The sequence below is a fragment of the Microtus pennsylvanicus genome, chromosome 22 (assembly GCF_037038515.1).
Source record: "Microtus pennsylvanicus isolate mMicPen1 chromosome 22, mMicPen1.hap1, whole genome shotgun sequence".
NCBI lineage: Eukaryota > Metazoa > Chordata > Mammalia > Rodentia > Cricetidae > Microtus > Microtus pennsylvanicus.
The window spans coordinates 12,697,638-12,769,726 of NC_134600.1; the positions used below are offsets into that span (position 1 = coordinate 12,697,638).

General features: G+C 39.3%; 2 protein-coding genes across 2 annotated transcripts; one reads left to right on the forward strand and one right to left on the reverse strand.

The window, feature by feature from the left end:
• Positions 1-7,171: 7,171 nt before the first annotated feature.
• On the reverse strand, positions 7,172-12,264 carry LOC142840062 (uncharacterized). Its single transcript, XM_075956541.1, is given in 5 exon segments — positions 7,172-8,769; positions 9,356-9,367; positions 9,812-9,883; positions 10,078-10,204; positions 12,211-12,264. Coding segments are annotated over 5 exon segments (1,863 nt in total).
• Positions 12,265-24,324: 12,060 nt separating this feature from the next.
• Positions 24,325-36,435, forward strand: LOC142839962 (uncharacterized). Its single transcript, XM_075956406.1, has 5 exons — positions 24,325-24,358; positions 24,549-24,604; positions 26,081-27,650; positions 35,947-36,255; positions 36,341-36,435. The coding sequence occupies exons 1-5, from the start codon at positions 24,325-24,327 to the stop codon at positions 36,433-36,435; spliced, it is 2,064 nt and encodes a 687-aa protein (XP_075812521.1).
• The last annotated feature ends 35,654 nt before the right edge of the window (positions 36,436-72,089 follow it).

The window sequence follows — 72,089 nt, forward strand, 5'->3', positions numbered from 1 at the left end:
CATCTCCATCACTTACACCCTCATGGAGCCCATCTGTTTGGAACAAGGTGTCCCCTGCCTTCTTAAAAAGAATACCATCATTTCTTTGGCCCAAGGTCATATTTATTTAGAAATATCTAACATTACTAAAAAGGTGAAAAGAAGAGTAGTTATCTGTAACCACATTGCCCAGAAAGGAAGCAAGTATTAGTATCTCACCACAATTTTCCAGAATTTTCTAGACCTAAACATATATCCATAGGACAATAATTAAAAAAAAATAAGATTAGGACAGAAGTTAATGCAATGTTTTATGGTCTGCATATTTCCCCTCCCATCGATTACATCATGATAATTTCCTATAATCCAATATTTCTTTAAAAATGTTTTCTATCTGTTGCATTTCACCATTGTACTCCACAGAAATTTATTTAAACATTTCTGTTCTACTTGAGCAACAAGTTTGCAATTTTTGAATTGATTTTTGTTTTCTTTTTTTAAGATTTATTTATTTATTTATTGTGTATGCAGTGTTCTGTCTGTCTCCTTGCTAGCCATATGAGGGCACCAGTCTTATTACAGATAGTTGTGAGCCACCATGTCTCCACTGGGAATTGAACTCAGGACCTCCGGAAGAGCAGTCAGTGCTCTTAACCTCTGAACCATCTCTCCAGTTCCCCAGACTGATGTTTTGCATTTAATCCAGTGACTGTACCTCAAGCAACTGCTGTCTCAACCCATGATTGCAATTCCACATTTACCAGCAGCAGTTTGGCCCTTGGTCTCCAGCCTCACACTCATAGATTCATGAGATAGGGGATGCTATGAAAGCGAGTAAGGAAATACATATCTAAGTCTCTATCCTTCTATAGAACACAGGACTTAAAAGTTGAGGTGAAGTATTCAAAGACATTGAATAGCAACCTAATATGTTCTCATTGCGTGCTCCTTCCAAAATGTGCTGTCCTTCTACTCAGCCCCGCTTAAGAACACTTGCTACTCTTAGATTCTCCCTACAACGTCTTGTCCATTGATTGCTGTAAAGCCCCTTGACCCCAGGTTAATCCTATTTAATCAAAAACTGTATCATGTTTGCATCATTTTACAAAGTAGTAGAAAATTGTAGCACACCTTTACAAAGTGAAAATAATATTCCACAACAGCAGACCACTGTTAGAGCTCAGGCCTAGCTCACTATGGTGTGGATGATGTGTAAACGGAGAGTGCACTTGTGTTTCCTGACCACCCAAACCTGAATAATCACACAAAACGTTGTTAATTACAACACTATTTTGCCAACAGCTCAGGTTTATTCCAATCTAGTACTTGCATCTTAAATGAACCCATTTCCATTATTTTATATTTTACCATGAGGCTCATGGTTTGATACGTCACATCCTGAGTATCGGTAAGGTTGAAAGACACATTTGGTTATTTATTGCATTGACTATGAAAGAGTGGGGAGAAACTGGGAGCTAGGGAGTCAGGCAGACAGCAGTGAGGCCCTGCTGATGAGCATCTTCATCATCTCGAGAGGAATGCGGAGCCATTTATGGATGTCAGGCAGCAGATTGATGCAATCTTAATTGGTAACTAAAATGGCACTCCTGATGCTGGACTGAGGAGACACTGAAGAGGGCAATACTAACGAGTAGTATCTATTTATTTACTTGGTACTGGGTCATACAGTGTAGCACAGGCTGACATCAAGTTTATCAACATCTTGCCTCAGCCTCATAAACACTGCTATTATAGGTGTGTTTAAAGGCACCTAGCCATGGCTACATGAAAATGTTTCAAAAAACTAAACCAAAACCAAAGAGAGAGGACAAAAAACCTGAAGTTGTGTGGGGATGAGAAGACAGGTGAGCCTGCCTTGTAAGCTTAAGGAAATCAATTTGAGGCCCAGAATCCATGCTGAAGAGAAAAAGAAAAAAAAAGTATGGTCACAAGGACTTTTAATACTGTACTGGGACACAGAGAATATTGGCTACATAGGGCTTGTTGGCCAGCTAGCCTAGTCTACTTGGAAAGTCACAGAGTAATCAGAGACTCTATCTCAAAAGAAATAACAAATAAGTTTGGGAAAATCAGAGGAATAACACCAGATTTTCTCTTGTATTCCACACATATAAACATGCATGTTGTGAATTAGCTCGATATGAGAAATAACCAGGCCAGCTTAAGGATAACAATTATATTTTTAATGGTTACAATGGGAAACTCACACCACAAGAATGGGGAGTCCAACATCCTCTGTGTTGGTGAGAATTATGCAGAGAGTGAGCACCTGGTAAGTCCCTGGATTCCAGGTAGCCATGTCTTAACTAGGCATGATTGTTTAATAGAGCTTCCTCATCATACACACATACAGAATCATACACATACATACATCTCCACACAGATATACACTTGCACCTACAAATATACATACAAATCAATACTAACTTTGTGTAGCTTTCTAAATGTTTGTGTATGCTTATTTATATTTGTAACATGAACTTTCCCAGCCATTGAGTAGGTTTTACATAAAAATGAAGTCACAGTTCCATGAGTACCAAGGTTCTTGGTAAACTAAATCCCATTTCTAAGTAACATCTATGTTGGAATAATTCTCTTGTATACTCCAATGATTTGTCACTCAAATGGGTTTAATAAAACACTGACTGGCCAGAAGCTGGGCATGAGGCAGAGGGAGGAAGACATGAATGTGCCATGCTGATAAATGTTCTACCAGTGGAAGACACTAAATGGGGAATATGGGTTAACTTAAAATGTAAGAGCAGGCTAGTAATAATTATGATCTTTGGGTAAACATTTTCAATTCTTAAAATCTTAAAAGCCTCTGTTTGGTAATCTTGAGCTGCTAGTTAGGAAAAAAAGTCTGTTCACAAATGGCATTCCAATGTGTAGCCAAAACTTTCACAAAAAATCTGAAATAATATGGAAAAAATTCTGAACACCCAAAAACATAATCAAATGCAACGTCTTTGTAACTGCCTTTTCTTTGGTGGGCTATGCTTGTTAGCAGTGACCAGAAGCTTGCCTCCTTCAACCAAGGGCTTCATGACTCAGCATTAGCAACAAATCAAGCAGCTCTCTTAAGAGACCCTAAGTTTACTATTTGTGTGTCTTCTTTCTCTATCTGACCTGAGGGCTCAGGTCATACACCTGCTGGCCACTTTCCCTGTATTTCTGTAAATCAAAAAAATGTGTGGAGCCCTGATTTAATTCTCTATGACAGACACCCACAGGTATCAAGGTCATGCATTTGTTTGTGGCTCCAGCCCATGTCTGGTCTGTTATTCAACATGACGGCATCTTGAATAATTTCTGGGCAGCATTACTGGGAATTACCTCCAACTCCTTCCCAGAAATGTCCTTTCTTAGTCAGTACCACTGATCTACTTGATTACCACACACTAGACCCTATAAAAATTTACCACAAAGTTCTGGAGCCAAAGATATGTTTGCTGACTTCTACTGTGGAATGCTCTGTCTCCCGTTTTTAATTGTATCTGATTTATTGATAGTTCAGAATGATGAATTAGTTAAGTGCATGATGGTTAATTGTGGTCTATAAACAAAAGTCGGGATAAGAGAAATTTGTTATGTGCAAGCATACAAGTGCTTTTATTTTTACTGTCACCAATAGTTGGTGCCACCAATAAATGAAAACAAGGTGGTTGTACTTCCTGGCCAACCAAGAACCACTCATATTTTATGAACATAAGATCCATAATTTAAGGTTTTTTTTTATTTCTAAGACAGGTTACCTCCACATAGCCATGGATGCCAGGAATTTATTTTGGGGAATATGCTGGCCTCACTGAGATCAGCCCAGCCCACACGCGTGTATGTTGTAATTATAGCCATACAATTCTATATCCAGTTGAAATTTTTTTTAAATGCACTGAATTTAAATTTTAATTGAATTGAATCAGAGAAAGAAATAATAAGATATAAAATGGAGCATCTTTGTTTTGATGAATAGCAATGTTTCTTGCAGTTCTAAAATTTAAACGGCCAAATTATTTCATATGGTCTCAGTAATTTGTTACTTTCTTTGCATTGTTAATTCCATCTGTTTAAAATTGTTTGGAGCCAGACGGTGGTGGCGCAGGCCTTTAATCCCAGCACTCTGGGGGTAGAGGCAGGCAGATCTCTGTGAGTTCGAGACCAGCCTGGTCTATAAGAGCTAGTCTCAGGACAGGCTCCAACCCAGTGAGAACCCCTGTCTCAAAAAAAGAAAAAAAAATGACATAAAATAAAATAAAAAAATAAATAAAATAAAATTGTTTGGAGTGTGTTTGTGTGAATACACCTGTGCCATGATGTGTATGTAGCACTGACAGGAAAGCTAACAGGAGTCTATGATCTACTTCCACTTTGTGAATTCTAGTGAATAAACCTATGGAGATATTTGCCTACAAATGACCTCAATGGCACTTCTTTGGGTTTAAAAATTATTCATGAATGAATGAGCTGTTGGAGGAGTGTCTATGGGTAACTGCTAAAGTAAAGAAATATGAGAAAACTTGTAAAGGTATTGTGCATAACCCAGAGATAGATCCCAGGTCATCAGACTTAGCAGCAATGATCTTTACTAAATGAGGCAATTTCCTGGTGTATAATTTTGGTTCTGAAAAAGTTTTATAAATAAATGTCTACTCCTCAAAATGAACATATTTTACTAGTGTAATATTTATTCAAATGGGATTTGAGCACCACTGAAATGGTTCAGTGGGAAAGCACTGTTGGGAGCAAGACTAGAAATCTTACCTCAATTTCTACAGAACCTCAAGCTATGGAATTACATACACAGATGTTTGCTGATTCTTATAAATTATTACATCCATATCAGATAAATGAAAATACTTCTTTGAATACACACATTGGGTATTTAATGTTTCTTATAATTTTTATCAGTCATTTTAAATTAACATTGTTAAATTCTCTTGAAAAAACAGCACATTGGTAGTTCATCATCTACCCTTGGACTTGTACTCATGAGTTCAAATGTATCCCTGAATCATTACTGATATCCAAGATAAGATGGATATCAAACAACAAAATTTCAATGAAATACTTGTGAAAAGAAAAAAATCAAACCAGAAGGATAAGTCACCACTGTTTTGTGAAAGTATGCTTAATGTGGCCTGATATTTCAATAACCATTGAGAAAAATTATATGATAAGGGCTCCATTACATACATTACAGCAGAAATACCTATCACAAGGTACAGGCACAACAGAAGATGAAAAAAGTCATAGAAGGAATATAAAGTCTACAAATTAAACTTTACTAAATGGATTTGCCACACGTACAGCACACTCTAGTGACTACCTCAAATGCTTAAAAATAGAAACCACAATGCAATTATCTCCTCTATCAGTTTTGAATGAACATGGTATGTAATTTACTTCTTGCAAGGCTATGATGAAAAATTATTTTTCTTGAAGCTAAAGAAATCTGTGATGTTTAAAGCCATTAACATTTTTTTCATGAATATGAACTTCTTCATTCTGAGTTTGTTCCTACCTCAGACTTAAAAGTGAGCTAAATAGAATTTAAAACATTTACAACACTAGTTAGTTCCAGGATAGGCTCAAAGCTACAAAGAAACCTTGTCTTGAAAAACAAAACAAAAGACCCAAGTACCCATCCATAAATCCTTATACCTTAATTACTTAGGTCTTGCAATTGAAGAATTATAAAATCTAAAAAGTTACATTATCATTCAAATTCACAACTCAAGAGTTACAGTTCTGAAGGGAAAGGTACCCTTACTCCCTGAAGTCAGGAAACACCTACAGTTGTGAAGAGAAGGGCACCACACTAGATGAGGCAATGATGTTCCTCTCTGAGAGAGAGCCATCAAAGCTGGGATCTGCTCCATTCTTCTAAGAGAGTTTCCCAGCAGAAATGCCTGTTACTGATCTGCTCCACTCCCCTAACGTAGTGCCTCAAAAGAGGTGTCCATTGCTGCTGTGCTCCTCTGGGCTAAGTGACTTTCAAGTAGAAGTATCAATTATGTCTCAATTCAACTCTACTAGGGAGTTTCTGATCCATTTCAGTGAAAGAAGTTCTTCACAGAAACCTCAGTCAGGATATTTATTTGGGAGGGAAGAGAGTGACTGCCTCTGCCAGGGTGGAAAGAAACAGCTGCTAACTGAATGAGCAATATGAATCATACAGGGCTTCTTAAAACCAGATCTAAGGAGATTTTGAAGGTGGAAATTTGTCAGATTTCAGTCCCTGAGTTTGAACAAGCTGAGACATGGGCAGAATTCTGTGCTCAGAGATTGGTTGCTTTGGTGCTCAGTTGAACAAGGGAAGAGTGTGTTTCTTTGGCTCTGGATTGAGAGCAAAAGTGTGTTTTCTTCACTGGCCCTTTTTATCTTTTTGGTTCTGTTTTCAGGGTGATATTGTTTTCATAACCAGTTCTAGATTCAGAGATAACATGTTTTATTTTAGATCTCATTTCTGGATCAGGATGTGTTTGACTAGCCTTTTCTCCTACCCATAGGATTTCATAAATTCAAGAATTAGCTTTTGTTCATTAGTTTGCTGTTGCAAACAAAATAAAGAGGTATCATATTGAACAGATCATTGACACTATTAATTTTTTTTTCTACAGAATGAATGTTGTTAGTTAGCTGACTGTAAGAATCTTAAAACATAATTTAGAATAAGCCCTTAGGTTCTTCTTTAGGTAATCAAAGGATATTGTAATTTGCACAAGCTTTATCAGATGTATACACAAAAAGGTTTACTCCTGTATAGAGTACAAAACATTGCCATAATGGACATATTCAGAGAATTTCACTGCAGTATGATTTTTAAAAAATCTTTTTGAAGAGTGTACTCATTAAATTCATAGTTTCTTTCCAGGATGGATTGCTTAATGTATTGGGAGATTATTGTGACAAAGGATTAACCACATAGATTCCATTTACGGTTTCTATCCTGTAGGTGTACATATATGCATTTGAAGATGAATAAGACATGAAAAGGCTTTATCATGCTGATTTCATCCCGTTTCTTGTTCTTTTAAGCCTTTGAAGAGTACTGTGCTTTACCACATGAAATACATCCATCGGGTTTCTCTTTTTTGTCTGTTCTTTTATGCCTTTGAAAATGACTGTGCTGTGCTATGCTCTTACCACACTGATTAAGTTCAAAGAGTTTCTATCTAGAGTGAGATATTTTATGCCTTTTAAGAGTACTGCGAGCTGCAAATGCCTTTCCACACTGATTACATTCATAGGGTTTCTCTCCAGTATGTGTTCTTTTATGGTTTTGAAAATTACTGTGAGATGCAAAGGCCTTGCCACACTGATTACATACATATGGTTTTTCTCCAGTATGTGTTCTTTTATGGCATTGAAGAATAATGTACTGTGAAAAAGCCTTACCACATTCATTACATTCATAGGGTTTCTCTCCAGTATGTGTTCTTTTATGGTATTGAAGAGTACGATGAGCTGCAAAGGCCTTCCCACACTCATTACATTCAAAGGGTTTCTCTCCAGTATGTGTTCTTTTATGGTTCTGAAGATTATTGTGGGATGCAAAGGCCTTCCCACACTCTTTACATTTATAGGGTTTTTCTCCAGTATGTGTTCTTTTATGGCTTTGAAGATTACTGTGAACTGCAAAGGCATTGCCACACTGATTACATTCATACAGTTTCTCTCCTGTATGTGTTCTTTTATGGTTTTGAAGAGTGCCGTGAGCTGCAAAGGCCTTACCACACTCATTACATTCATAGGGTTTCTCTCCAGTATGTGTTCTTTTATGGCTTTTTAGATTACTGTGAAATGCAAAGGCTTTACCACACTGATTACATTCATAGGGTTTCTCTCCAGTATGTGTTCTTTTATGCTTTTGAAGATTACTGCATTGTGCAAAGGCCTTCCCACACTGATTACATTCATAGGGTTTCTCTCCACTATATGTTCTTTTATGGTTTTGAAGAGTGCCGTGAGCTGCAAAGGCCTTACCACACTCATTACATTAATAGGGTTTTTCTCTAGTATGTGTTCTTTTATGGTTTTGAAGATTACTGTGAACTGCAAAGGCCTTGCCACACTGATTACATTCATACAGTTTCTCTCCTGTATGTGTTGTTTTATGGTTTTGAAGAGTGCCGTGAGCTGCAAAGGCCTTACCACACTCATTACATTCATAGGGTTTCTCTCCAGTATGTGTTCTTTTATGGCTTTTTAGATTACTGTGAAATGCAAAGGCCTTACCACACTGATTACATTCATAGGGTTTCTCTCCAGTATGTGTTCTTTTATGCTTTTGAAGATTACTGCATTGTGCAAAGGCCTTCCCACACTGATTACATTCATAGGGTTTCTCTCCACTATGTGTTCTTTTATGGTTTTGAAGAGTGCCGTAAGCTGCAAAGGCCTTACCACACTCATTACATTCATAGGGTTTTTCTCTAGTATGTGTTCTTTTATGGTTTTGAAGATTACTGTGAACTGCAAAGGCCTTGCCACACTGATTACATTCATACAGTTTCTCTCCTGTATGTGTTGTTTTATGGTTTTGAAGAGTGCCGTGAGCTGCAAAGGCCTTACCACACTCATTACATTCAGAGGATTTCTCTCCAGTATGTGTTCTTTTATGGTTTTTAAGAGTACTTTGAGCTGCAAAGGCTTTACCACACTCATTATATTCATAGGGTTTTTCTCCAGTATGTGTTCTTCCATGGTATTGAAGAGCATTATGCTGTGCAAAGGACTTCCTACACTGATTACATTCATAGGGTTTCTCTCCAGTTTGTGTTCTTTCATTCCATTTAAGTTGCTTGTCATATGTCAAGAATTTACCACGTTGAAAATTTACTGAAGTTTTCTCTCCAGTTTGAATTCTCTCACTCCTGTAAGAATAATTGGCACATGTAAAAGCTTTACCACATTCAATACACTGTTGTGCCTACACATTTCTATGAATTTTATAATATGTTCCAATTATAAGGAGGAATCATACTATGTTTTTGTAAGTCTGTCTAAACTCATGCTTTGCTCTTTGATTAGGCACTGCTTTGCAACTTGAAAGATACCTCCAATGGCAAATGCCTTTCTTTTATGGCTTACCTTTTTATAGTCACAGAAACTTTTTTCTCTATGATATTTTACACAAAGGTGAAGAGAACTGGATAAACTCAGAGCTTTAACATTCATGAATTCTCCTATACTGTGAATCATATTACATATGCTATGTGAACTAGGACACCCAACAGTATTTGCACAGTTCTAGAACTCATAGGGCTTCTTGCAGTGAGAGTTTGTTCATATATTAACAGTGATGGTGGAAAACCAATTAATTGTATAATTTAATCCAATTCAACAAGTATACTCCATCTGGGGACTATCAGTTATCTAATTATTCTTAGAGTGTGTGATGCTACATCTCTCTATATCCCTATGCTCATATTCTTGTATCAAGAGGAACCTATGGTATACATAGTAAAGAAGAATTTCAAATAAAATATTTTCACGTGGAGTTCTAAGGGAACTTGCTGTTCCTCACAGACTTATGGTATAGATATCAAGGTTTCTGCAGAACAACTGCCAATGATTCAACTCTAACTGCTTCTCTCACTAAACTTAGCACAGTCACAAGAAGTGTACAAGGAATACAAGATTTACTATGGGCTATTGGTTTAGTACAAAATTTTGCAGATATACTTATCATCACTTCAATGTGTATACTTTTGTATTATGAGTAGCAAAAAGAAATTTATTTGCAGATCTACAACAAAGCTCTCATGGTGCTATGCCTTAAAAAGTAATATCTGTTATCAGCTTGCACATGAAAATTACCTTTCATGTCTTCTAGAAAATTGACAATGTTCTTCACTATTATGGTCTTCCCAAATGCATTCTAAAATATAATACCAGAAAATATATGTTAAGTTATTGAAAATTATGCAATATTTAAGCTGTTATCTCAAGGGACCCTTAGAACTTATGACTGCTTTATTCAACTCATTCTTTCTAAATCAAATTACAGAAGAACAACATTAAACAAAAAAAATTATCCCCTTATTTTGAAACATGAAGAAAATTCATTTTTACCTATAGTACTGAAGTTCCTGTAGGTCTCCAGCATCACATCTTTGTAGAGATTCTTCTGGGAAGGATCCAGCAAATTCCACTCTTCCCGAGTGAAGTTGATATGCACATCATCATAGGTCACTGCCCTCTAAAATATTTCAGTCACATGTATAGAAAGCATGATGGTGACAACATTGTAAATGTATACTTCTTTGACTGTATAGTCATAAAATTCTGATATTTTTCAAAGACACAGACAATCACTTTAGAAGGAAATTGAATAGGAGAGTCACCTCTGTCATTTCTGTACCCTTTGAATGGGATACCACCTCACAAAAGAACTATTAATAGAGCGACAAAGGAAATAGATCAATAGGACATAGTGCCCATGAGAAAATTGTATGAAGAAATACTAATCACAAAAAAAAAATACAGTAGACAAACTGAGTGTATTGACTCAGGCCTTTAAACTCAGAATTTCAGAAGCAGAGGTGGGTATATTTTCCTCTGATTTGAATGTCAGCCAAGTCTATAGAATCATGTTCAGGACAGGTGGAAGTATACATTAAGACACTGTATCCATTGAATAAAATCAATGAAAGAACAAATCAAAGAATTCAGAGATGTTTACTGAAGTTCCTACAAAGAATGATGCATGGACTTTTTCTCTGTGAGGGCCTTGGAGCCAGGCAAGAGGCCCTGCTCCCATACTGAGGATAAAGGTCTTGGAGAGAAGAGGGATACAAGGATCATATCTGAATATAATAAAAGCAATATGCAGCAAGCTGACAGCTAACATCAAATTAAATGGAGAGAAAATCAAAGCCATTCCACTAAAATCAGGATCAAGACAAGGCTGTTCACGCTCACCATATCTCTTCAATGTGGTGCTTGAAGTTCTAGCAATAACAATAAGACAACATGAGGAGATCAAGGGGATTCAAATTGGAAAGGAAGAAGTTAAAGTTTCGTTATTTGCAGATGATATGATAGTGTACATTAGTGACCCCCAAAACTCTACCAGAGAATGTCTACAGCTAATAAATACGTTAAGTTATGTGGCAGGATACAAGATCAACTTAAAAAAAATCAGTAGCCCTCCTATACACAAAGATAAAGAACTGGAGAGGGAAATCAGAGAAATATCACCTTTACCGATAGCCACAAATAGCATAAAATATCTTGGGGTAACTCTAACCAAGGAAGTGAAAGATCTATTTGACAAAAACTTTAAGTCTTCCAAAAAAGAAATTGAAGAGGAGACCAGAAAATGGAAGGATCTCCCATGCTCTTGGATTGGTAGGATGAACATAGTAAAATGGCATTTCTACCAAAGGCAATCTATAGATTCAGTGCAATCTCTATCAAAATCCCAACAAAATTCTTCACAGATCTTGATAGAACAATAATCAACATTATATGGAAAATAAAAAAGCCCAGGATAGCCAATACAATCCTATACAATAAAGGAACTTCCAGAGGCATGACCCTCCTAACATCAAACTCTACAGCAATGAAAAAAACTTGGTATTGGCTGGGTGCTGGTAGCATATGCCTTTAATCCCAGCACTTGGGAGGCAGGGCAGGTGGATCTCTGTGAGTTCAAGATGAGCCTAGTCTACAAGAGTTAGTTCCAGGACAGGCCCCAAAGCTACAGTGAAACCCTGTTTTGAAAAAACAAAACAAAAACAAAATAAGCGTGGCATTGGCATAAAAACAGAGACGTTGACCAATGGAATTGAATTGAAGACACAGATATTAACCCACAAACCTATGAACACCTGATTTTTGACAAAGAAGCTAAAATTATACAATGGAAGAAAGAAAGCATCTTTAACAAATGGTGTTGGCATAACTGGATGACAACCTGTAGAAGAATAAAAAGAGATCCATGTTTGTCACCATTAACAAAACTCAAGTCCCAATGGATTAAAGATCTCAATATCAATCTGAACACACTGAACCTGATAGAAGAGAAAGTGGGAAGTAGCCTGTGATACATGGGCACAGTAGACCACTTCCTTCGTAAAACCACAGTAGCGCAGATAATAAATGGCACATCCTGAAGCTGAGAAGCTTCTGTCTCTTGACAGTAACATCTTGTAAAATATGAAAACTAGTTACATATTGCCAATATAGAATGGCACAAAATACCATTAACATTCCAAAAGAGAAAAATGGAGACACAGTGAGGGAAGATCGGACCATGGCAAGAGACAGGAGCAGAGCAGGATAAAAATCAAATCCTGTAGCTCTCTTGTCAGATGTATGGCTTCAGTTTCAAATGACTTAAATGGCCCTATTCTTGCAACTTCTCATGCATTTCTCTCTTTGGTAACTTCCACTCACTATGATCAGCTAGGTCTCCATGGAAGTTGTGTCATAACTTAGGTATCTTAACATCTTTGGGCTCAAAATGCAACCCAGTGTGTTGTGAAATAACATTTCTAATTGTGTTGTACTTGTTCATGCTGTAGAACTTTTGATTTAATGATGCAAAGAAGTGCTGCCATTTTTATGCTGCATTAGGTTTCGCTCTGTGAAGTTGTTATACTTTGCCTATCTAAAATACCTGGTTTATATGGAAAAGAACTGAATGACCAAGAGAATGACAAGAAAGCATAGAGAGGGCTGGCAGCCAAAGAGAATAAAAGAAAGGAGAACTCTGGAAGGAAAAAAGGGAAGACGAGGCAAGAAAAGGAGTGAACAACAGGAGACATTCACCTACCTACAGAGCAAACCATGGAGTCAGAAATAAAGAAGGAAATACAGAATAGAGAAAGATGAAGGCCAGAGTGAAAAGATAGAAAGAAAAAATTAAGTTAAAAATAACCATCCTTGAAAGAAGCCAAAGCAAAGCAAGGTCAGTCATTTATAAGAAAATACAAGCCAGCAGGGAGGTGGTGGCGCACGCCTTTAATCCCAGCACTCGGGAGGCAGAGCAGGCGGATTTCTGTGAGTTCAAGACCAGCCTGGTCTACAGAGCTAGTTCCAGGACAGGCTCAAAAACCACAGAGAAACCCTGTCTCGAAAAACCAAAAAACAAACAAACAAACAAAAAACAAAAAACAAAAAAAAATAAGCCTCCATGGGTGAGATTTATTTGATAAATGGGTAGCAGGTTCTCAATGGAGAAAGAAGTAAAAGAAAACAACCAACAACGCCAGGCTTCAATCCTCAGAGCTCCATGCAATGAACTCTCACAGTCTCCTCACTGGGCTTCTAACTCTGCATAACATAGATGCCTGCAACAATGACAAACTGTGACCATAAACTAAAAATTCATGATCTTAAATTTTGATTCTTTCTTGTTTCCAAGAGCAACACATGGGGTGATGCTGAAAGGTGTGATTTCTTATTTGTGAAGGACACTAACAAGCTTGGACTACAAGTGTAGAAGGTTTTGAAAGAAGTAGCTTCCTGCCGGGCGGTGGTGGCGCACGCCTTTTTTCCCAGCACTCTGGAGGCAGAGGCAGGCAGATTTTTGTGAGTTCGAGACCAGCCTGGTCTACAAGAGCCAGTTCCAGGACAGGCTCCAAAACCACAGAGAAACCCTGTCTCGAAAAAACAAAAAATAAATAAATAAAAATAAAATTACAAAATGAAATATTTGTTCTGTGGCTTCACTCTGAGATCAGATGAACGGAAGGTACTTTTTACATGGTTTTCACGGGGATTTTACACAACAGGAAGGAGAAAAGCAGGAACCAGGTCTCAAGATGATTGGTCTTTCCCCCATCGGAAAGCTGGATGATGACTCCATTGTTTATGGATTTTTTTCCTTAAATTCGAAGCAAACTCCAGGCGAATGAATAATTATAAAAAGGGTAGTGTTCATGGAAATTTGAATATGAAGAGAATAATGGAGCTAGAAAGAATGTCTTAATGAGCACTATTGTCAGCCAGCACATCTTCCTCCATAGTCAGGTGAATAAAATATACAGCTGCAGTATTCAAGATTCTCTACATGAACAGGACAGGTAGAATGATTCTCACCATTGATGTAAAAAGTGAGCTTATTAGAATATCTTACAAGCTGTGGTCCAGGTAACTTAAGAACAGCTGCTTACCAATGGCAATTGAAGAATCCAATAGATTGCTTCTCAGCCTTTTCTCTAAGATCAATTGAAGAATCCAGTAGTTGTTCAGCCCACAAAGCTTTACTTCTCAGCTCATTTTAAGTATTCACCAAAATTACAATGACGTAGGCACTAATGCTAGTACAGGAATGAACTTGGTAGCCAGAGCCAAAGCACAGAGGCAAAACGAGACTTTTTTTCTTCAAAATACTTTATATGTGATTGCTGCTGCTAGAATGTAAGATGCTGATTGAAGTTGGGTCATAGTTATTGTTTGATTCCAGATTTTTTTTTTTTTTTGGTGATTTCAAGACCGGATTTTTCTGTGTAATTGTGGAACTGATTCTGTATGCCAGACTGGTCTCAAACTCAGAAAATCCCACTACCTAGTCATCTCTTCCTCATTCAACCAATCATAGGGAATAGACCATAGGTGTATGCTTGACAGCAGAAGGCATAGTAACAGGAGTAGAAACCTTTGGAAGTTGGCCATTTCTTCATGTATCTTCCTTGTGTCTTCATGACCTACTTGGTCCTGATCTCTAATATAGCACTTCCATTTGATAACTGGTTGTAGCTGTAAATGTCCTACATTATAACTTGATAGATCCAGTAATATTCAGCTCATGATGGGCATTTCCCATCACTTGGTAAGGTGGTCACTGCAATGGATTAAGCCACATATGGTTGGTACTTCTAGGTTCTAGGGGTCATGCAGGGGCACACAAGCCCTCAGTCACCTGGGGATGTTAAAGATTCCCTCCTGCATAAACCACATATGACTCAGCTAAACCCTTGCCCGCTTGCATGAGCCCCATCATCTGCATATGATGGAGCCATGTCAACCCCTGTGTGCATGCACCAGGAAGCTTTAAAAAGCTGGATGAGCCATCCTCCTCCCTGTCTCTGAACACTAACTTCCCAGGTCTCTGCATGCCCCCTCTAATAAACTCCTAAGAGTGTTTGTTGTGTGTTCTGTGCTTCCTTCTTGGTAAGAAAAAAAATCCTAAGATTGCGCAACTCTGCTAGCACATAGAAGTTCAATTAGGTGAAATGAAAACAAATCAAAATATCCATCATTTTATTAAGTACAGCGCCCTCTAGTGGTTGATCCCATGTTGGGACTCAGGACAGGGGAGCCCATGCAAACTGGGAACCAAGTGTTTCTCCTCTAGGATCCCACCTAAATATGCTGTGGGTGAGGTCCTGACCACAGAACAAATATTTCATTTTGTAACTTTAAAACTCTCTTTAGTTGTTAGTATTATAGGCATCCTTACAACTGTGGGACAGGAAATTGCTCCACCCGCCTAGCACAGTGCACCGTACAAGTCGCACAGTGTGCTGGAAGAAAAAGGGAAGTTCCTAGGAGTGCAAGAAGATGACATTGATTACTTTAGTAGCCAGGGGCCAGTGCTATTAAAATGCATATGTTCTCAGATATGGAGAAGTTCTCTGTTGGGGTGAGTGGAATGGACAGGAGCCAGTATTCTGTCTCTTTAAGCACACTGTACCCCTATGGGCGGTGCTCTAGCCACTCAGGACTCACTAGCCAATCAGCACTCCAGATGACCTGCCAGTCAGAAGCAGTGCAGGTCTCTTCCAGGCAGCCGCCTTCAGTTTTGGCTTTGAAGAGGAGCTGGCGCCAGTGGATTCCTGTTCTCGGGTGCAGTTGCTGTTGCAGGGAGACGATGAGCTGAGAACTTTGGGAAAATGGAGAAGCACAACATGGTGAGTGAGGGAATGCTGTCTCCTGATGGGGAGGAGCAGAGGGCGAGGTGCAGAAAATACTATGGTGTTACCTCCATGGGTCTGGGTGGGAACCTGCCGCCATATTGCCTGTATTGTGAAGTCCCTCATGGTCCCTGCTAACTCCTGGACCTAGGGGCAGGCCTCTGAATAACTTTGCTCTGTGGCTTCATCTGCTTAGAGTATTGGGAGCAGGAAGGTGCGTGTACAAACACCTTCCTAGTCAACTTCAACAGGGTTCCTGCATTCACGGAAACAAGTTGCCAAACTCAGAGAAGCCTCGTTTCTCCAGTATCTTCTCAATATCGAGCACTTTGCATTTAAGCTTTAAATATAATCTGAATTTATATTTAAATTTGTGGACGTTATCAAAGGCATCTCACATGTCGTGTAGCTCTCCACTACTGTGTCATAATGTAGAAGAGTAGAATTGGTGATACAACAGATTGACCAATGCTTAAAAAATAATTAAGTCTCACAAAGTAGAATTTATCAGAGGGAGAAATGCGTCTAAACAGCCAAACTGTGAGTCTATGCTAATGAGGGCTGGTAGAGATTAGAATACCCAGGTATACATTGTTTATCAGGATTGTCCAGATATTTGACTCAAACCATTTCAAAGAAGCCACCACTGAGTTAAAAATAAAAAGTCACTGCTGGGTGGTTGTGGTGCACACCTTTAATTCCAATACTCTTGAGGCAGAGGCCGGTTGATTTCTGTGAGTTCAAGGCCAGCCTGATCTATAAGAGCTAATTCCAGAACAGGCTCCAAAGCCACAGATTAACCCTGTCTTGAAAAACCAAAAAAAATAAAAAATAAAAAAAATCACTAGACCCACCCAATTATCAAAGAATAGACCTGTTAACAAGCTGCTCAAGGAACATTACAGGTCACAATCAACCTTAAGACCTGGCATGCCATAAAGTTCCAGTTTTCTTTTTGAGAGAGGCATAGTTCTGTCAGAAGAGCAATATTACCGGTTACATATATTTGAAATGTAAAACACTGTCGTGTGAATGACTCGCCTGATCAATCAAGGCTTTCCTTTAGGACCTCAGGCAGGGAGGAGGGACATTCTTGCTGACCTAGTAACAGCCTGGGACATAAGCCTGTGAGTTTCCCTAAGGACCTGATGTATTGATACTAAAACAGAGCTCTTTCTCTAAAACCAGCACTGTGCATTGGAGAGCCCATAATGGTCTGGTGCCCAGGCCTTTGTGGAGGGGTTACTTCAGATCTTGACAACTCAACGTTTCCCACCATATGGAGCTATGGTTCTCAGTACCAAGGCCATTCTGGACGTAGCAAAGAGTTCAAAAAATATCCGGTATACCCTTTGTGTAGAATTGTTGGACTAGCCTCTCCCTAAATTTGTCACATTGTATCATAGTTTCTGCTGACATCATGTAATTCTTTCATTTCCCCCTAGGAAGTAATAGACTAGGCTAGGTTTGAACTCACAGAGAGGCACAGGGTTCTTCTCCCTGTGTCTTGGGATTAAAGGTATAAGCCACCACCACCTGGCAAGATGCTATTTTTCTTTTTTCATTTTTTTTTTTGGTTTTTCAAGTTTCTCTGAAGCTTTTGAGCCAATCCTGGAATGAGCTTTTAGAACCCTGTCAGTGAAGAATGACCTGCTGTAAAAGAACACGGGCATACTTAGGAAAATATTCTGAGAATATTTTTGCCTATATATTTTGACTGGCAAGTTTCCTGTTTCTATTTCAATTGTTCAGAGTATAATCTGGACCATTATCCTAAGGGATACTTATGACTAACAGCATATATTGAATGCACAATCTATCTAACCTCTGTCCCTTGAGCATTGGACAGAGATCAATGCATAACATCGTTAAAGATACTTTTCTTTTTAATCTCCTAAGTGTGTGATGTGATTTCTCCTTGGGAAGGCATATTAATTCTAGAAGAGCTGCATTTTTGTACTGATAGAAATATTGCTTCTGAGTCAACTTCTGTTATGTTGACTCAGGTAGATTTGGTCCGTCTTTGTTGCTATCCTAGGCAACCTTGAGTGTCCTCTATATTACACCCTCAAAGTTCTTAAGTGACTGTACCAATTCACAGTATTAAAATTATGTATTTGCTGGGCAGTGGTGATGCATGCCTTTAATCCAAGCACTTGGGAGGCAGATGTATGCAGATCTCTGTGAGTCTGAAGCCAGGCTGGTCTACAAGAGCTACAGAGCCAGGACAGTCATCAAAGCTACAGAGATACCTTGTCTCAAAGAAAAAAAAAACAGTAAATAAATAATGCATTTGAGGCATGTAGTTGACTGCCCAATGCTGTAGCAGGAAAAGGATTTGCATATGGAGCAGTTCTTCTGTCCTCAGATCACAATAGGAAGAATAGATTATTGTGTGCACTGCAGGGGGCACAGCATAGGCAATCAGCTGTTGGAGCCACCACTATGAAAAAGCGCCTGACTGTGGTAGCAGGAGAGGTTTGTAATTGCCCAGCATGTGTAAATTCATGTCATGTAAATGAACACAGACCAGATTGTGTGGGTGTCCAGATTAGGAAGGTTATCTTGACTGAAGGAACATTGAATTTGCAATTAGACAACTATCCTCTGCAGATATGATCGATTTTTTTATTGGTATTTATTAAGCTCTACAATTTTCTTTGCTTCACTCCCTGCCTTTCCCTCCCCACTTCAACCCTCTCCCATGGTCCGCATGCACCCAGTTTACTCAGGAGATTTTGTCTTTTTATACTTTATACTTCCCATGTAGATTAGAGCTCTGTAAGTCTCTCTTAGCATCCTCATTTTTGTCTAAGATCTGGGATTTGTGGTCTGTAGGGTGGCTTTCTTTGCTTTGTGCTTTAAAACCACTTATGAGTGAGTACATGTGATAATTGTCTTTTTGGGTCTGGGTTACCTCATGCAAGATAATGTTTGCAAGTTCCATCCATTTCCCTGCAAATTTCAAGATGTCATCATTTTTTCTGCTGTGTAGCACTCCATGGTGTAAATGTACCACATTTTTCTTATCCATTCTTCAGTTGAGCAGCATTTAGGTTGTTTTCAGGTTTTGGCTAGGACAAACAAAGCTGCTATGAACATAGTTGAGCACATGTCCTTGTGGCACGATTGAGCATCCTTTGGATATATACCCCAAAGTGGTGTTACTGGGTCGTGAGAAAAGTAGTTTCCTAATTTTCTGAGATATTGCCACACTGATATCTAAAGGGGCTGTACCAGCTTGCATTCATACCAGCCATGCAGAAATGTTCCCTTTTCCCCACAACCTCTCCAGCATAAGTTGTCATCAGTATTTTTGATCTTGGCCATATATTCAGGTGTCAGTTATAGTCTCAGAGTTGTTTTGATTTGCATTTCTCTGATAACTAAGGATATTGAATATTTCCTTAAGTGTCTTTCAGCCATTTTAGATTCCTCTGTTTTGTTCTCTGTTTAGGTCTTTACTCCATTTTTTCTTGAATGATGTGTTCTTTTGATGTCCAATTTCTTGAGTTCCTTGTATATTTTAAAGATCAAACCTCTGACTGATGTGGGGTTAGTGATGATCTTTTCCTATTCTGTACACTGTCATTTTGTCTTGTTGACCATGTCCTTTGATTTACAGAAGCTTTTCAGTTTCAGAAGGTCCCATTTAATTGTTTCTCTCAGTGTCTGTGCTGCTGGGGTTATATTTAGGAAGTGTTTCCCTGTGCCATTGCCTTCAAGTGTACTTCCCACTTTCTCTTCTATAAGTTTCAGTGTGGCTGGCTTCATGTTGAGTTCTTTGATCCATTTGGACTTGAGTTTTGTGAATGGTGATAGATATGGGTCTATTTTCATTTTTCTACATGTTGATATCGAGTTATGCCAGCACCACTTGTTAAATATGCTTTCTTTTTTTCCATTTGATATTTTTTTGGTTCCCTGTCAAAAATCAGGTGATCAAAGATGTGTGGGTTGATATCTGGGTCTTCTGTTTGGTTCCATTGTTCCACCTGTCTGTTCTTACAGCAATACCAGGCTGTTTTCAGTATTGTAGCTCTGTAGTAAAGATTGAAGTCAGGGATTGTGATGCTTCCAGAAGGTCTTTTATTGTATAGGATTGTTTTGGCTTTCCTGGGTGTTTTTTTGTTTTTTGTTTTTTTCATATGAATTTGAATACCATTCTTTTGAAGTCTTTGAAGAATTTTTCTGGGATTTTGATGAGCATTGTATTCAATTTGTAGATTGCTTTTGGTATGATCAATCTTGCTTGACAGAGTTATGTCTACTTGGATATTTGCAAAACAGGCCATTTCCTAACTCTGTGTGTCAGGTTACAGATCTCAAAAGTCAACATGTGTATTTCGGCACCATCAATCTATCTCTTGTTAATGACATCCCCTCTCTTAGGGAAGAGCCTACTCTTTTTTAAAGTCAATATAGAAAATATTATTTAATCTTAAAAGTGTACTTTTTTGGGTTTTTTGAGAAAGGATTTTTTGTAGTTTTGGAGCCTGTCCTAGAACTAGATCTTGTAGACCAGGTGGGCCTCAAAGTAACAATGATCTGCCTGCTTCTGCTTCCTGAGTGCTGGGATTAAAGGCCTGAGTCACACAGCCCATCTAAAAGTGCATTATGATCACTTTAAAAATCACTTTTTGGTATCATTTTCAAATACTTTCTTTTTTTCTTTTTCTTTTCTTTTTTTTTTTTTGGATTTTCCGGACAGGGTTTCTCCATAGCTTTTGGTTCCTGTCCTGGTACTAGTTCTTGTAGACCAGGCAAGCCTCAGACACACAGAGATCCGCCTGCCTCTGCCTCCCGAGTGCTGGGATTAAAGGCGTGCGACATTACTGCCCGGCTCAAATACTTTCCTTAAGTGTATTGCTGCTCTTAGCCCGGCTCAAATACTTTCCTTAAGTGTATTGCTGCTCTTATCTCTATTTGTTTCTGTTATCCAAAGTTTCTAAGTCATTAATAGTTTCATTTCATTTCCTTCAAGGTATGTTGATTTCTATATAGATCAATGTCTCCTATACTTTAGGCTTGCCTCATGCTGTGTAATTGAGAATTATTTTGCCAGTCGGTGGTGGCGCACACCTTTAATACCAGCCCTTGGGAGGCAGAGGCAGGCAGATCTCCGGGAGTACGAGGCCAGCCTGGTCTACAAGAGCTAGTTCCAGGATAGTCACCAAATCTACAGAGAAACACTATCTCGAAAAAAAAATTGAGAATTATTTTGAACACCTAATTCTGCCTCTGCTGCCCAGTTCTGGGAGGACAGTCCCGCAACTCCTTCCAGGTTTGTCCTTCACTAGTCAGTTAGAAAGAAAAATAGAGCAGTTAAAAGTCTGTTGATCTTTCTGACTTTTACAGGGAACATAGAAATCTAGAGGGATTGTTATAAGAATTGAACTCATTGACCAACTTTGTAGCTGGTGCAGACACAGTACAGGAAGTGAGAGGTTAGCCTGAGGGTGAGAGCTTTCCTCTTTCCACTGAGATTACTTATGTGGAATCAGGTAGTCAATTGTGATGCTGTATTGTTATCCTGATTGACCATTGTTAGCAGTCCACAGACAATGGCAATCTGTGTATGGACTGACCTTATCTTGAAACCTAATGTGTGATATTTACAGTAGTTATCCAAAATAGATGATCTGGGTAAAATGTTGTGTCCCTGCTTAACAGGACCATTACTTTTCTGGAATAAGATCTTCATCTTTAGGGAAAATACATGAGAAATATATATTGTGCTCTAATACAAATCCCTAGTCTCTGGAGCACAGGGTCATAAAGTCTGTTTCAACTTTTCAAAATAATTTTTGAAATTAAAAACACAACATATTCACATTGTCTTTGCTCCCTCCAAGCCCTAACATGATCCTGATTGTTTTCTAATTCATGGTCTGTTTTTGTCTAACAACAGTTACAAAATAAACACATTACACAGGAACAGTGTTTACTTTATGAATGTGACCTGTGTATGTCTGCCGGATTTGCCATTTCTGAGGCAGTGGGATGGCTGCACTGGAAAGTGAGTGTGCAATGGAATGTGCACAGAAAGGACCCTGTGCTTTGGATGAGAAACAGGATGTGGTGTAGGAGAGTAGAATAAGGTGTACTAAATACAGTCTTTCTAAACTAGGTCCCTGTCTGCTGGGCTGGCAGCGCAGAACTGGAAGGACTGTTCTGTCTGAGTCATTTGATCTCTGATAGAGGAGCTGCTCATATTGTGAGGCCCAGCTGGGTAGCCCTAGCCTGTGAGGAATTCTGGGAAGGGTTAGAAATCAGGAGTACTAGTGGCAGACAGTTTGTGGGTTCTTTCCATGATTCTCTTCTGCCTCTGGTGTAAGGAGTAGTAAGGAAGATCACAAGCTATACCGTGGTGAGTGTTGGGTGTTCAGAGCTGTTGAACTGTCATTTCTGCTATGACTTGGACTGATCATGAGCAAGACTGTAGTTATGTTGATCCATGTGGTTCATGTTGGCAGTGGCCCTTATCCTCTGAGCCTCCCTGTATATGAATTTATTGGGGCAGGGGAGACTCTGGAAATTCAGGATATGATGCTGATTGTTCAGAGTACACACAAGGACACTGCTCTTGGTGTGCAGTGGGAAGAGAGCTTAGAAAACTGAAGCTCTAGATTCCAGAAGTTGTCAGTATTGCATTCCAATTTCAGATTTGTGTTCTAAAGATTACAAATAGTTTAGGAACTGGTAGGAAATGATGATATTGATCTTCTAGCGATGCATGATTAGAATGCTTTTAATGTAATCCTGCCACTAGCTGCAAAGGTGTGATCCAGTGAAGCTTAGGTCAAGGGGACAAAGGAGTGCATTGTGTTCAGCAGGTAGATAGAGCATAATTCGCATCTTGGACCATAATCCATGTAGGACAAAATAAATTTTATTTTATTTTTATTTATTTATTTTATTATTATTATTATTTATTTTTTTAGTTTTTTTTGAGACAAGGTTTCTCTGTGGCTTTGGAGCCTGTCCTGGAACTAGCTCTGTAGACCAGGCAGTTCTGGAACTCACAGAGATCCCCCTGCCTCTGCCTCCTGACTGCTGGGATTAAAGGCGTGCACCTCCCAGAAAAGATCATGTATTTGAACAAGTTTCTCTCCATAGTCGTTTTCTCTCAATTATCTGTGGATCCTTAGTAGGAGAATAAGCCTTTCTATATGAAATTTCTCATTGTATCCAATGAATCTCAATACCCTCAAGTAATTTCCTGACATTTAAATCTACTGTGTTAGCTGGGCGATGGTGGCGCACACCTTTAATCCCAGGACTCGGGAGGCAGAGGCAGGCAGATCTCTGTGAGTTCGAGACCAGCCTGGTCTACCGAGCTTGCTTCAGGACAGGCTCCAAAGCCACAGAGGAACCCTGTCTGGAAAAAACCAAAAAATAAAAAAAATAAATAATCTACTGTGTTGTGCTTGACATTAATCAGCCAGCTTCCTACTTATACTGAAATGCTTTTAACATCATTATAGGCTCGATCTGTAAATCACATAAAATATAGCAGAAACAGTTGTTATTCAGACCTCTGAAGTTTGGTAACCTGCTGTTTTAATTATTTCGTTTGTTTATCTGAGTAACTGTGTGGCTCTCAATTCCTGTAACTAAAGGGAGGCATCATTCCTGGCTCTATTTGTTTTTATGTTATTGGATGATGGTGCTAGTATGTAGGTATTTTTTATGTCAAGTATATACTGCTGTGCTGAGCTTCATAATTTCTTGAATTTTAAAAATTGACAGAGGGCATCACTCTGATTGCCAAGATGCCATGTATTCATAACATTAATACTGCCTGAGTATTCTGAGTCATTAACTGGAGTGAAAACAATTCTTTGTGGAAAGTTCAATAAAAGTCTTTCAGTTCTTTGTATCCCATTGTTTGTTTCATTCCGGTTTGCAATGGAAACAGGGTCTCAATGTGTATTTCCACCTCTCCTGGACCTGATTGCTTAGACTTGACTGGCATTCAACTCAGAGACAAATATTCCCACCTCTGTTTTCTGAGTGTTGTGGTTAAAGGCACAATACTTCAATACACCCAGTTTGTCCATCTATTCTTCCTTTCTGTAGCCAGTAGTTTTTTTTGTACAATATTCTCATGCATACAATGTACTGTTGATCTTTTCTGTTTTTCTCTCCCTATGCATAGATATTTCTCTTATAAGGTGGTACAAAGGGTACAGAAATAAAAGAATTGACTCTCCTTTTAAATATCATTCTAAAGTGACTGTCTATGTCATGGAATAAGAGTGGGTAACACCAGCATCATACAACTGTACTTTCAAAGAAGTATGCATTCCAATGTTGCCACTGTCATGCTTACATTGTACACACGTGTGGTATATTTTTGAAGGCAGTGACCTATGATGATGTGCATATCAACTTCAGTAAGGAAGAGTGGGATTTGCTGGATGCTTCCCAGAAGAATCTCTACAAAGATGTGATGCTCGAGACCTACAGGAACCTCACTACTATTGGTAAAAATAAATTTCTTTCATGTTTCAAAATATGGAGACAACTCTTCCTTGGTTTATGTTGTTGTTCTGTAATTTGATTTAGAAAGAAGGAGAATGAGGTGAACAACACAGTCATAGTTCTTAGGATAATAAGCTAATTATTTCACAATGTTAAATACTATAACATACATATTCTGGTACTATATTTTAGGATACATTTGGGAAGACCATAACACTGAAAAACATCGTCAATGGTGTAGAAGGCATGTAAGGTAATTTTCTTATGCAAGTTTATAACAATGTGCCTCTGATGAGTTTGTAATGTGTTATGACACTTTTAAACAAAACAACAGTGTAAATAAGCACAGCTTCAAATGAATTGATGGTTAATAAATTCTCACAAATCCATATAACTCAATTTCCTGTATATGAATTGCATTTGCAAGGCATTCATTTAAGAAAAATTCTGGGAAGCAATGACTAAACAGATTTTAGCATTAATCATGAGAGCTAGATTATACATCTGCCAGTCCTTTTGTTTCTTGTTACTCATGACAGAAAATGTATACACATTTCAGTGATGATGAATATAGCTGCAAACCTTTCTACTAAATCAATAGCCCATGGTAAGTAAGTCTTGTATTACTCATATAGTTTTTGTGACTGTGTTAAGTTTAATGAAAGCAGCTGTTGGAGTCAAGGATCAAGGGGCAGGTGTTGTGGAGAAACCTTAATACCTATACCACAAGCCTCTGAGGAACAGAAAGTCAAACCGTGAGGATTCAATGTGGAAATCTTTTATTGACTATTCTTCCTTTCCTATATATATCATATGTTACTCTTGACACAAGAGTATGAGCATAGGGATATGCAAATATTTAGCATACCTCTCCTTAAGAACAATTAAGAAGATAAAATGTAGTTCCTATGTAGAGTATACTTGTTGAATTTGATACAAGAATACAACGTTAATTCATTTTCTACCATCATTGTTAATACTTAAACATACATTATGAAAAAACCACCATGAGTTCTAGGTCTGTGCAAATACTTTTAGGTGTCTTAGTTCACTTAGCAAATGTATAATGATTCACGATATAGTAAAATTTATAAATGTAGTAAAGTTGGTAAAGCACTCAGTGTATGCAGTTCTCTTCAAAAATGTAAAAAATTTAATAGAAAAATATAGGTATAGATGAAAAGGTAAACCATGGCACAAAGGAAATTATCATCACAAATATTTTTTGAGATGCAAAATGACCCCTAATGGGTGAACAAAACATGATTTAAAACAAAGATATAGAACCATAATGTTTGATTCCTTTTTACAATTGGAAAAAATATGAAGTTAATTCCTATAGATATGAGGTTTCACAGTCTATTGAATGTGGTGAAACTTTAACATGCGTAAATTATCCTTGCAGGATTGAAAGAAATCAAACTGGAGCGGCGTTTTCCGTATATTCTCACTGTGCTAAAGCCTTGAGTTATAACACTCATCTTCTAAGGAATGAAAAAACACTTACCGGAGAAAAAGGCTCGAAAATTAAGCAATGTGATAAAACCTTTCTTCATCACAATCATCTTCAAAGGCATAAAAGAACACCTACTGGAGAGAAACCCTATGAATATAATCAGTGTGGTAAAGACTTTACTCAATCCAGTGTTCTTCAAACTCATAAAGGAACACATACTGGAGAGAAACCCTTTGAATGTAATCAGTGTGCTAAGGCCTTTGCTGAGAATAGTGCTCTTCAAAAACATAAAGGAACACATACTGGAGAGAAACCCTATGAATGTAATCAGTGTGGGAAGGCCTTTGCACATCATAGTCATCTTCAATTGCATAAGAGAAAACATACTGGAGAGAAACCCCATGAATGTAATCAGTGTGGTAAGGCATTTACACATCATAGTTCCCTTCAATTGCATAAAAGAACACATACTGGAGAGAAACCCTATGAATGTAATCAGTGTGGTAAGGCCTTTGCAAGTCATAGTCATCTTCAAGTGCATAAAAGAACACATACTGGAGAGAAACCCTATGAATGTAATCAGTGTGGTAAGGCCTTTGCAATTCATAGTCATCTTCAAGTGCATAAAAGAACACATACTAGAGAGAAACCCCATGAATGTAATCAGTGTTGTAAGGCCTTTGCACAACGTAGTCATCTTCAAGTGCATAAAAGAACACATACTGGAGAGAAACCCTATGAATGTAATCAGTGTTCTAAGGCCTTTGCTTACAACAGTGCTTTTCAAACTCATAAAGGAACACATACTGGAGAGAAACCCTTTGAATGTAATGAGTGTGCTAAGGCCTTTGCTGAGAATAGTGCTCTTCAAAAACATAAAGGAACACATACTGGAGAGAAACCCTATGAATGTAATCAGTGTGATAAGGCCTTTGCACATCATAGTCATCTTCAATTGCATAAGAGAAAACATACTGGAGAGAAACCCCATGAATGTAATCAGTGTGGTAAGGCCTTTGCACAACATAGTCATCTTCAAGTGCATAAAAGAACACATACTGGAGAGAAACCCTATGAATGTAATCAGTGTGGTAAGGCCTTTGCACGTCATAGTTCCCTTCAATTGCATAAAAGAACACATACTGGAGAGAAACCCCATGAATGTAATCAGTGCGGTAAGGCATTTACACATCATAGTTCCCTTCAATTGCATAAAAGAACACATACTGGAGAGAAACCCTATGAATGTAATCAGTGTGTTAAGGCCTTTGCAAGTCATAGTCATCTTCAAGTGCATAAAAGAACACATACTGGAGAGAAACCCTATGAATGTAATCAGTGCGGTAAGGCCTTTGCAAGTCATAGTCATCTTCAAGTGCATAAAAGAACACATACTGGAGAGAAACCCTATGAATGTAATCAGTGTGGTAAGGCCTTTGCAATTCATAGTCATCTTCAAGTGCATAAAAGAACACATACTGGAGAGAAACCCCATGAATGTAATCAGTGTGGTAATGCCTTTGCACAACGTAGTCATCTTCAAGTGCACAAAAGAACACATACTGGAGAGAAACCCTATGAATGTAATCAGTGTTCTAAGGCCTTTGCTTACAACAGTGCTTTTCAAAGACATAAAAGAACACATACTGGAGAGAAACCCTATGAATGTAATCAGTGTGGTAAGGCCTTTGCACATCATAGTTCCCTTAAATTGCATAAAAGAACACATACTGGAGAGAAACCCCATGAATGTAATCAGTGTGGTAAGGCATTTACACGTCATAGTTCTCTTCAATTGCATAAAAGAACACATACTGGAGAGAAACCCTATTATTGCGGGAGGTCCTCCCACTCCTCTAGCCTATCGCCGCTGAGATACCAGCCCCTTGGTGCGTGGTTTCTCTCCCTTTAAAAAAGCGGCCACTTCCCTCTCCTCTCTCTCTTCACTTCCTGCTCCGCTGGCGACTAGACTCCTGGTCGTGTAGAGGGCTGTTGCCTGGGACAGTGATCTGTAAGTTTTTCCCCTTTAAATAAATATCACCCTATTAATCATAATCCCAAATTGGTGTGGCATTGTTTGTGACTTACACCTTCATTTTGGCACCCAACGTTTGGTTTTAGAACCTCTCACGGCTCGCAGCCGCGAGTTCTGCTTGGCGGCCGCAAGTTCGGCTTGGCGGCCGCAAGTTCGGCTTGGCGGGAGCCCTTGCTTCCTCAGCCGCTACCTGTGCCTTGCAGTGGCGGCCTTGGCCTCCCATGGTTTGCTCTTTTCTGAGTTGTTTTTAAATCTCCCTTGCAAGCACAGCTCTTAAAGTGGCACGAACCAGAGCACGCGGTTGCTGAAAGCTGCAACCCCTCAGGGTGACTCTGTCACGTGGAGGCATAAGCAGCTTCCAGATTGCTCTTCTCTACCCCTGGATTCTGGGTTTCTGGTTCCATCTCTGGAATTGATTTAATTACATTTACTTTGTTGAGAAACTTGTGTTTTCCAGTTTTTAACATCTACTAAGGCACTGAAACAGGACCATGTTTTCATCGCGATTCTGCAACAGCGCCACCTGCTGGACAATAGGTAATATGGCAATTTTCGTTTCTAACGCAAATTTTACTGCTTTGTTTTCACTAATACAATGGATTAGTAATTTTGTATTTACTAATACAATGAATTACATCATACGAGGTCTATATGATTATGGGAATACCTTAATTTGCTTGTTACTAGGCTTCAGTTTTCTTTTCCATATTCTATCATTAAGGATGAATATGGCACTCCTAAGAATGATAGAATCTTTACGAACTAATAATGAACAACTAATTGACAGGATTAAAATTATTGAAAATCAGAGGTTATCTGAACAAGTGGATACTATGACAGACAAAATTGATTCCATATCCAAGGGTATTAGAAAGTTACCTGAAAGGGTTCAGGCTATTGAATTTGACCTTCAGAGTTTATCACAAAGTTTTGATAAGGTAACAGACAGAATGTACCTCCAAGATGGGAATCTACATGATATACAAGAAAAGTCTAAGGAGGACATGTTATCTTTGAAGGAAAAAATTAAAGCTTTGGAATCACAGGTGCAGAATGGGGACCAAAAAATTGATACCTCAGTGAAATCACTGGAAATATATACAGGTCAAGAGATTCAGGATTTAAGAGAGACAATGATAAAAAGATTTGAAAAGATTGGAGAAATTATTGCAGCTGGTGAACAGAGTAAGGAGGCACAAGGACAGGATACAATGCCTCCACCAGCTATTAGAACTGGCTTACCCAGGGTTCTAGCGACATACCCTATACTTGATTCTGACAAAGCGTCAACTTCTAAAGGCTCAAAGGGAGTCAGAGAAGCTAGATGGACACCAATAGCAATGAATGATCTGAAAGAAATTAAGCAAGCTGTTGTTAATTTTGGCTTGCACAATGCATATGTAAAGGAAATGATAAAGACTTGGGCTTCTAATGCTAGAGCTATCCCCCATGATTTCCATCAGTTAGTGTCTGCAGTTTTAGATAAGGGACCTTCCTTGATGTTTGGAATTTATTTCAGAGAAGAATCCAAACATATGGAACAGCAGGGAAGAGCAAAAGGTATTGAGGTGTCCCAAGATCAAATTCTTGGTGCAGGAGAATATGCTGATCCACAGGTCCAAGCTCTTTATGATGATGAAGTACTGTGTCTATGTCACCAAGCAGCTTTAAATGCTTTGAATAGGATACAAGATCCAGCAAAAAGGGTTGAATCATATGCCAGAATTAGGCAGGGACAGAGAGAACCCTTTATTGACTTTTTGCAAAGATTGATTAAGGCTCTGGACATAGGGGTAACAGACCCAGAATCTAGACGAATACTTCTTGAATCTCTAGCTTTTGAGAATGCAAACATAGAATGCAAAAAGATAATTGGGCCTTTAAAGTCTACATCAGCACCTATGGATGAATGGATTCAGCATACGATGAATGTTGAGACGTTTAGCTATAATGATGAATCTTGGGTAGGAGAAGTGATTTCCAAAGCAATGAGGAGACATCAAACTGCCAGGTGTTTTAATTGTGGTAAATTAGGACATTTACAAAGGGATTGCAGGCAAAGAATTTCTAGGAATAATATCTCTTCTGGGAATGACAAAAATAGGAGACCTCGGCCTTCAGGTATATGTAGGAGATGTGGTAAAGGCAGGCATTGGTCCAACGAATGTAGGTCAACAACAGATAGACGGGGCAATCCGATATCATCGGGAAACTCCATGGGGGGCCTCTCGCAGGCCCCCAAGCCAACAGTGGCCCAGTCATTCCCAGTCACAGTGGAGAACGTGCCTCACCAAGAAAATTAAAAGCTCCAATTTCTGCTGTAAAAAGTAATACTGGTCTAAATGATGAATTACGTGTGGAGGATGAGTCAAAAAACCCAGTAGGACAGAGTAAACGTATATTTTGGCAGACTTCTATTAATGATCAAAGACCAAAGCTAAGAGTCTGTATAAATGGCACTTTTATTGAAGGCTTATTAGACACAGGTGCGGATGTAAGTATCATTACCCCAGAATCTTGGCATCCGAATTGGCCTCTTCAAGAGGTAGATGTTCAGTTCCTAGGAATTGGAACCCTATCTCGTGTAAAACAAAGCACAAGATGGGTTGAATGCATAGGGCCCGAAGGGCAAATAGGAAGACTAAGGCCATATATAGCCAATATTGCCATAAATTTATGGGGCCGTGACCTGCTACAGCAATGGAATACCCAGATTAACATTCCTGTATTTCCAGGAATTCATAATTCGGTGAAGGATATGATGAGGTACTATGGAAAAAGGTCACCAGCCATTCAGGCTGTACAAGAACATACAGCAAATACCAAACCTTTAGAGGTACCCACAGCCCTACCTTTAAAATGGCTAACTGAGAAGCCAATATGGATCAAACAGTGGCCTCTAGCTGAAGATAAACTACAGGCATTGGAACAGCTGGTGCAAGAGCAACTAGATGCTCACCATATTGAAGAATCAACCAGCCCTTGGAATTCTCCTGTGTTTGTTGTAAAAAAGAAATCTGGTAAATGGAGAATGGTGACAGATCTAAGAGCTGTCAACAAAGTAATTCAACCTATGGGCCCACTACAGTCTGGAATTCCTTTGCCTTCTCTGTTACCAAAAGGATGGCCTCTTATAGTTATTGATTTGAAAGATTGTTTTTTCACTATACCGTTACAAGAAAAGGATAGAGAAAAATTTGCCTTCACTGTGCCTACTTATAATAATTCTCAGCCTAATAAGAGATATCAGTGGACTATCCTCCCACAGGGTATGCTCAATAGTCCTACACTGTGCCAATATTTTGTAAGTAAGCCATTGGAAATAATTCGTAAACAATTCCCCAAGTCCATCATTTATCATTACATGGATGACATTTTGTTATCTGATTCAAATAAAGATACTTTAGAAAGGATGTTTGAAGAAGTAAAGAAAGTCTTGCCTAGGTGGGGATTACAAATTGCCCCTGAAAAGATTCAAAGAGGAAATTCTATTAATTACCTAGGTTACAGAATAGGGTTAGAGAAAATTAAAACGCAAAAGGCACAAATTAGGAGAGACCGCTTAAAGACTCTTAATGACTTCCAAAGATTGCTAGGAGACATTTCCAGTCTACGACCAGCTGTTGGGATAACACCTGATCTAATAGTTCATTTAAACAAAACCTTAGATGGTAATAAAGATTTGAATAGTCCAAGAGAACTGACAGCTGAAGCAGAAAAGGAACTGACAATGATTGAGGAAAAATTACAGGAGGCACATGTGGACAGGGTGAACCCAAATCTTAGCTGCATCCTAGTCATATTGCCTTCCAGAATTTCTCCTACAGGGATTCTAATGCAGAGGGAAGATATTATTTTAGAGTGGATATTTATACCTAATAAACCAAGTAAAAAATTAAAAACTTATGTGGAAAAAGTCTCTGAATTAATTATAAAAGGTAAGCTGAGACTTCGTCAACTAGCAGGTATAGACCCAGCAGAAATTATAGTGCCTTTTACTACTGAAGAAATAAAAAAGTTATGGGAAGACAATGAACCGTGGCAAAGAGCTTGTGCTAATTTTTTGGGAGAAATTAATAGCAACTATCCCAAAAGTGGTAGACTTAACCTCATAAAAAGAACTTCTTGGATTCTTCCTAGAATTGTACGTGATGCTCCAATAACTGGAGCCCGTACTTTCTATACTGATGCAAATAAATCAGGGAAAGCAGGTTACAAGTCAGATGAATTGGGTAAGGTGGAACAAAGCCCTTATAATTCTGTCCAGAAGGCAGAATTATATGCCATTCTTATGGTGCTAAGGGATTTTAAAGAACCTCTTAATATAGTTACAGATTCACAATATGCAGAAAGAGTTATCTTGCATATTGAAACAGCTGAATTTATACCAGATGACACAGAGTTGACTTCATTGTTTATCCAGGTACAAGACATAATCAGGAACAGACTTTGTCCGATGTACATAACACACATCCGGTCCCATACAGGTCTGCCTGGTCCTCTAGCCCAAGGCAATGCTGAGATTGATCAATTATTGATTGGAAGTGTGTTGCAGGCCTCAGAATTTCATAAGAAGCATCATGTCAATAGTAAAGGCCTAAAGAAAGAATTTTCCATTACTTGGCAACAAGCTAAGGACATTATAAAGAGATGTCCTACTTGTTCTTTCTATAATCAAACACCGTTGCCTGCAGGGAGTAACCCAAAGGGTACTAAGAGAAATGAAATCTGGCAGATGGATGTGTTCCACTTTATGGAATTTGGTAAATTAAAATATGTACACCACACCATAGACACGTATTCAGGTTTTCAATGGGCTACTGCCCTGAGCTCAGAAAAGGCTGATTCAGTAATCACACATTTATTGGAAGTTATGGCCATCATGGGTATACCTGCACAAATAAAGACAGATAATGGTCCAGCATATGTATCTAAGAAAATGAAATGCTTTTTTGATTATTATAATATAAAACACATTACAGGTATACCAAACAATCCTACAGGTCAGGCAGTTATAGAAAGATCAAATCGTACTATAAAGGATATGCTGAACAAACAGAAAGGGACTGAAAATACCCCCAGAAATAGATTACATTATGCTTTATTAACCTTGAATTTTCTCAACGCTAATGAGAAAGGAACGACAGCAGCAGAAAGACATTGGATAATGGAAAAGTCTGCTGAACTAAATCAACCGATTTATTTCAAAGATGTGCTGACCTCTCAGTGGAAGCCAGGAGATGTGCTACGTTGGGGAAGGGGTTTTGCTCTTGTTTCCACAGGAGAAGAAAAATTGTGGATACCATCAAAATTAATAAAGTTTTGATTTGAAGAGGAGAAACCTCTTGGAAAGGAGAAATGACAACTTATCTACAATGATGATATTCATACAGATGGTAAGAAAAACATATAGAATGGGGGCAGGGTTCTGTTCTTATCTCCACAGGAAAACACTCATCTTTGAAAAATTCAAGGGACCCTGGATATTTGGATACTGACAGATGGAAAAATACCTGCCCAATAGGAAATATCAAGAAAACCGAAAGGGTTGTGTAAGTAATATTAAACCATATTTCTAAATTTATAAAGCTGGTTTTGAAGTTGGACTCTGGCTCAGTCCTTCTCCAATTCCAAGCCTGTTAGTAAGAGAAAAACCCAGAGTTTCTGGAGTTTCTGTCTCATGTCAAGAGCCATGATATGGGACAGAAAGAAATATGAGTTTAGAAAACATGTTTGCGGGGCTGGAGAGATGGCTCAGTGGTTAAGAGCATTGCCTGCTCTTCCAAAGGTCCTGAGTTCAATTCCCAGCAACCACATGGTGGCTCACAACCATCTGTAAAGAGGTCTGGCGCTCTCTTCTGGCCTTCAGGCATACACACAGACAGAATATTGTATACATAATAAATAAATATTTGAAAAAAAAAAAGAAAACATCTTTGCTTTTCTTCATATCTATCATACTTTTCATTGAATATATCTATCATGTCTTTCATTGAATATATATATATATATATGTCTATATGATTAATGCTTAAGTTTTTCATAATGAACAATGAGTTTTTCCTGAAGTGACATTTGAAGTTTCCAGGAAGAAGATGGGGCCCCATAACAACAACTCCACCTGGTTGATATGACGTCATGATACTGATAGCGCTACAACAAGACCTGCTTTGGATACCAGCTGCACAAGACAGTTCCAACTTGGTTAGCTGAAATGGTGCACATCTTATACAACATTTTGGCCAGACCTGCACAAAATACTCAGAGTCTATTGGCAATTTTAAAAGACATTGATCTTGAAATTTAACCATCATTTTACTTTCACAGGATCCCCCAGAAAGAACGTCGCCCCTATGACAGCTGGAAGTAATTTTAGAGGACGACGTCCCCTCTCCCAGTAAAGTTTGCCCTTGGGTTTAGGGGCATCATTTAGGGGTTGATTATAATTAGTATACGATTGAGGGTTGGGGGAGGAATTTTATAAGCTCAGGGATCATTTTGAAAAAAAAAAAAAGAGGGATGATGGGATAATAGATTTGTAATTGTGAGTTACTGTTGTTAGACAAATATATTGATATAGATTCTTGTATATTGATACAAAGTTAAATTGTATTGACTATTGTATGCATTCATGTTTCTACCTCTGTTTAAAACATTTTTTATGTATTGACATATATTGTATTGTATATATTTACCATATTGCAGTGTACATTTCTACCTCTGATTAAGATACTTATATAATGTTTGTGTATTGATATACATTTACCTACTGCAATGTATATTTGTACATTGTTTATATTTGGAGGTCATTGTCCTCATTTGTTTCACAGTCGTTTATTGTCTTAGTCTTTTTTTTTTAAAGGGAGAGCTCATTTCTTTTTTTTAATATTTATTTATTTATTATGTATACAATATTCTGTCCGTGTGTATGTCTGCAGGCCAGAAGAGGGCACCAGACCTCATTACAGATGGTTGTGAGCCACCATGTGGTTGCTGGGAATTGAACTCAAGACCTTTGGAAGAGCTGGCAATGCTCTTAGCCACTGAGCCATCTCTCCAGCCCTATTGTCTTAGCCTTTAAGTTAGATAGATATTGAGAATTATATAGACTAATAGTCATCTAAGTTTGTCATTTATAATTAGACTAATCAGGTTCTTTAGATATATAGAGATTATACTCAGTATAGATAGATAATCTTCAACTTCTTCAAAGAGCTGTAGAAAATGGCCATTAATCTAACTCAGAGTTTTGTGGTAGTGAGACACAATTGCTCCTGGCAACACCACTCTATTCCCGAGAGAATGTTGAGCACCAAAGACACTCCACCTGGAGCATTTCTTTTTGGCAGAACTGGCCTTGGGGCAAAGAAATGCCCATACCTCAACCACTGACAAAGATACAGAGCATGCATCAATGGATAAAACAGGGCTGTCTTATCCTGCCAAGACAGGGTAAGATAGTTTTGAAAGTTGCTTGCCTTTGAAAATGGTGTGTCAGTTATGTTAGGCCTTAGCCAAAGTTGGTTGCTTCAACGCTGCTAATGTGACTTTGGGTGATTGCCTAGGTAGCTAGTTGTCTCTGTGATTTGTTGCATGTTTTGGAAGTTGTTTTACTGAACTTCCTAATTACCCAGGTAACATTATTTCCCTTCTCAGATCTTTGATGGGGTTGAAGACTATATAAATGTAGTTACTTTCTCTCATGACTTGGCCAAGTTATTTATTATACAAGACCTAAGCTAGTTAGAATAGGATATTTGTACTTATTGTATATAATTTCATAGTAGGTTTAGAACTCTCTTATTTAAACAGAAGGGGGAGGTGTTGCGGGAGATCCTCCCACTCCTCCAGCCTATCGCCGCTGAGATACCAGCCCCTTGGGGCGTGGTCTATCTCCCTTTACAAAAGCGGCCACTTCCCTCTCCTCTCTCTCTTCACTTCCTGCTCCGCCTGCGACTAGACTCCTGGTCGCGTAGAGAGCTGTTGCATGGGACAGTGATCTGTAAGTTTTTCCCCTTTAAATAAATATCACCCTATTAATCATAATCCCAAATTGGTGTGGCATTGTTTGTGACTTACACCTTCACCCTATGAATGTAATCAGTGTGGTAAGGCCTTTGCACATCATAGTCATCTTCAATTGCATAAGAGAACACATACTGGAGAGAAACCCCATGAATGTAATAAGTGTGGTAAGGCCTTTGCAAGTCATAGTTCTCTTACATTGCATAAAGGAACACATACTGGAGAGAAACCCCATGAATGTAATCAGTGCAGTAAGGCATTTACACGTCATAGTTCCCTTCAATTGCATAAAAGAACACATACTGGAGAGAAACCCTATGAATGTAATCAGTGTGGCAAGGCCTTTGCAAGTCATAGTCATCTTCAATTGCATAAAAGAACACATAACTGGAGAGAAACCCTATGAATGTAATCAGGTTGGTAAGGCATTTACCCAACTTCGTGGTCTTCAAATACATAAAACAATACACACTGAAGAGAAACCCTATGAATGCAATCAGTGTGGCAAGGCCTTTGCATATTATAGTCAACTTCAAAGGCATAAAAGATCACATACTGGATAGAAACCCTATGAATCCAATCAGTGTGTTAAGACCTTTGAATATGAAAACAGTGTTCACATTCATAAAAGAATGCATGCTAGAAAGAAACCTTAGGAGTGAAATCAGTGTGGTAAGGCCTTTACAGAACAGAACTCCTGTACTCTTGAAAGGCATAATATAGCACCTACTGTAAAGATATTAATGAATGGAATTTGTGGTAGGTGGAGGAAGGTCATTGGTTAATCAAGAAACTGCCTTGCCCAGTTGATAGGCCAGCCCTTAGGTGGCTGAAGTAGACAGAACAGAATGCTGGGAGGGAGAGGGAAGTGAAGCCGACGTCTTTTCCTCTCCTGTCCGGGGAAAATGCGATGCAGCCTGCCACCAGGGCAGACATGCTGAATCTTTCCCGGTAAGCGCACCTCTTGCTGCTACACAGATTAGAAATGGGCTAAATTAATATGTGAGATTTAGCCTAGAAGAGGCTAGATATAATGGGCCACGCAGTGTTTTCATTTATACAATTTGTGTGTTGTTATTTTTGGGCATAAGCTAGCTAGGCACCCGGGAGCTGGGTTTCAGGAAGCGGCCCGAAGGTCCTTCAACAGAATGGTGCCGATGTGGACAACTGCTTCCACAAAAAGCGTGGGAAAGAATAGAGTAAAGCATGTTTTCTTGGTACCAGCAATTTCTCATTCTGCTCTGCTTGCTAGAGGCAAGCAAGCACTCTCATCTAAGAGAGGCTTCCTGACTGAGCTTTAGCTGCAAAACCCTGCATCTCTTAAGAGATCCTGCCAAGAAACACTTAAATGGTGTTGATAAAAGCCAACTGAATGCTTGTTTGTTTTCAGCAGTAGCAGGAATAAAGTGCCATTTTAAAATGCCCTGTTCTGAGCTGTCCTGCCAGGGCAGACTCTGACTCTTAAAGCAGGCAGTTGATTGAGTGTGGTCTGGGAGCAGAATGGTCCAGCTTGCTTGCTGGCAGGGACCTTGAAACGCCTTAGACTTGTGGCAATAAACATGGCTAAAGCTGGTACCTTCACCGTTAAGCTGAAAGCTAAGGCTGGATCTAGCCGCCAATGCCGCGGCTTTAATCCTGCCCATATTGCTCAGTAGTTTAAAAGCTTGTGTGGTCAGAAAAAAAGAGGGAGATATATAGTAAAGAGAGATTCAAAAACAAAGAAAACCTTTAAATGATTTACAGTGTGTTAAGAATATATGCAGGCTAAAAGTTAAAGTTCTTAAAGTAAAAAACAAAAAGGAAAGAGAGTGTTTGGTTTTGGTAGTACACACCTTTAATCCCAACACTTGGGAGGCCTAGGGAGATTGACTTCTGTGACTTCAAGGTGTGGTAGCACACACCTTTAATCCCAATGCCTGGGAGGCAGAGACAGGCAGATCTCTGAGAGTTCAAGGACAGCCTTCTCTACAGAGTTATTCCAGGATAAAGATATACAGAGAATATAAAATAAAAGTAAAAATAAATGAAATAGAGGTTAAAGTAAAACCGCTCAAAGATGGAAAATACACAGAGAATCTTGATACTCTATGCTATTGTGCTCTTTGAATTGTTTTAATGGTGAGGAAAGACCAACATCTGCTAAAAGGTATTTGTTTATAAATGCTGCTGAACTCATCCAAGATAGATATTTTGAAAATACCTTGACTTCAGAATTTGCATCTAAGGATATGATACTTTGGAAAAGAGATTCTTCTTTTGTTTTCACAGGATTAGACCATATGGATTGCTTCTATTCTAATATGGTATAATAGACTGCGCCCTTCTGAAAGGTTGCTGTGAACACCTTCAGAAAATTACTTATCTGCAAACTGAGACAAATCTAGCACACAGGTTATACCCTCAAAGACCTGACTAACAGCACCCCTTTACAGCAGGAATCAGTTTGGAGAGAAATAACTACGTCCATATTCCCAAATATTGTTTATAAATATTCTTTTACATATAAAGGGTGATATAATATAGATATAAATAATTTGGATTGAAATGAATCTTGCTTTACTGATACTAATTTAAGGTCAATTTTGTTATGTGTGTATATATTTCTGATATTGATTAAGGTATTGTGATTGTGTAGTTTATTTAAAAATGTAATGTATATAGGTTATTAATAGATATTCATCTATAATAGTCAAGTTTGTAGTCATGTTAGATTTTTTAGATGTGCATAGATATATTTTAGATAGGCATTCTTCATATCTTTCAAAGACTGCAGCATATGGCATTTAAAATATTTTAATAACTTAGGGTTTTGCATGGCAATGAGACACATCTGCTCCTGGCAACATCAGCTGCTTCAAGAGGAAGATGGGCATCGAAGAGGTTCCTTATGGAGTTTGATAGCCATTTGGGCAAGAAACTGCTCTTGCCTGGACTACTGCATAAACTGGACACAGAAAATCCTCAGAGAGAGGACTGCTGAACTTGCCTAAAGGTGAGATGATCATTCGGAGTTCCTGATTCATGAAAGAGTCTGTGAGACATTCTGCAGGACACAGCAGATAGTGACTGAACTGCCTTTGAAATTTCCTGCTTCATTGAAATGTCTGCTGGAAACTATGGCACTGTAGGCCGAAGATGGATGCCCCAACTTTACAGAGGAACTTTGGGTGACTGTCCAGAAAGTGAGATGTCTCTGTGATTTCTAGAGTTTTCTAAGTTGCTTATTTCTCACCGTCCAGCTAATATTGTATCTTTCTGGAGTCTTTGATGGAATTGAAGAATAGTTTTAGTATTCCTTAGTTATGATAAAGATAAAATAGATGTAAATATTGTAATTCTAAATTGTAACTGTTTTGTTATATGTAATTTTACCATGTTAAAGTGAAAGCTTTTCCTACTTGTTTAAACAGATAAAGGGGAAATGATGGAGGAAGGTCATTGATTAATAGAGGATCTTCCTTGCCCCCATTTGAGGCCAGCTGTGGCCAGCAGCTCCTTGAATCATCTCCAAATACATAATATGAGCCTACCTGTGGAGAAAGTCTGAAGTTAATGTCTTTATTCTTCAAAAACATGAGAAAACATCATACTGTAGTGAAACTCTATAAACTAATTCAGTGTCATATTGTTTTGTGCTTCTTATGAGGGTAAGACTTTGTGTGTAATCAATCTGATAAAGCTTGTGCATATTATCATAATCTTTTGGACCTGAGGAAAAAGCTAGGGGCTCATTTTAAATTATTCTTTAAGATCTTAAGCCACTTACAGTCAGTTAACTAAAAGCAGCTATTGTGTAGAGAAAAATTTGATACTGTCCACAATCTGTTTAAGCATCATGATACCTCTATTTATTCTATTTTAAACCAGGATTGTATTTCATAAAACCTTTTATGAAGTATTATGGGTTACAGCAAGGGTATTCTAACATTGGGCCTGAAACCAGAGCCAAAGAAAAGCACTTTATCTCTGAATCTAGAACTAGGTAAAAAAAAAAATGTCCCTGAAGACAGCCAAAACATTAAAAAACGGCCTGTGAAAGAAACCCAATTTGGCTCTCAAACCAGAACCATAAAATCATAAAATTCAATGATGTTTTTAAGCCCAAAGGATACCATTAACTGAAATACGAGAGGCTTGAAGAGTCAAATCTCTCATACGTTTACTTGTATGTTTTGTTTAAAAGCTACCTTAGAAATTGGGGTATAATTATGTTTATCAGAAGATTGGGAATGGTCATCAGGAAGGTAGATAGAAGGTGGTTACAAGGAATATTTTTTGAAAAAGTTGGCTAGAATTAATATATTATGGAATTATCACCGTTAACCATAGGCAGAAATAATATAAAATATTATGGAATCACTTACTAAAAAAGTGAAAGTACTGTAGGAAATGAACATTAAAACTTTGAAGAAAACAACTGAAGAAGACACCGGAGAATGGGAAGATGTCCCTTGCCCCTGTTAGGTAGAAATCAAGATAGTAAAAATGAAAACCTTTCCAAAAACAATCTACAGGTTCAATGCCATTCCCATGTAAACATCAGAAAAATTCTTCACAGACCTCAAAATAAAAATACTCAACTTCATATAGTAAAGCAAAAAAAATGCAGGATATGCAAAACAACTGTATGCAAAAAATAATTTCTGGAGTCATCACATTCCCTGACTTAAATCTACTACAGAGCTACAGTACTGAAAAGAGCCTGGTATTGGCACAAAAACAGACAGGAGGACCAATGGAACTGATTCTAAGAATCGGATATCAATCCACTCACCTACAACACCTGAATTTTGTCAAAGAACAAAAAAATATATGATGGAAAAAGAAAGCATATTTAACATGATGCTGGCACAAGTGAATATCAATGTGGGGAAGAATGAAAGTAGATCCACATCTATCATCATGAATAAAACTCAAGTCCAAAAGGATCAAAGACCATAACATAAAGCCAAACAGCCTAAACCACATAAAAGACATAGGAAGTATACTTGAACACACTGGCAAAAGAGACCACTTTCAAATTATAACCCCAGCAGCACAGACACTGAGAGAAATAATTAATAAATGAGACCTTTTGAAACAAAAGTTTCTGTGAACCAAAGACATGATCAGAAATACAAAAAAGGCAGCCTATAGTATGGGAAAAGATCTTCACCTACCCCACATTGGACAGAGGACTGATCTTTAAAACATAAAGAAATAAAAGAAATAGTCATCAAAAGAATAAATAATCCAATATTAAATGGAGTACAGACATAAACAACTTTCAACTTATAAATCTAAAATTACTGAGAGATTAGTGATATTTCCAAACTCCTTAGCGATTAGAGAAATGAAAATCAGAACAACTCTAAAATTCCCTCATATCTGTAATAATAGCCAAAATCAAAAACATTGGTGACAACTTAATGTGGAGAGGATGTGGGGTTAAGGGAACACTCCTCCATTGCTGATGGGGGTGCAAACTGAGTCAGCCACTTTGATATGGTGTTTTCTCAGAAAATTAGAAAGCCAACTGCCTGGTTGTGAGGCATGCCTTTAATCCCTGCACTTGGGAGGCAGAGACAGGCCCCTCTGACTTCAAGGCCAGCCTGGTCTACAAGAGCTAGTTCCAGGACAGGCTCCAAATCTACAGAGAAACCGTGTCTTGGAAAACCAAAAATTATAAAGTAAGAAAATTAGGAAACAACCTATCTTAAAACCCAGAAATACCATTTTTGATAGGTACCTAGTGGATACTCAGGCATACTACAAGGACTAGTGGTCAACTATGTTCACAGCAATATTATTTGTTCACAGCCAGAACCTAAAAACATCCCTTCCACTGAAGAATGGACAAAGAAATTAACATGGATAAAGACAATTACATCTTCAAATTTATGGGCAAATTTTTGGATCTAGAAAAGATAAGAGTGAGTTAACCCAGACCCAGAAAGAAAAATATAAATGTACTCACTCCTAAGTGGCATTTAAATATAAAACAGAGGACAACCAGTCTACAATTCTCAAAGGACATAGACAACAAAATGGAAACAAAGAGATATACATAAATCTATTCTATATAGACTTAGACAAAGACAAGATCTTAGTAAATTGGGAGCGTGTGGATCATGGGAAAGGGAAAGGGGACTGGAAGGGAGAGTAGTTGAATAAAAGATAGTTAAAAAATCCTTGGTAAACAGCAGTTCATGGGTGAATTATACAAAGTACAAAATGAATAGCTGAAATATGCTTAATTTTGTAGCTGAATAAAATAATTCCTCTTTCCAAGGCAAACTGATTTGTGACATTTAAGTAAAAGCAATCCACACATATTTTCCAAAAGAAAATTGAAGGTGTATGCCATATCTCCCCATGTTTCCAAACCTATGATCACACACACATGAGAGAGAGAAGTGTTTGATTTTACTTAATATAGCTGCATTCATTCTAAATTCACCATTAAACACTGAGTTCATGTTTTTATTATGAATTTTGAAGGTTGTACAAGTCAGTGTGACAGACCCTGAACTATGTGAGTACTAATTGAATCGTTAACTTTTGAAAATACCAAGTTAGAGTATAAGAATATCTTGGGCTTTTATAGGTCAGATGAGCACCTACAGAGCAATGGATTTTTTTTTAAAAAAAATATTTTTATGGTTTATTTAACTTTATTTTTATGTGTGAAGGTGTCAGATCCCCTGCAACTGGATCTTCAGACAGTTGTGAGCTACCATGTGGGTGCTGGGAATTGAACCCAGGTCCTCTGGAAGAGCAGTCAGTGCTCTTAACCACTGAGCCATATCTCCAGTCCCAGGGCAACGGATGTTGTATCCAATGAATCTAGCAGCCAGAATCAAGAGCTGAATTGAAGAAAGTGACCACACAGTTTACAGATTGATTTATAATGTATGAGACCATGCCCAAGTGGAGTGGTATCTTACAGGCTATTGACTGAAGAAGCTCTCCCAGCACCTAACCCTTTTGCTTAAATAAGAAATTCCAAACTTGGCAGGGTGGTGGTGGCGCAGGCCTTTAATCCCAGCACTTGGGAGGCAGAGGCAGGGGGATCTCTGTGAGTTCGAGGTCAGCCTGGTCTACAAGAGCTATTTCCAGGACAGGCTCCAAAGCTACAGAGAAACCCTGTCTCGAAAAACCAAAAATAAAAAGAAAGAAAAAAAAATTCCAAACTCAATACAAAACTATGTATACAAGCTGCGTGGTGTTGGCGCACGCCTTTAATCCCAGCACTCGGGAGGCAGAGGCAGAGGCAGTCGGATCTAAGTGAGTTTGAGACCAGCCTGGTCTACAGAGCTAGTTCCAGGACAGGCTCCAAAGCCACAGAGAAACCCTGTCTCGAAAAAACCAAAAAAAAAAAAAACTATGTATACAAGAAACATATGTCAAATATAAAGTTAGAGTTATAAGCATAATCAATAGTAAGGAAGGAATATATACTAATGTTTTGATAAGCATTTTATCCTAAGGAATTCATGTCTTGTAGGAATGGCTGGGCTAGATCACAAGAGGATGATTAGTAAGTATGATTATCTTATCTTCAGCCCCATCAAAGGCCTGAGAAGAGCATTAATATTACTTGAGTAGGCAGGTAGTTAAGTCCAGCAGCCCGCAAAAAGTGTAGTAGATGACAGAGACGACTGACTGCCTGAGCAATCAACTAAAGTCTCATTACAATGTTGAACATTAAGACTTCCTATCAGAATATAAAAAATCTTTAACCAGCTATGCAGTAAAGCAGGAAAATGATATCAAAATATAAACCATGTATAAGTATCTTGATCAGAGGTAGAATTATATAATGCAATATGATAAATATCTCATAAAATTGTGTCAATAAACAAAATGTTTTAAACAGGTAGAATCATGCATAGATACAATCTGACAAAATAACTTTGCATAGGTGTTACAAACATTCTAAACAAAAATAGAAATATTCTATATGATAAGTATAATTTGAATTTGTATCAAAGAAAAGTCTATACCAATGTAAATTATCCAAAAATAATAGTTCACAACTATTCCTTCTATTACAAACTATTATTAGTAGTGTGAGTAAGTAATCTACCTATTATCCCATTCAATTTTCCATCTTTTTTTGAGATCTCTGGGTATACATAATTTCACCCAACCCTATATGAGTAATAATCAACTCTTAAATGTTGTCCCTGACAATGAAAACAACCTTTGTTGGGAGAGGGGATGGCATCTTCTAGAATTGCTTCCAGATGTTCTTTCTATGTGATATTATAAAAGTAAAATGATTTCTAAGTATTTGATAGGGTTGTTCTGAAGTTCTAATTTGGAATTGTGGCCAGAACATTGTAAGAAGGTGCACCATATCTGCAGCTTGTACCCATAAGTCGGTCTCATAGTGCTATTAGCATCATGCTTTCATATCAATCAGGTAGAGACATTGTGGAGCGCCAATGTCTTCTTCTTGGAAGCTGTTCATTGTTGAAAATGTAAATATTATTCATGTAGACATATTTTTAGTGAAATATAAGATATAGACAAAATGGGCATGAAGGAAAGTAAAATGTTCCTTTAAAATCTATCTTCTTTCTGTCCCATAGCAGAAGGCTATTGATATGAGACAGAAGTTTAGAGTTATTCTTTTAACGTTCTGCTTGGATTTAGAGAAGGATTGACACTGTCTAATTCTAAAACCATTTCTGATTCTGAAGTAGAGATGTAAACACAAAGGAGACATCTAAAGCTGTAGCCCATACAAAGAACCTAACAGATTATCTCTCTGGGGGTGGGCTCACTCACAGGCTTATAGGTCAGTAGCTGCCCCCTTCCTGAGACAGAAAGCATGTGGTGTGTGCAAACAGAACCAGAAGAGACAGATCAACTACAAGTGTAGGAAAAATGAAAATATTCCAGATAGTGAGAACAGTGCAAGCCATGGCATAGAGGCTGCAGCAAATCCCTTCCCACTCCCCAATCTACCTCCTCCCTCCCTCTCCCTGCTTGAGAGAGGGCAGGGAACCCTGTCTTGTGGGAAGTCCAAGGCCCCCCTCCCCCCCCCGACATCCAGGCCTAGGGAGCTGTGCATCCAAATAGACTAGGGTCCCAAAAAGCCAGAATATGCCATAAAACAAGTCCCAGTGCCTTTAACAATGGCTTCTCAGTCAGCCCCCATTGTCAGCCACATTCAGAGAGTCCGGTTTGATCACGTGCTCATTCATACCCGGTCCACATGGATTTGGTGAGCTCCCATTAGAACAGGCACACTGTCTCAGTGGGTGGACCAAACCCTCGAGGTCCTGACTTCTTTGCTCATGTTCTCCCTCCTTCTGCCCTTCAACTGGACCTTGGGAGCTCAGTCCGTTGTTCTGATGAGGGTCTCTGTCTCTATCTCCATCCATCGTGGCCAAAGGAAGATTCTATGGTGATATTCGAGATCAATGTGATAGTCTGATCTCACATCAGTGTGATAGTGGGGCAAGGACAGTTCAGGCACCTTTGCCTCTGCTGTCCAAGGACCTAGCTGGGGACATCCCCATGAACACCTGGGATCTCCTCTAGAGGCAAGTCTCTTGCCAACCCTAAAATGCATTCCTTAATGTAGTTATCCTCTTCCCTGCTCCTATATGGGCCCTTCCTCCATCTCCATCCTCCCCCTCCCCCAAGCTCTTGCCAGTCCTTCCCTTCTCCCTTCTCTCTTCCCCTTTCCCCTTCTGCCAACTTCACCCCCACCCCTACCCCCAGCCCCATGCTCACAACTATTGCCTGGAAATCTTTTTTGCTTCCAATTTCCAGGAGGACTTATATGTGTTTTTCTTTGGGTTCACCTTGTTATTTGGCTTCTCTAGGCTTGTGAATTATAGGGTTAGTATCCTTTGTTTATGACTAGAGTCCACAAATGAGAGAGTACGTACCAAATTCATGTTTTTGGGTCTGGGTTATCTCACTCAGGATAGTGTTTTCTATTTCCATCCATTTGCATGCAAAATTCAAGATGTCATTTTTTTCCCACTAAGTAGTACTCATATATATATATTTCACATTTTATCCATTCTTCCATTGAGGGGCATCAAGGTTATTTCCAGGTTCTAGTTATTACAAACTGTGCTGCTATAAACATAGTCGAACAAATGCTTTTGTAGCATGATTGGGCATCTCTTGGATATATTCCCAAGAGTGGTATTGCTGGATCCTGAGGTAGGTTGATTCTGAATTTCCTGAGAAACCACCACACTGATTTCCAAAATGGTGTCACACGTTTGCATTCCCACCAGCAGTGGATGAGTGAGCATTCCCCTTACTCCACATCTTTTCAAGCAAAGGCTATCATTGATGTTTTTGATTTTAGCCATTCTGACAGGTGTAAGATAGTATCTCAAAGTTTTTTGATTTGCATTTCCATGATCACTAAGGAAGTTGAACATGACCTTAAGTGTCTTTTGGCCTTTTGAACTTCTTCTGTTGAGAATTCTCTGTTCAATTCAGCTCCCCATTTTTAAATTGGGTTAATTAGAATTTTAGTGTCTAGGTTTTTTTTTTTTGTTTTTTGGTTTTTCGAGACAGGATTTCTCTGTGGATTTGGAGCCTGTCCTGGAACTAGCTCTGTAGACCAGGCTGGTCTTGAACTCACAGAGATCTGGCTGCCTCTGCCTCCCGAGTGCTGGGATTAAAGGCATGCGCCACCATCGCCCGGCTAGTGTCTAGTTTCTTGCGTTCATTATATATTTTGGAGATCAGTCCTTTGTCTAATATGGGGTTGATGAAATCTTCTCCCATTCAGTAGGATGCCTTTTTGTCTTAATGAGAGTATCATTTGCTTTACAGAAGCTTCTCAGTTTCTGGCGGTGCCATTTATTCATTGTTGCTCTCATTGTCTGGGCTAATGGGTTTTCTAATATTTTTATGACCAAATGACATTTTTAGGAATGTATTTTTTTATTGAATTTTTTGAGTTCTACATTTCACTTTACTCCCCTTTCTGTCTTTTCCGTACCCCCTTTAACACTCCCCCATTGTCCCTATGCTGCCAATTTAGTCAGGAGATCCTGTCTTTCTCTATTTCCCATGTACATTATATCTATGTAAGTCCCTCCTAATGTCCTCATTGTTGTCTAAGTTCTCTGGGATTGTGGTTTGTAGGCTAGTTTTCTTTGCTTTATTTTTAAAAACCACCTATAAGTGAGTATATGTGTCAGTTTTCTTTCTGTGTCTTGGTTACCTCACTCAAAATAATATTTTCTAGCTATATCCATTTTCCTGCAATATTCAAGCTGTCATTTTTTTTGCTGTGTAGTACTCCATTGTGTAAATGTACCACATTTTCCTTATCCATTCTTTGGTCAAAGAACATTTAGGTTGTTTCCAGGTTCTGGCTATGACAAACAAAGCTGCTATGAACATAGTTGAGCACATGTCCTTGTGCATTTTTGAGCATCCTTTGGTTATATACCCAAAAGTGGTATTATTGGGTCTTGAGGAAAGTTGTTTCCTACTTTTCTGTGAAATCGCAACACTGATATCCAAAGAGGTTGTACCCCTTGAATTCCCACCAGCAATGCAGAAGTGTTCCCTTTTCCCCACAATCTCTCCAGCATAAGTTGTGATCAGTGTTTCTGATCTTGGCCATTCTTACTGGTATAAGACAGAATCTCAGAGTTGTTTTGCAATTCTCTGATGATTAAAGATGTTGAACATTTCCTTAAGTGTCTTTCAGCCCTTTTAGATTCCTCTGTTGCGAGTTCTCTGTTTAGGTCTGTGCTCCATTTTTTAAAATTAGATTATTTGTTCTTTTGACGACCCATTTCTTGAGTTCTTTGTCTACTTTGGAGATCAGACCTCTGATGTGGGGTTAGTGATGATCTTTTCCCATTCTGTAGGCTGTTGTTTTGTCCTGTTGACCATCTCCTTTGCTTTACAGAAGATTTTCAGTTTCAGGAGGTCTAATTTATTAATTGTTTCTTTCAGTGTCTGTGATGCTGGGGTTATATTTAGGAAGTGGTCTCCTGTGCCCTTGTGTTCATGTGTACTTCCCACTTTCTCTTCTATAAATTTCAATGAGGCTGGCTCCATGTTGAGGTCTTTGATCCATTTGGAGTTGAGTTTTGTGCATGGTGATAGGTATGGGTCTATTTTTATTCTTCTACATGTTGATATCCAGTCATTCCAGCATCATTTGTTAAATATGCTTTCTTTTTTCCATTTGATATTTTTTGCTTTGTCAGAAATCAGGTGTTCAAAGGTGTATGGATTAATATCTGGTTCTTTGATTTGGTTCATTCATCTTCTGTCTGTTCTTTTGCCAATATCAGGCTGTTTTCAGTATTGTAGCTCTGTAGTAAAGTTTGAAGTCAGGAATTGTGATGCCTCCCCAAGTTCTTTTATTGCACAGGATTGTTTTGGCTATCCTGGGATATTTTCTTTTCCATGTGAAATTGAGTACCGTTCTTTCGAGGTCTGTGAAGAATTTTTCTGGGATTTTGATGGGCAGTGCATTCAATCTGTAGAGTGCTTTTGTAGTAAGATTGCCATTTTTACTATGTTTATTTTGCCTAGCATAAAGTATTGGAGATCTTTCCACTTTCTGTTTTCTTCTTAATTTCTTTCTTCAAAGATTCAAAGTTCTTGTTATACAAGTCTTCCACTTGTTTGGTTAGAGTTACTTCGAAATATTTTATTCTACTCTTGGTTATTGTGAAGGGTGTTGTTTCTCTGATTTCTTTTCCAGCCCTTTTATTATCTTTGTATAGGAGAGATATTGTTTTTTTTTTTCTGATCCGGGATCATGCCACATTGCTGAAAATGTTTATGAGTTGTAGAAGTTCCTTGGTAGAATTTTGGGATCGCTTATGTAAACTATCATGCCATCAACACACAGTGAGCATTTGGCTTTTTCTTTTCTGATTTGTAGTCCCTTGATCTCCTTATGGTGTCTTATTGCCCTACCTAAAACCTCAAGAACTATATTGAATAGATATGAAGAGAGTGGACAATCTTGTCTTGTTCTTGATTTCAATGGAATTGCTGGGTGTTTCTCTACATTTAGTTTCATGTTGGCTGTTGGCTTGCTGAGTATTGCATTTATTATGTTTAGGTATATTCCTTATATCATGAAGGTATGTTGTATTTTATCTAATGCTTTTTCGTTATCTAATGAGATGATCATGTGGTTTTTATTTTTCAGTTCGTTTATATGGTGGATTATGCTGAGAGATTTTTGTATGTTGAACCATTCTTGCATCTCTTGGATGTAGCCAACTTGATCACAGTGGATGAATGATCTGATGTGTTCTTGGACTTGATTTGCCAGTTTTTTTGTTTTTTTTATTTGTATTTTTGGATCAATGTTCACAAGTGAGATTGGTCTGTAATTTTCTTTATAATGTCTTTCTGTGGTTTGAGTGTCAGGGTAATTGTAGCCTCAAAAAAGGGGTTTGGCATTGTTCCTTCTGTTTCTATTATGTGAAATAATTCAAGGAGTATTGGTATTAGTTCTTCTGTGAAAGTCTTGTAGAATTCTGAGCTGAAACCATCTGGTCCTGGGCTTTTTTTGGTTGGGAGTCTTTTGATGGCTGTTTCTATTTATTCAGCAGTTATAGGTGTGTTAAATTTGTTTATCTGGTCTTGATTTAATTTTGGTAAGTGATATTTATCCAGAAAGTTGTCCATTCATTTAAGTTTTCCAATTTTGTGGAGTTTTCAAAATATGACCTGATGATTCTCTGTATTTCCTCCATGTCTGTTGTTCTGCCCCCCTTTTCATTTCTGATTTTGTTCATTTGCATATTTTCTCTCTGCCTTTTGGTTAATTTGGATAAAGTTTTGTCTATTTTGCTGATTTTCTATAAGAACCTACTCTTTGTTTCAGTGATTCTTTGTATTGTTTTTTTCTGTTTCTATTTTGTTGATTTCAGCTCTTAATTTGATTTTTCCTGCTGTCTTAATTTCTTAGGTGAGTTTACTACTTTTTGTTCAAAAGTTTTCAAAGGTTTTGTTAATTCACTAATGTGGGATTTTTCTGTCCTCTATATGTAGGCATTTAGTGCTATGAACTTTTCTCTTAACACTACTTTCATTGTGTCCCATAAATTTGGATATGTTGTGTGGTCATTTTCATTGAATTTTAGAAATTCTTTAATTTCTTCTTTTTTTTCTTCCTTGACCCATTGATGATTCTGGTTAGCATTGTTTAATTTCCATGTTTGTGGATTTGATGAAATTAGTATTGCTGTTGACTTCTAGTTTTTAACCATGATGATCTGATAAAGTACATAGGGGTATTCTGATTTTTTTTTGTATTTGTTGAGGTTTGTTTTGTTACTGAGTATGTGGTTGATTTTTGAGTAAGTTCCAGCAGGTATGGAGAAGAAAATATATTCTTTTCTGTTTAAAAGGAATATTCTATAAAAGTCTGTTAAGTACATTTGAGTCATAACATCTGTTAGATACCTTATTTCTCTGTTACTTTTTTGTCTGAATGACCTGTCCAGTAGTGAGAGGGGAACATTGAAGTTTCCACTATTAGTATGTGGGGTTTTATGTATGTTTTAAGCTTTAGAAGTGTTTCTTTTACATATGAGCGTGGCCTTATATTTGGGACATTGATGTTCAGTAATGAGATTTCTCTTGATAGATTTTTCTTATGACTAATATGAAATAACCTTCTTGTCTCTTCTGATCAATTTTAGCTTGAAGTCTATCTTGTTAGATATTAGGATATCTACAGCCACTTGTTTCTTAGGTCAATTTGATTGAATACTTTTTCCAACCCTTTACTCTGAGACAATGTCTGTCTTTGAGGTTGAGATGTGTTTCTTTTATGCAGGAGGAGAATGGATTCTGAATTTGTATCCATTGTGTTTGCCTGTGTCTTTATATAGGTGTGTTGATTCCATTTATATTAAGAGTTATTAATGACCAGTGATTGCTATCTCCTATTAATTTAGTATTCATTGTTGGTGATGTTAATTCGTGCCTTTTTCCCTTCTTTTGGATTTACTGCTATGAGACCATCAATTTTCTGTGCTTTTGTTGGTTAACCTAACTTTCTTCAGTTTTCCTTTTAGTATTTTGTGTATGGCTGAGTTTGTGGCTAGGTACTGGTTAAATCTAGTTTTGTCCTGGAATATCTTGTTTTGTCCTTCTATGGTTATTGAAAGTTTTACTGGGTATAGTAGTCTGGGCTGGCATCTGTGGTCTCTTAATGTCTGCAGAAATCTTGACAGTGACCTTCTGGCTTTTATTGTTTTCAATGAGAAGTCAGGTGTAATTCTGATAGGTCTGCCTTAAGTGGTACATGGCCTTTTTCCTTTACAGCTCTTTTTTTTAAAAAAAAAAAACTATTTATTTATTATGTATACAATATTCTGCCTGTATGCCTGAAGGCCAGAAGAGGGTGTCAGACCTCTTTACAGATGGTTCTGAGCCACCATGTATTTGCTGGGAATTGAACTCAGGACCTTTGGAAGAGCAGGCCATGCTCTTAACCACTGAGCCATCTCTCCACCCCCCTCCTTTACAGCTCTTAATATTCTTTCTTTACTCTGTATGTTTAGTGTTTTGATTATTATGTGGTGAGAGGACCCAAAAAGATGAATATGGTATGTACTACCTCATTAGTGGATTCTAGTCATGAACAAAGGTCATTGAGCCTATAGTTCATGATCCTAGAGAAGCTAAATAACACGGTGAACCCAAAGAAAAACATATACATTTTCCTAATAATTGGAAGCAGACAAGATCACGAGGCAAAAGTTGGGAGCATGGGGAAGGGGTTGGAGTTGATGGATGGGGAGAGGGGAAGAAAGAAGGGAAAAAGGGAGTATGGAGAGATTTTGGGGGACTGGGAGGGTTTAGATGGAGGAAGGGTGGATATGGGATCAGGGAAGAAGATATCTTAATTAAGGGAGCCATTTTAGGGTTGGCAAGAGACTTGGCTCTAGAGGGCTTCCCAGGTGTCCAAGGGAATGTCCGTAGCTACGTCCTTGATTAGTAGAGGAAAGGGTGCCTGAACTGGCCTTGTCCTATAGCCACACTGATGAATATCTTGAATATCATCATAGAACCTTCATCGGGTGATGGATGGAGATAGAGACAGAGACCCACATTGGAGCACTGGACTGAGTCGCCAAAGCACAGATGAAGAGCAGAAGGAGGGAGAATATAAGAAAGGAAGGCAGGACCATGAGGGGTGCGTCCACCCACGGAGACTCTGGAACCGATCAAGTGGGAGCTCACCAAGGCCAGCTGGACTGGGTCTGGACAAGCATGTTATCAAACCAGACTCTCTGGATGTGGCGGACAATGAGGGTGGATTGAGAAGCCAATGATGACACTGGATTTTGATTCTACTGCATGTACTGGCTTTTTGTGAGCCTAGTCTATTTGGATGCACACCTTCCTAGAATGGAGAGGGGGGCCTTGGTCTTCCCACAAGAAAGGGCATCCTGACTTCTCTTAGGACTGGAGAGAGAGGGGGAGAGGGAGTGGGAGGGAAATGGAAGGATGGGAGGCGGTAGAAAATTTAAATCAATCAATCAATAAATATAAAAAAATAAAAAATACAATGCTCTATCAATCTTTAAAAAAAACAAAACACAACAAAATTTAGTTAATTACTTAAGAACAGCACATCCCCATACAGATTTGTTTTGGGCAGACCATCAAGGAACATAGAGCTTGCAGACAGCAGTGAGCCATGAGATTACAGAACAAAGCTTGTGTCAGGCATTTGCTGATCTAAAATGCAAGCTGGAGAAGCCCCTCCTCCCAGAGTCAGAGCTCAGCCTAATCAGAGTAGGGTTGGCAGAAGCCAGAGAAGCTGGAAGCTGCACAGGAGTTTCAGCCAAAAGCCACAAGCAGCAGTAAGTCAGCCACTTAGTAGGAAGGACTAAGCCACTTGGGCATAGGAAGAAGGAAATTGTAAAGTTGTCTTCCAGGAGGCCAACACAATGGTGTGCAGCTGTGTGCCAGAGGGGAGGTGGTTAAGTTGCAGAGAAGTAGTTCAGCTGTGTGTGGTGGGAGAAGGCTGCAGGAGAGACCCAGCAATAGTGAGGATTCCGGCCATATGGTCACCAATTTGTTGTTGTACAAAGAGTTCCTAAATAGTCCAGAACAGAGATAACAAAGGTTTACTCATCTGGAAATAAACTAACAGAAAGAATACTAGTCCAGAGTCTTCTGTGAGCAATGGGAATGGGAACCAAATCCAACAGCCAAGAGGCTTTGTCTGCATTTATAGTACATGAGATGATGCCCAAGGTGGGCAGGTATCTTAAAGGCTATTGACTGCAGGAGTTCGCCAGCACAGGCTACCTGTGTTGCACATATTTTTTGCACCACAGTAGATGGCAGTAGCATCTCTACCCATCCAAGAAATCTCCTGAAGCCCACAGTCTTCCCTCTTCCTCACCCTTTTCTAGGATGGCGAATAGTATAGGTAAATCCCATATTCTATCCCACATATGTCCTTCTCCCAACTATTGTATTCATACCTGTCAATATTCATGATTTATTTTTGACCCTCTCTGTCTATCTTTCCACATGGCTGTGCTTGCATCACCATCTCCATCACTTACACCCTCATGGAGCCCATCTGTTTGGAACAAGGTGTCCCCTGCCTTCTTAAAAAGAATACCATCATTTCTCTGGTCCAAGGTCATATTTATTTAGAAATATCTAACATTACTAAAAGGGTGAAAAGAAGAGTAGTTATCTGTAACCACATTGCCCTGAAAGGAAGCAAGTATTAGTATCTCACCACAATTTTCCAGAATTTTCTAGACCTAAACATATATCCATAGGACAATAATTAAAAAAAAATAAGATTCGTCAGAAGTTAATGCAATATTTTATGCTCTGCATATTTCCCCTACCATTGATTACATCATGATAATTTCCTATAATCCAATATTTCTTTAAAAATGTTTTCTATCTTTTGCATTTCACCATTTTACTCCACAGAAATTTATTTAAACATTTCTGTTCTACTTGAGCATCAAGTTTGCAATTTTTTTCTAACTTGGATTAATGTATTTTGTCCTGTAAGTAGAATTTGTACATATTAATCATAACTGTACCAGATTTTTCTTTTTTTTGGTTTTTCAGGACAAGGTTTCTCTGTAGCTTTGGAGTCTGTCCTGGAACTAGCTCTTGTAGCCCAGGCTGTTCTCGAACTCACAGACATCTGCCTGCCTCTGCCTCTCGAGTGCTGCATATTTTTCTTTTATTCTTGTGTGTGTGAATGTGCACCTGCACGTGTATGTGCGTGTGAATGTGTCTCATGTTTCCCTGGCTGATCTTAAGCTTGCTTTGTGTTTGAGGAGTGCCTTTAACTTCTGATCTCCCTGTTTCTGTCTCCTAAGTGCTAGGATTATAGGTAGGCACCACCATGATATAGCTGTGCCCTTCAATTTTTCTTAAACTAGATTCCTAGTGCTGCCAGTGAAGGATTAACCGATCTCATGTTTAAGGACCCTGTTTTCCAATTACTGTGTAAGAGGTTCATATTGATTTATTACCCCTCCAACTCTTTATTTAACAATATGCACAAGATCAAGAAAAGCTGATACACTAAGTTTTTAAGGGAAGATAATATCCTGTCAGAGATTGAATTAAAAGTAGCCTAGCCAGACTGATGCCAGCCCTGACTCATGCATGCTCAGAAGATGTCTCTGAGCCCTGGTAACTTCCCTTTCACCTCTGTATCAACTTCAGTGGCAGATCCAGTCCAGAATTGCTACAAATGCCTTGGGAAGAGCCCTATTTAGGAACCACCACTTGGGTAATATTGAATCCTTGGTTACACTACAGGAAAATATTTCAGCAAAAGCCAAAGAGACATTGAGGGGGAGGTGTGTACACAGAAGATTAGGTACTAAATAGAGAGAGACACTGTGCTTAGGTGTCTTTACAAAAGATACAGAAATATTTGTCACATATCTTAAAGGATGTAATTCATAGCTGAGCATAGTGGCATAAGCCTTTAATACCACCGCTTGGTGGTGTCTTTCTCCTGTGCTGGCTACAAGGCTTCTCTTCTGATTATGCCTACTTTCTCTATATAGCTTTTCCAGTCTGGCTACATTCTGTTAAGTCATTGGCTGAAAGCAGCTTCTTTATTCATTAACCATCATAAGCAACACATATACAAAGGGACTTCCCATACCAAAGAGGCACACTGACCTAGTGAGTTCCAGACCAGGCAAAGCATAAGACCTTCTCTCAAAAAAGAATAAATAAAACAAATAATGTAATTTATAATGTAAGACTTTAAGACAATCCTGAAGCCATTTTTGACAATTCTGAATCCTCTCAGCCTCTGTGCCATAGTGCTTCCCCTCCTCCCCTGAGAACCAAGGACCTAACAGCTACACTCGCACGTAATCAGTTCCTGAACAATTACCCATATATGTAAGTTTTGGTTCGGTCCCTCGGCTTCCCGAATGCTGGGGGACCCTGTCATGACAGAATTAATAAAATCCTCATGCTTTTGCATTGGCTGTGGTATGTGAGATGGTCTCTGGGGGCGACTCCTTCTCAGTGTTTGGATGCTAGAGTCCAACATTTGGTTCCCTGACCGGGAATTGAGTCGCTGCCAGACACACTCTAAACCCAGTTGGAGGTATAAAGCAACGAGCTCATTTTTATGTCTGTCTGTTTGTGTATTGTGTTTCTGTTTCTGTGTAATTGTGAATTGGTACCTTGAGCATTGTACCTGTGCAGGGCTAGTATTTGAAGGGGACCAGGCTTTGGGACAGACGTGTCCGGGAACATTCCCTGGCCCAGCCGTGGAGGACGCTTCACTGGCAATTTGTGAAACTAGGAGCGACCAGGTCATCTTAGTTTCTAGGGAGTGTGGCCCTTATCGCCCACTCCCTTCCAGGTTAATATCAGTTTGTTGCCGCACTGCTTCTGATTTTGAGTCTATGTCTGTCTTTTTGTTCTTGTGTTTTTTCAGTTCTCCACCAGAGTGGTGGTGAGAGCACCAACTTCTGGTTTTGAGTTTATGTCTGTCTCATTGTATTTTTTATTTTTGTATGTCAGTTTGTCTTTGTTAAAATCCACCTGCAGGAATTCAGAACCTGGCACCGGGCCCCCTAGCCATCATCAGTTTCCCTGATTCCGAAAGCAGCCGCACCACTGGAAGAGGTGATGGCTGCCCCTCCCCAAGCCCTTTGTCTTCTCTCTTTCCTGTACTGGAGCAAAAGAAACCCAGAATCCAGGCACCTCTGGTTCTTCCTGATATCCAGCAGAACAGGACAGACTTCTTCCTCCTCCTCCCCCAGAGGAAGCACTTCGTTCCTGAGGAGCCCAGCTGGTCGGGCCCTAGCCCTGAAAACTTCAGTACTCAGCATCTATGCTGGGACAGGGGAAAGATGAAAATGACTTCCCAAGCATTTCCCCTTCACTCAGTTGCAGGCCTGTAGTGCCCTGGTCTCCCTTATTTCTGTGCTGCATTCGCGGGGACAGTTTATGATCAACTAACTAAGCTTCCTGTGTGTTTCTGTGCTATGCCTGCCCCATCTGGTGGTTAGCTGCAGGGCATTCACTCCATTGTTAATATGGTAATTTCCCACCTGCCTGGGGGGAGATCCTTGTGCTGCAGTTAGGTAGATAAGGACTTCCCAAAGGCTGAATAAAGTGGTACTCAGCTGCTCACCTTTCAAATGACCCTGGTCTCTACGTGTCTTCTTTTCAACCTCCCGGCCCTTGCCCGACTCACATTCGGTACAGTGGCGCGCGAACTGTACCGAGGGTGTAACACCAAATCGGATGTTACAATTGGAGGCCCCGCTGGGATGATCATCGGCAACTAGACCCATCTGCGAGATCGAGAAGTAGAGATCCCTGAGAGGTCGCCCTCGGGAAGGCTGGCCAGCAGGTAAGAAATTGTGCCGCGAGGGTGAATTGGTTATGGGTGCAAGTTATTCTGTTCCATTGTTAAAGGGCCGGTTAACAGGCCAGTTGTTAGGTCTTTTGGAAAATAAAGGCACCGGTATTAAAGTTGAGAAAGCACAAGAGATTATTAAGACAGTTAGAGTTTAGTCCCTGGTTCCTACATCAGGGGGTTTTAATATTACTGATTGGGAGCAGGTAAAGGCTGATCTTCAAAATGCACGGAAAGAGCGAGGGCCACAAGAATTCCCCATGGCGATATTTTCACTATGGCTCTTGGTCAGAGATGCTCTTCTCAGTGATGATGTTAAAGTGAAAGAGCAATTAGAGAGTGTAAACAAAACCCTTGAGGAGATTCGGGGAGTAGAATCTGTGAGTTCTATTAAGAGTTTTGAGGAACAGGAAGTTATAGGAACAGGAAGTAATAGAAAGGATATAGAAGAAGAAGAAGAAGAAATTTTAGAAAAGGAGATCGCACTGATAAAAAAAGAAGTTAGAAAAAGAGGAAAGGAAGGAAGCAAACGGAGATGTCTCCATGAGACCTCCTCCGCAAAATCCTTGCACTACTGCTTCTGCCCCTATGGACTTAGAGGCAGAAACCCGAGAGATCCGGGACAGGTTAAATAATCTAAGTGGAGAGAAGCAGATTTATCCTGTTGTGGAAAACATTGATCAGCAGGGACAGAGGGCCAGGCAGCATAACCCTCTGGCCTTTAAGGATATTAAGCAGTTAAAAGAAGCAGTTGTGGACTATGGAGCTCATGCTCCTTTCACTGTAGCTTTATTGGAATCCTTTGCAGAACTCAACCTTATACCCAGTGACTGGATGCAGCTTTGCAGGGCTTGTCTTTCAGGGGGAGATTACTTGTTATGGAGAGGTAAAATATAGGAAAATTGCAAAAAAGACGGCAGGCAAAAATGCTGAAGCAGGTTTCCCCCAGAATAACCTTGTACGAGGCACCTGAGGAAGTGCAGGACTAGATCTCTGTACCTCCGCCTGAGCAGTATTGACCCCACAAATGGGTGTGCAGGCCTTGGGCACTGGAGTATTTGGACCTATCCCAGAGTATTCAGTAGGTATTGTTTTGGGTAGAAGTAGTTCTGCGCTCAAAGGAATCAAAATTTTACCAGGAATTATAGACTGTGATTATACCGGAGAAATTAAAAGTATGATTGAAGCTGGTATGGGAGTCCTTGTCATCCCTCAAGGAGCGAGAATAGCTCAATTAGTGCGTTTGCCCATGTTTCGCTCTACTAATCCTTTCTTTAAAGAAGAACGAGGGGACAAAGGATTTGGCTCCACAGGATCCCCTGGAGCTTTTTGGGTTTCTAGTTTAGAGAACCGCCCCACCCTCAATTTAACAGTAAATGGGAAAAGGTTCCAAGGCCTTCCTGATACAGGGGCTGATTCTTCAGTGATTGCTAAAAAGCACTGGCCTGCAGCCTGGCCTCTACAGCCAGCCTCAACGACCTTGCAGGGAGTAGGAATGGCCAGTTCTCCAGAGTGCAGTACTCAATATTTAGATTGGGAGGACGAAGAAGGCCATAAGGGCATTTTTAAACCATTTGTCCCGGAACACCTTCCTCTTAATTTGTGGGGAAGAGATGTTTTGCAAGCTATGGGAGCAGTTCTGACCACAGAACCTGTGCAGTGTATGCTATCGAAGCAGGCCTTTGTCCCTGGTCAGGATTTGGGCAAAAATCTGCAGGGGGATGTGAAGATTTTAGCAGACAAGAAAATAATACAACAGTCACCTGAACAGAGTGCAGGGTTAGGAAACTTTTCCTAGGGGCCATTGCAGAGCAGCCAGAAAGCATTCCTATAAAATGGAAAACTGAAAAGCCTGTTTGGATAGAACAATGGCCCCTGAGTAAGGAGAAATTACAGGCTGCTTGTACTCTAGTCCAGGAACAGCTAGAAGCAGGACACATAGTGCCATCCACTTCTCCCAGGAATACCCCTATCTTTAGTATTAAGAAAAAGTCTGGTAAATGGAGGTTATTGCAAGATGTTAGAGCAGTAAATGATTGCATGGAAATTATGGGGGCAACTCAACCTGGGTTGCCTCAGCCTGTAGGTATTCCTGCAGGATATCATCTTTTAGTTATTGACCTGAAGGATTGTTTTTTCACCATTCCCTTGCATCCAAAAGACTCTGATAAATTTGCTTTCAGTGTACCATCTATAAATTTCAAAGAACCATACAAGCACTACCAATGGGTAACATTGCCCCAGGGTATGGCCAATAGTTCTGTAATTTGCCAAATGTTTGTGGTACAGGTTATTGCCCCTATAAGGTATATTCTCAACTGTATATAAGTCATTATTTGCATGACATCCTATTAGATGGACAGGACACAGAAATAGTCCTTGAGGCTTTTGCTGACTTGCAAGAATGCCTAGCACATGCTGGGTTAGTTATTGCTTCTGAAAAAGTACAACAACAGTTTCCATATCAATACTTGGGGCATCAGCTGTTGCAGACAGGAGTAAAACCACAGAAAGTTACTCTTCGCCTAGATAAACTACAAACTTTGAATTATTTTTAAAAGTTGCTTGGGGACCTGACTTGGGTCCGGCCCAGTCTGGGAATTCCTACTGGAGACTTAAAACCACTTTTTTGACATTCTGCAGGGGAATCCAGACCCAACCTCCTTTCGTGAGTTAACACCTCAAGCAAAGCAATGTATTACTTTAATTGAAGAAAATCTTGCCTCTGCTCATATTAATTATATTGACTATAGTCAGCCACTGCTGTTGATAATTTCACCCTCCAAGCATAGTCCTACTGGAGTTTTTTTGGCAGCAAGGACACATCCTGTGGGTGCATGAACATGTGTCACCTGTAAAAATTGTTATCTCATATCCATCAGCTGTGCTACGTGTTATTCAGAAAGGATATAAGCTTAGTTTGCAAACTTTTGGAATTTTACCTGATGAGGTTATTACACCATATGCCCAGGCAGCATTTGGTTGCAAAATTTTGCTGAAGATTGGACTTTACTTTTATGCACTAATCCCTGCATGTTAGACAGTCATTATCCTTCTGATGAGTTAGTCACCTTCTTTAAAAATCATCCGGTATGTTTCCCTAAAATTATTTCTTTGCAGCCTCTGGAAGGGGCACGAAATGTGTTTACTGATGGATCTTCCACTGGGAGAGCTGTGGTAGCCTCCCCTCCTGATTTTGATATTCAGTCTGTTAATACTAACTCTGCTCAGGTGGCTGAATTGGTTGCTGTCCAGATGGCCCTAGAGAAATATGCTGATATTCCATTTAACCTTTTTACTGACAGTCAGTATATAAGCAAAATTCTTGCACCACTGGAAACTGCAGCTTATGTTGCCTCTGTATCTCGAGTCCAGATGCAGTTATTGGCTATTCAAACTTTGCTTTGGGCACGATCTGTACCCATTTACGTAGGGCATTTGCGGGCTCATACTGACCTCCCTGGTCCTTTGAGTGAGGGAAACGCTTTGGCTGATCAGCTTACTCATCAAATTTATGTAGTGAGTCAGGAATCTTAGGAAGCTGCAGAAAAAGCTCATAATCGTTTTCATCTCAATGCTGGATCTTTAAGATTTCATTTTAAGATATCTCGAGAGCAGGTAACTAATATTGTTAAAAAGTGCTCTCTGTGTACAGAACTTTTAACTGTTCCCCATTTGGGAGTTAATCCTTGTGGGCTTGCCCCTAATCATTTATGGCAAATGAATGTCACCCATGTTCCTTCTTTTGGGCGCATGCAATATGTTCATGTAACCGTGGATACATATTCTCATCTCATTTTTGCCTCAGCTCACACAGGAGAAAGATTACGAGATGTTAAAAGTCATTGTCTCCAGGCATTTGCCTACATGGGAGTTCCTAAAACTGTTAAGACTGATAATGGACCAGCCTATACTAGCTTTGCTAAATTTTGCTCTGAGTTTTCTATTTCGCACAAAACGGGAATACCTTATAATCCTCAAGGACAAGCTATAGTGGAGCGAGCGCATCATATGCTCAAAGCCTATTTTCATAAAACAAAAAAGGGGGAATATGGTTCCACCCCCAGAGATCATTTATCTTTTATTTTATACATTTTAAATTTTTTGACTGTTGATGCTCAATCTCATACCGCCGCTGACAGGCATTGGCGGCAAGATTCTTCCGGGATGCCTCATGTCAAATGGAAGAATCTATCAGATAGCACCTGGCATAGTCCAGATCCTGTACTGGTGTGGGGAAGAGGGGCTGTTTGTGTTTTCCCGCAGGATGCTGACAATCCAATATGGGTACCTGAGTGGCTGCTGCGTGCTGTGGATTTTCCTGTCCAGAAGGCTGAAGACAGGACAGAGCCGAGAGATCAAAGAGATTCTGGCTTGTCAACTGAAGAGTTTCTGGTTTCCTGAGGAGCTGGCTGAGGTGGTCTGAGTGCCAAGGATTGTTCCTCTACTCGTCTACCCATCTACCCATGCCATGATATCGGCAGCCACAGCCGATAAATCTTTCTCCATTCATCTATCATATCTATCTATCTGTATGTGTGTCTGTCCGTCCGTCCATCCATCCATCCATCCATCCATCCATCCATCCATCCATCTATCATCCATCCATCTATCATCTATCTATCTATCTATCTATCTATCTATCTATCTATCTATCTATCTATCTATCTATCTATCTGTGTTCATATGGGGATTTTTTTGGAATAACTTTCAGAGTGTGTTCCAAAAATGGCTGTCAGTGAATGGAAGGTTCAAGAATCTAGCTCAGACCCACCAGACTGGGTGTCTCAGCTGTTTTGTGTATATGCTGGAAACCCAAAGTAGACTTCACTGACAATGAAGGAATACATGTGCTGACAAGGTGAGGAAATGCAGCGATGTCAGAATCCACAGGACTGTACAGGGAATGCACATGTGACAGAGCACTAGGCAGATCCACAGGAAGTGTATACATCCACCCAAACATGGAGCAACCCATTTTTCTGTGCTGTCGGAATACTTCTCTTTTGGAAAAGTCACTGTCATACCTGTGTTAATTTGTGGAGCCATGATTCTTCCCTTTGAAATGGGATTTGTTCCCAAAATACCTCATCAGTGTGACTTCTGTGTGCAATGGTGTGAACTTGCCTTCCCACACCAGTGGGATTTAGAGTGATAACATTCATTCCTTTTTCTAACAGTCAAATTGACATTTGTCAGTCCCACAAATTGACCCTCTAACAGACCACATAGAAATTTCTATAGAAGGCAGGCATTGAGCAGTAAGACAGCATGCCCCACCTTTACTAAAAAACAAATCTGGGCGTTCCCAAAACTGGTTATCACAAAGAGATTAGATAAGGAGAATGGGTGGATCCGGGAATCAGGCTTGTTTATGAACCTTATCTAATGGTTTGGAATGTCAGGCACTTCCCCTTGAATGCTGGCTCTTTCCTGGGTCAGGTCACGTGTTCAGGAGTACTGCTGTGTCAGGTTCTACCTGCCTGTTTTTGTCATTCTGATGTGCTTATTATCATTGTTCTTGCTTGGGGAATATTCCAACTATGTCTGTAAAGACTAGAAATCTCATGAAGATCAACCTTTACTCTTACACTTCTTCTACTCACTACTTCTACTTCTTTCCCTTACTCTCCTTTCTTCTCCTTTTCCTTCCTCGCAGTCCCTTCCTCTTCTCCTTCTTTTCTTTTCTTTCCCCTTCTTCTTCACTTTATTTCTTTACCCTTGCATGAAAACTAAAGAAGATGCAGTGGTAATGTACTTCAGTTTAACTTTTACACTCAGATCCTTGCCTGTTGTACACATCCAATTCTAAGCACTCTGGGGTTACTGAGGCTGGCACTCAAGGCCCCCTGGTAGAGAGAAATAATACCCCATGTTTCTTCTTCCATTGTCCTTCCAGCAGAAGGTGGGACACAAATTGAAGGTGTGCCTTCTAGCTTCAAGGTCCAGATCAAAGTTGACTGTCATTCATCCTTACTATTTGGATCATTGGCCTGTTGTCCTCCTCCCTTAAGGTACAGATCACAACTGTGCCCTCCAGTTTTGAATTGTAGATCATTCCTGATATAATAATGTTGAAAACCAAGAAAAATTTTCATAATCAATCCATTGTCAACATGACATACAATCATATCACCTCATTAATTTTCAAATGAAAATCAATAACTCGGTTGTAATTATGACTAAACATAACATAATTATGAAAAATACAAATAATTATATATTTAGAATAGTGGCAATGTCTCTTGGAGAATATCTTTCTAGTATCTCAAACTTCTGATAACCACAAATATTCTCTTAATTGATGATGCAACATATGATAAGGAAATTTAAAGGATAGAAATAACTTTACAAATTCATTATCAGCAAAATACAACAGAAACACTCATATCAGTTAAAGTTCTCATTGCTGGAATAGTCACGTGACTTTAGATGTATTTAGAACTGCCATACTCTGCTGCCCATTCTGTATTTCTCCCAACCTCTGCAAGCACTTCACAAGGTCTTGGGTCTTTTCCTAGAGAAGTGACCCATGCCTTCATTCCTGATGAATATGTGACGTTTGTCATACTTATTAGATTACACTGTTTTTGTTTCTGATTTATCTTAATGACAAGTCCTGGTATCACAAGGAGATGCCCTACAAGATCTCCTGCATTCTGGACATATTATTCTTCTTATCTCTACTGAGAAGAGACAATCCAATTTCCCCATGATAATCTGAATATATCACCCTGCCTAAAGTTGTTATTCTTTCTTTATTCTGTTGGTTTAAGAGCATTTGAACCCCAAATGTCCTTTTCACAGAGGAAGTTTCTCAGTGTAGTCAACCAGCCAGCAGGTTGGTGACTGGTCACTCTAGTAATGGTGTCATAAATTGGGCTAAGTTTTGGTGTCTGCTGATGTGTGATATGGCAACTCAGCAAAAGCTGTAGCCAAGTCAGCCATGATGAGTGCAAGTCCATGTTGTTGAGCCCATGCCTGTCTCCCATTTTGTCAATATGGCCACTTTGGTCATGGGCCCATTGGACACTGACATGACTATCTGGAAAAAGAGGCTGACTGTACACGGAAGAGTCATCCTGTCTACTTGAGGATGGAACTCCTCCACAGCTGCATTCACCTTTTGATCAGCATTTACATGGAATACATGGATCTTTATCCCCCTTTCCCATTTACAGAGATTATTCACCCCTCCTTTTTCAGATGTCTTCTCTCACCAATTTTCTAATCATGCTCTTTACTAATCCTCAGCATCCAGTCAAACCACTGGATAAAGTTTATCAATCAGTGCATTGTTAGTTGTTAATTAGATCATTTCTCCTTCCAAATAAACCACATTCAAATGTGTATTGTTTGATTTTCTGCCCACTGTGAACATTGCCTTTCACAAGCATCTTTCAGGGTTGTCCCAGCCAGGGATTGTAATCCTGCAGCTGCCTAATTCTGGGTGGTTCGTGCATGATGTATTGAACCATCAGCCAGGGCCTACTCATCTCTTCCTCATTCAACCAATCATAGGGAATAGACTATAGGTGTATGCTTGACAGCAGAAGGCATTGTAACAGGAGTAGAAACCATTGGAAGTTGGGTATTTCTTCATGTATCTTCCTTGTGTCTTCAGGACCTACATGGTCCTGATCTCTAATATACCACTTCCATTTGATAACAGGTTGCAGGTGTACATGTCCTACTTTATAACTTGATAGATCAGTAATATTCAGCTCATGATGGGCACTTCACATCACTTGGTAAGGTGGTGACTGCAATGGATTAAGCCACATATGGTTGGTACTTCTAGTTCTAGGGGTCATGCAGGGGCAGACAAGCCCTCAGTCACCTGGGGATGTTAAAGGTGCTCTCCTGCATGATCCACATATGACTCAGCTAAGCCCTTGTCCGCTGCCATGAGTCCCATCATCTGCATATGATGGAGCCATGTCAACCCCTGTGTGCATGCACCAGGCAGCTTTTAAAAGCTGGATGGGCCATTCTCCTCCCTGTCTCTTCACGCTGACTTCCCAGGCCTCTGCACGCCCCCTCTAATAATCTCCTAAGAGTGTTTTTTGTGTGTTCTGTGCTTCCTTCTTGGTAAGAAAAAATCCTAAGATTGCGCAGCTCTGGTAGCACAAAGAAGTCCAATTAGGTGAAATGAAACCAAATCAAAATAGCCATCATTTTATTAAGTACAGTGCCCTGTAGTGGCTGATCCCATGTTGGGAATCAGGACAGGGGGGAGCACATGCAAACTGGGAACCAAGTGTTTCTCCTCTAGGATCCCACCTAAATATGCTGTGGGAGAGTTCCTGACTCCTCCATGGGGGATCAGTACCTGGTATCCTGGGATTTGGAGTCCAGGATAATGCAACTCCCAGGCCGGGGATACTGGGATGAATGCCAGGGGCTGGAGGCTAAGCTCCAGACTTAACACTTCTCACTTGTGCCAAGTAATTTCATTGACCCACTGGCAAATGTTTGGTTTTTCCCAGTGAATTGAATTAATCGTATGTGCTTGCACATTTGAGTATATTTATTTTTGCAAATGCTTTTATGGGCAGCAGGGGCAGATATATCAAATGAGTTTAAGAGGTAATATTGTTCCAATTCTCTACAGCTCCTTTTTTGGATGTTATTCAGGTTTCTTGTTTTCCTGGGTTGTGGAATTTTTTTTTGTTTGTAGACTATGTAGCAGCTGTGGCCTTCTGCCTCGTCTGTCTGTACAGAGCAAAAGCAGCTTTCACTGAGATTAATAGAGACCATCATAACTGCTCCTGCAGAAGCACTTTATAGAGGGCTGTTAGATTACTTTTCCTTGACATTTTCTGGTTTTGTGTTCTCTATCTTTTGTGTTTGTGAAAATTATGGTGTTGGTAAAGTTAACTTTTAGAATTAACATCAGGATTGATAGTCGACTTTCCACAGTGTCATCTACTTGAATTTCAACTAAAACCTTATGGTACAGTATGAACATGCCAGAGGCATTTCTTTCCATCATTTGTCTAATTTACTTTTGTTCCTACATGATTTTGAGGTAAGAATGTCCCTAAATATCTCTGCGTTTACATTGTGATTGTGGTTAGATGTAGATTTGCTAACTGAGCAGGCTTAACAAAGGGAGAACATTGCATGAGCATGTTCAGACTCCCTACATAAAATCTCCATGTTTTATTTGTTGAGGAAAAACACTGTTAGGAAAACAATTCCCATGCTCTTTCTGCCTCCTGCAGGCAAGATTTTTTTTTTATCATTTCTTCTGTCTTGGCTGTTGAAATAGCTGTTTTGGGTTGTCAAAACTGACTACCTCTAGGATCATCTGATACACAAAGAATTGATTATATCTGAGAGAGATTTTACTTTAAGGTTTTTGAAATGAGAAAATCCTCCATTAATCTGTATAATTTGAGATGATAGGACCCACCTTAAGCTGCTTAGTGTTTGTGCACACTTAACCAGTGAGCCATCTCTCCCACCCATGTCTGTGAACAGTTTTAACACCATCACTCATGAGCAGAGGTAGTGGGATTTTCTATATTTGAGACCAGTCTAGGCTATAGAATGAGTTCTACAAATACACAGAAAAATCCTGTCTTGAAGTCACAAAAAAAACAACAAACAAAAAACCAAAAAACTGAATCAAACAAAGACTATGACCCAACTTTATTTATTTATTTATTTATTTTTATTATGTATACAATATTCTGTCTGTGTGTATGTCTGCAGACCAGAAGAGGGCACCAGACCTCATTACAGATGGTTGTGAGCCACCCTGTGGTTGCTGGGAATTGAACTAAGGACCTTTGGAAGAGCAGGCAATGCTCTTAACCACTGAGCCATCTCTCCAGCCCAATGACCCATCTTTAATCAGCATCTTACATTCTGGCAGCAGCAGTCATGTATAAAGTATTTTGAAGAATAAACATTTTTTTTTTGCTTCTGTGCTCTGGCACTGGATACCAAACTCATCCCTTTACTAGCATTAGTCATTGTAATTTTGGTGAATACTTAAAACCAGCTGAGTCACAGATCCTTGTGGGCAGAACAACTACTGGATTCTTCTCTTTATCTTAGACAAAAGGCTGAGAAGCAAGCTATTGGATTCTTCAATTGCCATTGGTATGCAGCTGTTCATATATTACGTGGACCACAGCTTGTGACACATTCTAATAAGCCTACTTTTTACATCCATGGTGAGAATCATTCTACCTGTCCTGGTCATGTAGAGAATCTTAAATACTGCAGCTGTATATTTTATTCACCTCACTAAAGAGGAAGAAGTGCTGGCAAACAATAGTGCTCATGAAGACATTCTTTCTAGCTCCATTATTGTCTAGATATTCAAATTTCCATGAACACTACCCTTTTTATTATGATTCATTTGCCTGGAGTTTGCTTCGAATTTCAGGAATAAAGCCCATAAACAATGGAGTCATCATCCAGCTTTCCGATGGGGGAAAGACCAATCATCTTGATTTAGATCTGGTTCCTGCTTTTCTCTTTCCTGTTGTGTGAAATCCCTGTGAAAGCCATGTAAAAAGTACATTCAGTTCATCTGACCTCAGCATGAGGCACAGAACAAATATTTCATTTTGTAACTTTAAAACTCTTTTTAGGGGCTGGAGAGATGGCTCAGTGGTTAAGAGCTTTGCCTGCTCTTCCAAAGGTCCTGAGTTCAATTCCCAGCAACCACATGGTGGCCCACAACCATCTGTAATGAGATCTGGTGCCCTCTTCTGGCCTGCAGGAATACATGCAGGCAGAACGCTGAATACATAATAAATAAAAAATTAAAAAAAAAAATAAATAAAACTCTTTTTAGTTATTAGTATTCTAGGCATCCTTATATCTGTGGGACAGGAAATTGCTCCACCCGCCTAGCACAGTGCACCCTACAAGTCACACAGTGTGCTGGGAAAAACAGGGAAGTTCCTAGGAGTGCAAGACGATGACGTTGATTGCTTTAGTAGCCAGGGGCCAGTTCTATTAAAATGCATGTATTCTCAGATCTGGAGAAGTTCTCTGTTGGGGTGAGTGGAATGGACAGGAGCCAGTATTCTGTCTCTTTAAGCACACTGTACCCCTATGGGCGGTGCTCTAGCCACTCAGGACTCACTAGCCAATCAGCACTCCAGATGACCTGCCAGTCAGAAGCAGTGCAGTTCTCTTCCGGGCAGCCACCTTCAGTCTTGGCTTTGAAGAGGAGCTGGCGCCAGTGGATTCCTGTTCTCGGGTGCAGTTGCTGTTGCAGGGAGACGATGAGCTGAGAACTTTGGCAAAATGGAGAAGCACAACATGGTGAGTGAGGGAACGCTGTCTCCTGATGGGGAGGAGCAGAGGACGAGGTGCGGAAAACACTATGTTGTTACCTCCATGGGTCTGGGTGGGAACCCGCCGCCATATTCCCTGTATTGTGAAGTCCCTCATGGTCCCTGCTAACTCCTGGACCTAGGGGCAGGCCTCTGAATAACTTTGCTCTGTGGCTTCATCTGCTTAGAGTATTGGGAGCAGGAAGCTGTGTGTACAAACACCTTCCTAGTGAACTTCATCAGGGTTCCTGCATTCACGGAAACAAGTTGCCGAACTCAGAGAAGCCTCGTTTCTCCAGTGTCTTCTCAATATCGAGCACTTTGCATTTAAGCTTTAAATATAATCTGAATTTATATTTAAATTTGTGGACGTTATCAAAGGCATCTCACATGTCGTGTAGCTCTCCACTACTGTGTCATAATGTAGAAGAGTAGAATTGGTGATACAATAGATTGACCAATGCTTAAAAAATAATTAAGTCTCACAAAGTAGAATTTATCAGAGGGAGAAATGCGTCTAAACAGCCAAACTGTGAGTCTAGGCTAATGAGGGCTGGTAGAGATTAGAATGCCCAGGTATACATTGTTTATCAGGATTGTCCAGATATTTGACTCCAAACCATTTCAAAGAAGCCACCACTGAGTTAAAAATAAAAAGTCACTGCTGGGTGGTTGTGGTGCACACCTTTAATTCCAATACTCTTGAGGTAGAGGCCGGTCGATTTCTGTGAGTTCAAGGCCAGCCTGATCTATACGAGCTAGTTCCAGAATAGGCTCCAAAGCCACAGATTAACCCTGTCTTGAAAAACAAAAAAAAATAAAAAATAAAAAAATATCACTAGACTCACCCAAATATCAAAGAATAGACCTGTTAACAAGCTGCTCAAGGAGACATTACAGGTCACAACCAACCTTAAGACCTGGCATGCCATAAAGTTCCAGTTTTCTTTTTGAGAGCGGCATAGTTCTGTCAGAAGAGCAATATTACCGGTTACGTATATTTGAAATGTAAAACACTGTTGTGTGAATGACTCGCCTGATCAATCAAGGCTTTGTTTTAGGACCTCAGGCAGGGAGAAGGAACATTCTTGCTGACCTAGTAACAGCCTGGGACATAAGCCTGTGAGTTTCCCTAAGGACCTGAAGTATTGATGCTAAAAGAGAGCTTTTTCTAAAACCAGCACTGTGCATTGCAGAGCCCATAATGGTCTGGTGCCCAGGCCTTTGTGGAGGGGTTGATTCAGTTCTTGACAACTCAACCTTTCCCACCATATGGAGCTATGGTTCTCAGTACCAAGGCCATTCTGGACGTAGCAAAGATTTCAAAATACCCTGTATACCCTTTGTGTAGAATTGTTGGACTAGTCTCTCCCTAAATTTGTCTCATTGCATCATAGTTTCTGCTGACTTCATGTAATTATTTCATTTCCCCCTAGGAAGTAACAGACCAGGCTGGCTTTGAACTCACAGAGAGGCACAGGGTTCTTCTCCCTGTGTCTCTGGTTTAAAGGTATAAACCACCACCACCTGGCAAGATGCTATTTTTCTTTTTTCTTTTTTTTTTTTTTTGGTTTTTCAAATTTCCCTGTAGCTTTTAAGCCAGTCCTGGAACAAGCTTTTATAGGCTAGGCTGGCCTTGAACTCACAGAGATCTGCTGGCGGGGATTAAAGGCACATCCCACCATTGCTCGGCTAAGACGCTATTTTTCTTAAGAAGCTTACTAGGCTGCACATATCTTCCGCAACACCTCTCCACCCTATCTTTTTTATCTTTGACTTGTCCAGTCCAGTCTTTCTCTTCCCTTCTGATCTTCACCTTAGAATCCTGTCAGTGAAGAATGACCTGCTGTAAAAGGTCACGGGCATACTTAAGAAAATATCCTGAGAATATTTTTGCCTATATATTTAGACTTGCAAGTTGCCTGTTTCTATTTCAATTGTTCAGAGTATAATCCGGACCATTATCCTAAGCGATACTTATGACTAACAGCATATAATGAATGCAAAAATCTATCTAACCTCGGTCCCTTGAGCATTGGATAGAGATCAACGCATAACATCATTAAACATACTTTTCTTTATTAATCTCCTAAGTGTGTGATGTGATTTCTCAGAGGGAAGGCATATTAATTCTAGAAGAGCTGCATTTCTGTCCTGATAGAAATATTGCTTCTGATACAACTTCTGTTATGTTGACTCAGGTGGCCTTGGTCCCTGTTTGTTGCTTTCCTAGGCATCCCTGAGTGTCCTCTATATTACACCCTCAAAGTTCTTAAGTGACTGTATCATTTCACAGTATTAAAATTATGTATTTGCTGGGCAGTGATGATGCATGACTTTAATCCAAGCACTCAGGAGGCAGATGCATACAGATCTCTGTGAGTTTGAAGCCAGGCTGGTCTACAAGAGCCAGTTCCAGGACAGTCACCAAAGCTACAGAGATACCTTGTCTCAAAAAAAAACCAATAAAATAAAATACAATAATACATTTGAGGCATGTAGTTGACTGCCCAATGCAGTCCCAGGAAAAGGATTTGCATATGGAGCATTTCTTCTGTCCTCAGACCACAATAGGAAGAATAGATTATTGTGTGCACTGCAGGGGGCACAGCATAGGCAATCAGCTGTTGCAGCCACCACTATGAAAAAGTGCCTGACTGTGGTAGCAGGAGTGGTTTGTAATTGCCCAGCATGTGTAAATTAATGTCATGTGAATGAACACAGACCAGATTGTGTGGGTGTCCAGATTAGGAAGGTTATCTTGACTGAAGGAACATTGAATTTGCAATTATACAACTATCCTCTGCAGATATGATCGATTTTTTTTATTGGTATTTATTGAGCTCTACAATTTTCTTTTCTTCACTCCCTGCCTCTCCACTCCCCTATTCAACCCTCTCCCATGGTCTGCATGCACCCAGATTACTCAGGATATCTTGTCTTTTTATACTTTATACTTCCCATGTAGATTAGAGCTCTGTAGGTCTCTATTAGCATCCTCATTTTTGTCTAAGATCTGGGATTTGTGGTCTGTAGGCTGGCTTTCTTTGCTTTGTGCTTTAAAACCACTTATGAGTGAGTACATGTGATAATTGTCTTTTTGGGTCTAGGTTACCTCATGCAAAATAATGTTTGCAAGTTCCATCCATTTCCCTGCAAATTTCAAGATGTCATCATTTTTTCTGCTGTGTAGCACTCCATGGTGTAAATGTACCACATTTTTCTTATCCATTCTTCAGTTGAGCAGCATTTAGGTTGTTTCCAGGTTGTGGCTAGGACAAACAAAGCTGCTATGAACATAGTTGAGCACATGTCCTTGTGGCACGATTGAGCATCCTTTGGATATATACCCCAAAATGGTATTACTGGGTCTTGAGAAAGGTAGTTTCCTAATTTTCTGAGAAATTGCCACACTGACATGTAAAGGGGCTGTATCAGCTTGCATTCATACCAGCAATGCAGAAATGTTCCCTTTTCCCCACAACCTCTCCAGCATAAGTTGTCATCAGTATTTTTGATCTTGCCCATATATTCAGGTGTCAGTTATAATCTCAGAGTTGTTTTGATTTGCATTTATCTGATGACTAAGGATATTGAATATTTCCTTAAGTGTCTTTCAGCCATTTTAGATTCCTCTGTTGAGTTCTCTGTTTAGGTCTTTACTCCATTTTTATTGAATGATGTGTTCTTTTGATGTCCAATTTCTTGAGTTCCTTGTATATTTTAAAGATTAGACCTCTGTCTGATGTGGGGTTAGTGATGATCTTTTCCTATTCTGTAGGCTGTCATTTTGTCTTGTTGACCATGTCCTTTGCTTTACAGAAGCTTTTCTGTTTCAAGAGGTCCCATTTAATTGTTTCTCTCAGTGTCTGTGCTGCTGGGTTTATATTTAGGAAGTGGTTGCCTGTGCCAATGCCTTCAAGTGTACTTCCCACTTTCTCTTCTATAAGTTTCAGTATGGCTGGCTTCATGTTGAGTTCTTTGATCCATTTGGACTTGAGTTTTGTGCATGGTAATAGATATGGGTCTATTTTCATTTTTCTACATGTTGATATCG

Excerpts from the sequence above, each read along its gene's own strand:
- LOC142839962 (XM_075956406.1), top strand. The coding sequence starts at position 24,325 with ATGCTCGAGACCTACAGGAACCTCACTACTATTG. Across the intron at positions 24,359-24,548 it reads CAGGAACCTCACTACTATTG|GATACATTTGGGAAGACCAT; the intron begins GTAAAAATAAAT and ends ACTATATTTTAG. Across the intron at positions 27,651-35,946 it reads AGAGAAACCCTATTATTGCG|ATCAGTGTGGTAAGGCCTTT; the intron begins GGAGGTCCTCCC and ends CCTATGAATGTA.